The sequence below is a fragment of the Copadichromis virginalis genome, linkage group LG2, assembly GCF_057382275.1.
Source record: "Copadichromis virginalis isolate Kocher_CV1m ecotype Utaka linkage group LG2, C_Virginalis_male_GT1.1, whole genome shotgun sequence".
Classification (NCBI taxonomy): Eukaryota; Metazoa; Chordata; class Actinopteri; order Cichliformes; family Cichlidae; genus Copadichromis; species Copadichromis virginalis.
The window spans coordinates 4952619-5024707 of record NC_140619.1 but is presented as its reverse complement, the minus strand read 5'-3'; the positions used below and the strand labels follow the sequence as shown (position 1 = coordinate 5024707).

At 40.9% G+C, this 72089-nt stretch overlaps 3 protein-coding genes across 3 annotated transcripts; 2 read left to right on the top strand and 1 right to left on the bottom strand.

Moving 5' to 3' along the window:
• The first annotated feature begins 26536 nt into the window (after nucleotides 1-26536).
• Nucleotides 26537-28655, top strand: LOC146716846 (uncharacterized). Its single transcript, XM_085434881.1, has 2 exons — nucleotides 26537-27361; nucleotides 27881-28655. Exons 1-2 carry the CDS (start codon nucleotides 26616-26618, stop codon nucleotides 28653-28655), a joined length of 1521 nt encoding a protein of 506 aa, XP_085291007.1. The 5' UTR covers nucleotides 26537-26615.
• LOC146716845 (uncharacterized) lies at nucleotides 28608-36212 on the bottom strand. The gene is made up of 9 exons (XM_085468901.1): nucleotides 35793-36212; nucleotides 32433-32645; nucleotides 32054-32189; nucleotides 31361-31854; nucleotides 30869-31179; nucleotides 30582-30757; nucleotides 30049-30221; nucleotides 29653-29867; nucleotides 28608-29361 (listed from the first exon to the last, which is right to left on the bottom strand). Exons 1-9 carry the CDS (start codon nucleotides 36158-36160, stop codon nucleotides 29102-29104), a joined length of 2346 nt encoding a protein of 781 aa, XP_085325027.1. The 5' UTR covers nucleotides 36161-36212; the 3' UTR covers nucleotides 28608-29101.
• A 1939-nt stretch (nucleotides 36213-38151) lies between these two features.
• Nucleotides 38152-43559, top strand: LOC146716844 (uncharacterized). The gene is made up of 2 exons (XM_085434869.1): nucleotides 38152-38176; nucleotides 42976-43559. The coding sequence occupies exons 1-2, from the start codon at nucleotides 38152-38154 to the stop codon at nucleotides 43557-43559; spliced, it is 609 nt and encodes a 202-aa protein (XP_085290995.1).
• Nucleotides 43560-72089: the final 28530 nt, after the last annotated feature.

Below are 72089 nucleotides of genomic sequence, written 5' to 3'. Positions count from 1 at the left end.
AAGTCAGAGGCCATGCCTCTCGGTACTCTTTTCACAATGCCGGCTACTGTTCCTTCCTTTCCTTTTAAATGGTCTCCTAATGGATTTGTGTATTTGGGGATCTTTATTACCCCGTCTCTCGACCAATTGTACAAAGCCAACTTCACACCCTTATTTGGCAAACTCAAACAGGACCTAGAGCGGTGGGCGTCACTTCCTGTCTCCTGGCTAGGACGCATTGCCCTGATCAAAATGAATGTGCTGCCCAGGCTATTGTATCCTATCCAAATGATCCCCGTCTTGTTCTCTAAGAGAGTACTGAAGGACATAAATGGTTGGCTCACCTCTTTCATCTGGAACAAGCGCAGACCCAGACTCAAGATGGCAGTGTTGCATCTGCCAAGCTCCAGGGGCAGCTTGGATCTACCTAATATTAGATTGTATCAGCTTTCTGCCCATTTAAGATTTGTGAGCGACTGGGTTAGGGGTAAAACCTCAATCTGGTTGGATATTGAGACAGCTCTGTCACAATGCAAACTGAGCGATCTATTATTTTGTAATGATTTTAACGGAATTAAGGCCCTTTGTACAAATCCTGTAACAATCAACACCCTAAAAGCGTGGCGAATTGTCCGCCGTCTTGAGGGAAGATCGAGAATAACATCAACCTTTACCCCTATAATGAATAACCCTGCTTTCCCTCCGGGTTCTTTGGACCCCGGCTTTCAACGATGGTCTGATAAGAATATTAAGTCTCTTGGTGACCTTTTCTCGGGTGGTGAACTCATGTCGTTTGAACAGCTTACCAACAGTTACGGCTTGCCTAGACAGGATTTCTTTCGTTTTTTGCAAATACGACACTATATCACTCACAATACAACCCTTGCTGAGCACCCTGAAGTATCTGATGTTGAGAGGGTTTTGTTTGGGCAACAGCTGACGGTGTCTCTGAGTTCATTTTACCATGTGCTTAATGCTTTGACTACCACTGATGCGCAGGGGATTAGAGGTGTGTGGGAGAGGGAACTGTCGGTAACCATAGATGAAGATAAGTGGGATACCGTTTGGTCTCTCGCAAAAAGGATTTCAATTTGTACTCGGACAAGAGCAATCCAATTTAAGATTTTACACAGATTACACGTATCCCCTCACCGCAGACACCTCTTCAGCCGCTCTCTTTCCCCTGTGTGTCTTAAGTGCAAAACTGATGTAGGGACTTTAACTCACTGTTTTTGGTCCTGTTATAAGCTTCAAGAATACTGGGCTGACATTACAGGTGAACTGGGGAAAATCTTCCACGTTGATATAGAGATGGACCCTTTGTCCCTGATTCTAGGTCTTCCAAGTGACCGCCTAAAAGCGGCGGCCAACAAAAGATTGTATAACACTCTAACATTTGCAGCCAGGAAAAATATCCTCTTACAATGGATCAACGATAGGACTCCCACTGTCTGTGGCTGGCGCAAAATAGTTTTTGAACTGATTCCTCTGGAATACCTCACACACGTTATACACCACAGTGTGGGTCAGTTCTATGGGATGTGGCACCCCTTTTTGGACTATATTGGACCGGACCTTTCCGCTATCTTATTCAAAGGACTACTACACACGTGATCACCACCCGGGCGCTGTAAGACTGACTCACCACCTCTTGTATGTTATATTTTGTATTTTGTATCTTGTATTATGCCTTATTTAAGAGCTGTTGTGTACGTTTTGTGTTTGTACTGTTTTGTTGTTCTGTGTCTACTGTCGAGACACTGTCGTGTTAAAGGAAAATCTGCAATAAAAACAATGATGAAAAAAAAAATAATAAAGAAATTTGCAGACTTGCACAGAGATGGTAAAATTATGATGACTGATAACGGAGACGAAGACAACAGACGACGAGGACAGGGAGGAACAGGGGTTTAAATGCACCAAGGAAACAGTCATAGAGAACTTGGGATAACTGGAGACATTTAAGGATGCAGGGACTGACAGACACGGGGAAGACGTCTCATCGTGACGAGTAAAGTTTATCTTGCCTGGCTGGGCAGCTCTCTGGGTGCTCAGCACCCCCAAAGCTCTGATCCTAGAATCGCCCCTGGTTTAAAATATAATAGGATTGCTGCTGCTACTGTATTTTTAGTTACATCTGAATCTACAAAATGAAGAGCAAAATAAGATTGTATTTTCACTTTGCTATCTCAAAGTTCCATAATTTACAAGCGATAATCTACAGAAGATATTATCCCCCCTGGTCAACACATCCCTGCCTCTGTTAAATTTTATTTATTTTCTTTTTATTCCTGGAGGGGATAACAGTATACACATTTTTATCCCCACTGATAAAATATGTCTTACTTGAGGGATAAAAAGATACATATTTGTATCCTCCATTGATAAAAATATAGGCTACATTTTTATCCACCTGATTTTTAGGCTGAATCATGAAATAGACTAACAAACCACAAAAAAAAAAAAAAAAAAAAATCAGAAATTCACTTTCTGCACTTTCTTTTAGATCTCCCTGCTTTGATGATGAATGGATTCCATTTCATTCCAACTATTTATTAAACCATCTCTGCAAACTACTGCTAACTAAAATGAGAAATGAATCAGATTTAGATAGACTCACAAAAATCACACTAGAAGTGCTTCCACTGAGTGCCATAAACGTGGTGGTCATCTATAGCAGAATTCTTTTCAAAGGTGAGTTTTGCAGCTCATTTCAACTTGGTGAACTGCAGTCATGCACTAAGGCTGCTGTCTCCCACCAAACAGTTAGAGAGTCTAAGTTTGCTGTAAAGGGACTCTGAAGCTTGCTGATGGTGCAGGGTGTGATGGGCCAATTTATTGCCTCTATCACAAGTTAGGACCTACAGTTCACACTGTAGGCTCTCACTAGTTCTAACAAACTGCAGTCATTTTCACATATTTATTGACTCTCAAGCTCACAAAGTCTGGTGTTCATCTCAGTAAATGGAACAGGGTGCCAGAGAGTTGCAGATGTGGGTACAAGTGGGTGATGCACTGCAAATGACGCTCTGCAGGAAAGCAGAAATAGCCCATCATCAAAGCAGATTGCTTTCTTTGGAATCTATTGTAGTGGAGAATTAATTTATTATTATATTAAAAAAAAGTCATATTAAATATTGGAGTTAAATGGCACAGCTGGTCAAATAGCACCCAGTGGAAAGGGGTTTTAATTCTGGCATGTTAAACTGTTATTATGTTTGATTGGATCATCTGTGTCTGATGTGGAAAACAGGAAACATTAGAATATTGTGCATATTAATTCCAATTAAAAAAACAAATCTAAAACCAAACCAAAAAACAAACAAACAAGCAAACGTTTTGTTAAGTTCCTGTTTTCATGAAAAGAAAACATCTCTCCCCTTTATTTTTTTCCTACAAATTGCACCTGTATTGCACCCTGTGTGTGTGCGCGTGTGTGTGTGTGTGTGTGTGTGTGTGTGTGTGTGTGTGTGTGTGTGTGTGTGTGTGTGTGTGTGTCAAATTTTTTGCATTTTTACAAGATTAGTTTGGGTTTGGATAAATAATTTTGTCCTTGTAGTTATGTAGTTATTTCAGTGCAAAACTTTTATAGTGTTTTAAAGTTTGCATAGGTGTTCTCTACTGAGATGTATAAAGGATAGTAACTATATGCTTCCACTTTTACAGACAGCTTTAGGACTATGAAAATCTGATAGAAATGACTGTTAAACTTAGCGTCTACGTTTGTCCTTTATGCCCCCTTTAAGTATTTAGAACACAGAAGAAAGTAAAACTGATTGAAATATTGCAAAAAGGTGAAGAAAAGGAACAATCTTGTTTTCCCACAGAAAATCTTTCAAAGGGAGACATGCACAGCTATGTCTGTTTGTCCGCTGGGTGCTTCTTTCTGCAGTCACACATTTCTTTTTCAGCGATAAGACATTTCTCCTGCAACTTCCTAACAATGCTGAGTGACTTCATAAACTGAACACAGTGGGGGCTGAAAGTAAAAAAAAAAATATATATATATATAACACCCAAATTTAAGTAAAGGTGCCATGATTCAACTGGGTTTTCTGTGGTTGCATAGCAACAGTGGGGGCTGAAGTCTAGCACTTTCCCCTAAGCACTCCTATTTGGAAGAGAGGGTTTTGTAGCAGCACTGCGTAAACCCTTTACAATGCACTAAAAAGACAGACTTGCCTTTTTATGAAAGAAAGTAGTAAGAAAGACTCAGCATCGCACACAAAAAACTTCTGAAACAACTAAAAGCTTTATGAAAGATGGAGTTAGAATTGCTAGATTCAAATCTCAGTCACATCCTGATGAACTCTTTACACAACAGGGTTTTATAGCTGTCCACTGGTCCCCTGCTTATGAAGCCAACATTGTCTCCAACAGTGAAACTCAGTGTGACTGAACACTGTATGTATCAACAGAATAAAGCATCTGTGTTTGGATAATAAGCAGCTTACCCAGTGAGGCCGTCAGTTCAGTTTCCAAAAAATTTACATGGAAACTAAAATGTTTTTGTGTCTGTGACGTTTTAGCCACGTGAATGCTTTTGCCCTTTTTTTCCAGCTGTTTACACATACAAGGCCAACTGTGCTAAAGACATTTTGAAAGAATCCAAACCCAGGGCTAAAATGGTTTCAGACAATATTCTAATTGTTTCTAGCAGAGAGTTCTCAATATGAAACCAAACGCCTCTTCCAGATGGCTTCCCAGTCTCACCTGGCTCTTCTTATGCATCTCTCAGCACTTCTAAAAGCGTTGGGAAGGAGGCCAAAGCCCCACATCTTTCCAGGAAGAGAGAAAATAGTTAGCCTTGGAGTTCAAGTCCACAATCATCCAATCTGTGTACTACAAAGAAAACACTTAAGGTAAATGAAGCCATGCACAGACAGTGTGATGAATCGTTAAAACAACAACTAATAAAGAGTAAACTTAACAAGGTATTGCCCCCCTGTCTGTATATAAAAACCTTTGATCAATCACCCCTCTCCATTGCTTTCCAAGATGCGTATTCTTATTTTTCTTTTCAAATTTAAACCTTACCTCACAGAGAAGCTGACACACAACATCCTCTGACTACAAAGATGATATAAACCCAGTTTATTGGTATATCCACATTTCATTAGGCTTTAATTTTTGAGCCCTTAAAGGTGGTTCATTAGACTTTTTTTAGACGGCTAAATTTAATTAGATACTGCCAGCTTCTAATTCATTTAAGTAGCCTTAGGAGACTTTTACTTTTTCTTTACATGGTTTAGTTGTTTTCTGGTTATCAAATGACTTGAAATGAAATTTGTGTCCAAAATGCTAAATTACATATAGGAGTAGCTTTTTTTATATCTTGTTATAAATAAAGATTATTGACTATCTGTATAATTGACTGCTGAGTTTTATAGAACAATCAACCATATTTGTTGGTACATCAAATAATCAGTAGTCATTAGCAGTGTTGGTCAAGTTACTTGAAAAAAGTAATCAGTAACTAATTACTGATTACTCCCCCAAAAAAGTAATCCCGTTACTTTACTGATTACTTATTTTCAAAAGTAATTAATTACTTAGTTACTTAGTTACTTTTTAAAAACACGATTTACAACCTGAAGAGGTGATAAAGTGATAGATCTTTCAGCCCAATTCTACTTTTTCTGCATAATCCATCATACAAAATGTAATCAAATGGAAAAGTCTCTTTTTTTAACTTGTTTTATCAGTTTTAATCTTTTAACTTTATGCATCAAGCAAAACATTTAATTAAATGCAACATTCTCTGACTTGAATAAATTAGTTTAACATTTAAACCTATTTTCTACACATTCCAGCACATAAAATAAAATATTTTTTGTGTTTTCACTCACTCTTTCAAACAGATGCAAGTAAAACACAGCAGAAAATAAATAAAGTCAAAGACTCAGCGGTCCTTTTGCTCTATTTTCACCTGTAAAGCAGGAGCAGGGTAGGCGGAGGGTTACCCTGGTGCAGGTGTGCTGCGGTCAGTTGAAGAATCCGCGCGAGTGTCTCTGTGAGTTTCCCATCACGTCGTAGCTACTCGGTGCTTGCTCGGAAGTTTAGGGGTTTTTTTCGCTGTAAAAAGAAGTTTTCTTCCCACGCACGATGGACGCTAATGTTTTTGTCACTTTTTATGGAATCAAACTCAAAGTAAGGTCAGTACTTCCACACTTTAAACGCTGCACGCTCATGCTCTCTCCCACACTCGATATATTATCCATTGTTGATCTGCACACAGCTGCTGTCACCAACGTCGCACTTGCTTACGTCACTGTCATGAGACATTCTCGCAAAAAAAATCACGGTTTTAGTAACGCAGTAACGCAGCGTTCCTACGGGAAAGTAACGGTAATCTAATTACTGATTTTGCAATAGTAATCCCTTACTTTACTCGTTACTTGAAAAAAGCAATCAGATTACAGTAACGCGTTACAAGTAACGCGTTACTGCCCATCTCTGGTCATTAGTCATTAGTTATGTAAAAAACTTGTTTGTAAAATCTTCTTTGTAAGTTTAATCTGTCGGACAAAGAATGCATGTTGTATTTACTCTGGTTATCTTTCTCTAATATTAAAATTTGTTACTAATCTCCATGAGAAACATGCAAGAAATTAAGAAAGCAAGAAGGGGAAAAATATTTTTTCACAGCAATATATGTGTAAAAATAGTTTAATAATAATGGATTGGATTTATATAGCGCTTTTCAAGGCACCCAAAGCGCTTTACAATGCCACTATTCATTCACTCTCACATTCATACACTGGTGGAGGCAGCTACAGTTGTAGCCACAGCTGCCCTGGGGCAGACTGACAGAAGCGAGGCTGCCATATCGCGCCATCGGCCCCTCTGGCCAACACCAGTAGGCAAGTAGGGTAAAGTGTCTTGCCCAAGGACACAACGACCAGGACAGAGAGCCCAGGGATCGAACCGGCAACCTTCCGGTTACAGATGCGATTCCCAACCCCCTGAGCCACGGTCGCCCTAACATACGGATCAGTATCTAAGGTTTGACTCTCAACATCCACTGGAGTCATCATTTAACTCCTAAAAGTCTGCACTTCAGACACAATTATTGATTCTTTGATTTGAAATCCTCTGTGACCGTGTGCAGAGGCAAAATAGCACAAACTGTGTTTTTATCCATACCTCACTCCCAGGATGCCCTCACTAATTTCAAATATCCATCATTTCATGTGTATTTTATTCACTTATAATGCACACAGCATTTTCTATGAGCTGCTGCGTTGCTGAGAAAATGAGTCTCACTTATTTACTGTACTTGTTTGAGCTCATTATCAAAGCATGCTGGGTGAAAAGGTTATTCAGGTATCTGATCAAAATTGTCATGGAGCACACTGTGTTCACTGGTACAATATAATGCACACTGCACTGCACATGTTTTGTTTTTGAGCTGGAACTGGCCCTTGTGCCAGCTCTTAAGCCAAGCTGCTTAACCACACTCCCACACACTGTAAATTCTGTTAGGAACAACAATTATCATCTCTGCAATGAGCTGCTATATATTGTTTTTCTTCTTGGAGATTTTCATCAACAGAGAGCAAAAAAATCTTCTGTACTGGTTATAATCCTCACATTACAACAGTTGCCTCCATCTAAATTTTATGCAAATCAACATCGGTTCTCTGAGGGGGTTTATTTACCAAATATTGGGAACCGTCATCCAAAAGTACAGAGGTCTCTTCTCCTTAGAGTTGACAGTTCGAAGAGTTTACAAAATTGCATAATTTTGTGTCACCTTTATATATATATATATATATATATATATATATATATATATATACATACATATATATATGTATACATATATATAAAAACACCCAGCACGCCCCTGCGGGCGGTTTATCCTTCAAGCTCGGATCCTCTACCAGAGGCCTGGGAGCTTGAGGGTCCTGCGCAGTATCTTAGCTGTTCCCAGGACTGCGCTCTTCTGGACAGAGATCTCCGATGTTGTTCCCGGGATCTGCTGGAGCCACTCGCCTATCTTGGGAGTCACCGCACCTAGTGCTCCGATTACCACGGGGACCACCGTTACCTTCACCCTCCACATCCTCTCGAGCTCTTCTCTGAGCCCTTGGTATTTCTCCAGCTACTCGTGTTCCTTCTTCCTGATATTGCTGTCATTCGGAACCGCTACATCGATCACTACGGCCGTCTTCTTCTGTTTGTCTACCACCACTATGTCCGGTTGGTTAGCCACCACCATTTTGTCCGTCTGTATCTGGAAGTCCCACAGGATCTTAGCTCGGTCATTCTCCACCACCCTTGGGGGCATCTCCCATTTTGACCTCGGGACTTCCAGGTTATACTCCGCACAGATGTTCCTGTACACTATGCCGGCCACTTGGTTATGGCGTTCCATGTATGCCTTGCCTGCTAGCATCTTGCACCCTGCTGTTATGTGCTGGATTGTCTCTGGGGCATCTTTACACAGCCTGCACCTGGGGTCTTGCCTGGTGTGATAGACCCCAGCCTCTATGGATCTTGTGCTCAGAGCTTGTTCTTGTGCTGCCATGATTAGTGCCTCTGTGCTGTCTTTCAGTCCAGCTTTGTCCAGCCACTGGTAGGATTTCTGGATATCAGCCACCTCCTCTATCTGCCGGTGGTACATACCGTGCAGGGCTCTGTCCTTCCATGATGGTTCCTCGTCTCCCTCCTCTTTCTTGGGTTTCTGCTGCCTGAGGTATTCACTGAGCACTCGGTCAGTTGGGGCCATCTTCCCAATGTATTCTTGGATGTTCGTTGTCTCATCCTGGACTGTGGTGCTGACACTCACCAGTCCCCGGCCCCCTTCCTTCCGCTTAGCGTACAGCCTCAGGGTGCTGGACTTGGGGTGAAACCCTCCATGCATGGTAAGGAGCTTTCTTGTCTTTATGTCAGTGGCTTCTATCTCCTCCTTTGGCCAGCCTATTACCCCAGCAGGGTACCTGATCACGGGCAGGGCGTACGTGTTGATGGCCCGGATCTTGTTCTTACCATTCAGCTGACTCCTCAGGACTTGCCTGACCCTCTGCAGGTACTTGGTGGTTGCAGCTTTTCTAGCGGCCTCTTCATGGTTCCCATTCGCCTGCGGGATCCCCAAGTACTTGTAACTGTCCTCTATGTCTGCAATGTTGCCTTCTGGTAGTTCAATCCCCTCAGTTCTGACTACCTTCCCTCTCTTTGTTACCATCCGACTACACTTCTCCAGTCCGAACGACATTCCAATGTCATTGCTGTATAGCCTGGTAGTGTGGATCAGTGAATCGATGTCTCGTTCACTCTTGGCATACAGCTTGATGTCATCCATGTACAGGAGGTGGCTGACAACTGCTCCGTTCCGTAGTCGGTATCCGTAGCCAGTCTTGTTAATGATCTCACTGAGGGGGTTCAGGCCTATGCAGAACAGCAGTGGGGACAGAGCATCTCCTTGGTAGATCCCGCACTTGATGGTGACTTGTGCTATGGGCTTGGAGTTGGCCTCTAGTGTTGTACGCCACATCCCCATTGAGTTCCTGATGAAGGCTCTTAGGGTCCCATTGATCTTGTACAATTCTAGGCATTCCAGTATCCAGCTGTGGGGCATTGAGTCATAGGCCTTCTTGTAATCAATCCAGGCAGTGCACAGGTTGGTCAGTCTGGTCTTGCAGTCTCGGCTGATTGTTCTGTCTACCAGTAGCTGGTGTTTTGCGCCTCTGGTATTCTTGCCAATTCCTTTCTGTGTCCCGCTCATGTATTGACCCATGTGCCTGTTCATCTTAGCCGATATGATGCCTGACAGGAGCTTCCATGTAGTACTGAGGCAGGTTATTGGTCGGTAGTTGGAGGGGACCGGTCCCTTCTTGGGGTCCTTGGGGATCAGGACCGTCCGGCCTTCAGTTAGCCATTCCGGGTGTCTCTCGTTAACTAGCAGCTGGTTCATTTGTGCTGCCAGACGCTCGTGGAGTGCAGTTAGCTTCTTCAGCCAGTAGGCGTGAACCATGTCGGGCCCTGGTGCTGTCCAACTCTTCATACTGGAGACCCTTTCTTGGATATCTGCCACTGTGATGGTTACTGGACCCTGTTCAGGGAGGTCGCTGTGGTCTGCCCTCAGATCCTCTAGCCACTGAGCATTGCCGTTATGGGTTGCATCCTTCTCCCATATGCTCTTCCAGTATTGCTCCGTCTCCAGCCTTGGTGGTGCTGTTCTCTTATTGTTCCCTTGCCACTGAGAGTACACCTTTGCTGGTTCTGTGGAGAACAGCTGGTTTATTCTCCTGCCTTCTATCTCTCTGGTGTACCTCCTCAAGCGGCTGGCCAAGGCTGTGAGTCTTTGCTTGGCAGTTTCCAAGGCCTCAGGTATGGACAGCTTGCTGTATTTCTTAGGCACCTTATTCGTCGCACCTTTCTGCAACTCCGTTAGTTGGCTAACCTCTCTCCGTGCTACTTTGATCTTGCCCTCTAGCCTCCTTCTCCATGGAGGGTACTGCCCCTTGTGGCTGTTCAACTTGTAGCCAAGCATCTCACTGATCACTGCTGCCGTATTGTAGATCAGCTTGTTAGTGTCGGTAATCGTGGTTGTAGGTATTGCCCGTAGTGCTGCATTAACATCATCTAGCAGACCTTCTGAGGGTACTTCACGTAATCTTGGTAACCGGCTACGGGGGATCCAGGTTTCAAGCTTGGCCATGATCCTATTTTTCAGGTCAGTTCCTCTCGCACTCAACGATCCTTCTCCTATCACACTTGGGGCTATGTACCCAATCTCGGGTGGGGGTGATGATATCTCCCCCCTGACCTGGCGTCCTGACTCCTCCTTGCCGTAGCATTTGTGTTGTACCTCGTCAATCTCTAGCTGTGAGAGCAGTCCCTTCTTTCGAATGTTGGAACACTGAGCTACTAGTTGTTTCGCCGTCATTGTGGATGTTGGGTATCGAAGAATCCATAGGTCCCTCATCCTATTCATGTAGCCCCTTCCGCCGGGGTTACTTGCGTAGTAGCATTCCAACAACGCCCTGTTTTCGTCCCTTGCCCACCGATGCCTTCTTGTTCCAGTAGCCCACTTTTCGTCAGGGTGCCCTGGTTCCTCAACACCTGACGCGGACCTTGTTGATCCGGGCGACGTCCGAGCCGGCATGCCTTCATATTTATCTGTCTCGCTCATGTCTGCGGTAGGCTTGCTTAGCATAGGGGGTCTAGCCTTAGGACCCTTACTGGATACAGACGCCCCAGGCAGGAATCGAACTTGCGATCCTCTGTTCCAAAGGCGTGTAGTCTAACCACTACGCTATCCAGCTGCTTTACCCCTCTAACCAGCAATTCTCCAAATGTGACCTTAGCTAATTAGCTTGCAATTTTGATGTGCACAGTAATTGAAAAATAGCATTTGCCTTTCATGTAGTAGAGTTAAATACTTTATAACTAATTATCATTACACAGTTATTTAATGGGCTGGGCAATTTAAGGGAAATTTAGAAGCAGTGTTTAAACAGCACATTTATTTTGAAAAATAAAAGTGTCTCTGTCTCACAAAACGTAGCACCACATCTGCCTTTTTCTGATTCATAGAGCGTCTCTACAGCATGTACAGTACAAAATAAGATGTGAAACATGCAAATTCTCAGAAAGTGAGAATAAGATTTTAAATCACTACATACTGATGAGACTCATTATATTCATTTTCTTCAATAATATGACTAAATATTTCCATTCTGGGGATTTAATTGTATAATTGACACTGTCATTTACAGGAAGTTTTAAGAGTGCAGCATTGCAATAATTCGTCGTTGAAACAGGAGAGCATAATGATTTAATGTGTATATCTTTTTTCCCGTGTAAGTACACTATCCAGCCCTCCAAAAATGTAAGGTCAGACGTGTTTTTGAGCAACTATAATGTTTCTCTGGGAAACAGGTCAAAACAGGTCTTTAGTCAAAGAACAAAGGTTTTTGGGGGGTTTTTTGTTATCTGCCTCATACATTATGTTCTAACAACTTCAGGCTACTACCAAAGCTCTCCAAGTGGAGATAAAAACCTGACCTTATACCCCTATAAAAAAAGTAAAAGTAGAAAAAGATAGTAATTAGTGTTGTGCATTAAAACATAAACAAGACAACTGGACAACTGGATTATCAGTACTAGTTTCCTTGATAAATATTTACTAACATAGCAAAACTGAATGACCCTCCTGTTAAACAAATTTTACAGTAGAATAGCTTCGGTCAGCTGCTACTAATAAATGGGGAAAAAATTACATATGCTAACAGCAATTGTTAGCAAATATAAGCCATTTAGATTTAAACAAACATAATCTGGGCAGCATTGCCTCGCTCTCAAAACTACACTGTATGTTATGTGAACTCCGTTGGTGTACATGCATATTTATCTTAAAAGCCCCAGGGATAACTTCCTTTGCAACCATGAACAATGCATAAACACTGTTTGTGTTCTTTTCCCCCAACTACTCTTATCTAAATTCACAGATTTAGTTTGACTATGAATGAAAAAAACTATTTACAATAACACTTTAAATTAAACCCTTAAAAGGAACAGTGCATGAAAAGCATGCACCATAATAATTGTTCCCTTTTCCCTTCTTGATGTACTGTTCTTCTGCCTCCCTGGCCGCTGTGTCTGTGGGGATGGTGTTCGCTCTGTGTTGTAGCGTCCTGATGACACCCAGTTTGTGCTCCAGCGGATGATGAAAGTCAAACCTTAGATACTGATCCGTATGTGTAGGTTTACGGTACACGTCAGCCTTTAGATGTCCCCCATTACTGATGGAAATCTCACAGTCTAAGAAGGCTAACCTGCCACTTTTCATATCCTCTCTGGTGAATTTTATGTGTCGGTCCACCGAGTTAATGTGATCCGTGAAATGTGGTACGTCCTGAGATTTGATTTTCACCCAGGTGTCATCCACATATCTGAACCAATGGCTTGGTGGTGTTCCAGGGTAGGATAGCAAAGCCCTCTTTTTTCCACTTCTTCCATGTACAAATTGGCCACGATGGGTGAAACTGGGGAGCCCATGGCACACCCATGTTTCTGCCTGTAGAACTGACCCTTGTATGTGAAGTAGGTGGAATGAAGACACAGTTCCAAAAGCAAACACACTTGGTCGATGCTGAGAGTGGTCCTGTTGCTGAGGTTGGTGTCATCCTGTAACCTCTTACGGACTACCTCCAGCGCTTCCATGACTGGGATGCAAGTGAAGAGAGATGTAACATTGTACGAGACCATGGTTTCATCTGCCTCCATGATGACATCTCTCACCTTCTCAATAAAATCCAGGGTGTTCTGGATGTGGTGTTCAGAGCTGCCCACCAGCGGGTTGAGGATCAAAGCCAGAAACTTGGAGATGTTATAGGTGACCGAGTTGATCGTGCTGACAATCGGTCTTAAAGGTGCACCCTGTTTATGTATTTTTGGTAAACCATACAGGCTTGGTGTAGATTCCCCTGGGTATAGCCTGTGGTATGAGGTCCGGTCAATAGCCTTGTCTTGTTCTAACTGCTTCAGACAGTCTATCACCCTCTTCCTGTAGCCATTTCCTGGGTCTCATTTCAGGGGCTCAAAAATATTTTCATCACTGAGTAGTGACAAAATTTTCTCATGATAGTCTTTCTGGTTTAGCAATACTGTGCACCTACCCTTGTCTGCCAGAAGGATGATAATGTTGTTATGTTGTGATTGCAGCCATTCACCAACTCTCTGTGAATGGTACTCATGGCCATTGATCAGTGGTCTTTGATCAGTGGGTTTTGATCAGTGGGTTTTGATCAGTGGGTTTTGATCAATGATCATGAGAATTTGCATAATTATGATTAAGGAACTGACCTCCCAGCCCATCGTTCCTTCAGTGGGTTGGTTTCAGTCATTATGCAAATGCACTGTTTATACGATTTGGGGAAACCTGCAGTCAGCTGAGACTGAAGAAGTCACCTGGATGAGTGACGAAACGTTTCTCCCACAAAACGCTACGTCCAGATGAACAGAATCAACTATTGGAGATTTACTTTCCTGGATGATTGAGAATGCATCAAGACACCTGTAACTCTGTCATCGTTGTTTCATAAAAAATACATAAACATGGCACATAGAGTTACATTTTTAAGATTGTCTGAAACCTTCATTTTCCTTTATTTGATATACACTGGCAAATGAGGCTTCAATTCTAGCATTTGTCCAACAGTATAAATATTTTTATAGGATAAAACAGGATAAAATTTTTATTTTTATCTTTTTGTATTTTCATTTTAAGACGTCTGACCAAAAGCATGATATTTACATTATTTTTACTATCTGCACAATCTCATACACACGCACACCTTCATACATCAAGTTACTTTTTGCACAATGCTGTTTTTTTGCACAACCCACTGACATTGGTGCGCTTTTCTATTGCACTGTTGTATCTGCACTGCCTTGTGTCTGTATAGTTCTGTTCTGCCTGGTGTTGCACTGGGGTTTTTTGCAATTTTTGCACACTTGAACTTTATGTAGTCCCGTGTTGATTGCCTGTTATATGTAGCACCATGGTCTTGGAGGAACATTGTCTCGCTTTATTGTGTACTGTACCACTGCACATGGTTGAAATGACAATAAAGCCACCTGACTTGACTTGTCTAATTAGTTAAAATTTGACATGAACTGTATGCAAGGGTTTAAATAGACTGCTATAGTGTGGAAATAAATTCCAAGTTAATTTCCACAAAAAAAAAAAAAAAAAATACCCTAAGCCTGACTTTAAAGACAATGTGACAACAATGAAACTCTTTAAAAGGAGTCAAGTTTCTGGTTATCATTTTGGTTGGCGATAATTTTCTGAACATTTTATAAATAAATAAGGTACAATTGAGAGGAGGAGGAAAGACGATAAAAGATAAAGATAATAACCTACAGTTAATCGACACTTCTGATTTGTAGTCTATCAACATAGATTGTTACAAAGTCTTCCTTGCCTCAAACATTCAATCAGCAGTTGGTTTAACATAAATCTTGAGTGTCAGTCCAGGATATGCACAAGTTCAAAAGAAGAAGAGGAGTTTAATCTAAACAAACACCTTGTTCTGATGGGAGCCAGGGTCACACCAAGTTTTCAAAACCACAGGCCCTGTATAATTGCCTTCATGCTCAAGCCTCTGCCAATAAAAATACCCAGCAGTTACTTGGAGCAGCAGCAAATGTAGTTCATCTCAGTAGCTTTTGTTGCATTGCCACTGCAGATTCCCCCAGCATCCCCTTTTGATCCCAGTGCCAGAAAAAGACATAAACACTAATTCATATAAATGCCACTGTTATTCAGACCATCAAAGTTAGCATGGATTCTGTGTGACAGTTAAGCATGTAAAAGTGAGCTTAATCCTCAAGATATGAAAAGAAAATTATTCCTCTATAATGAATTGTTGTGTATCAACCTTTCTGTCTGGGGTTTGTTGCCTCTTTTACAACTATTTCAGATTCACAATTAGTTTATTTATTTGGTTCAACACATCTAGCCATAGTAGAGATGGTAGATATTTACACACACTTGCCCATAAAAATGTCCTGCATGCAGACCATCTCATGAAATAAGCAGCAACTCACTCACCAACTGTCTGATAATCTAGCAGCTGGTAAAGTGCGCATGTGACTCAGCGAAAAGGTTTCTATCATTTTAGATATAACACATTCCACCTACTTCTTCTCCTCTAGTGCCTTCTGACAAAACTACTACAACTATATTATACTGGCAAATGTACGAAATGTGCTCGGGAGATTGATACCAGCTGACAAACAAAATCTGTCATACAATTCATGAAATATTAAATAAATTATTCTTTTTACACATTTTACCTGCAGTGTTATGTATTACATGTTCAGCTGCTCAAACAAGATGCACGAAAATGAAAAGATCTTTCAAAATTTTAAACTATTCATTATTAAACATGTGAAAATTTAAAATATCGAATTTTTTTTCATAAATTAATGACAAAAGCAAATTAATGTTTAATTTTCATCATACTTTTGTTTGTTTGTTGTTGTTTTTTTTTTTTTACCATTGTGATGAATATTTTCTTCAGTGTGCTGCATAATAAAAATCTGTGAGGATCAGTACTATGGTGTTCAGTTCTCAGCTTGAAGGTCACGTCTGTCTTTCAAATAAGGGCCAGAGGGCACAGAGTCTTGGACAGCAAGACACATCCAAAGGGAGTTACCACACATAATGGGCTCTAACACCCGCTGCTGAGAGAACGGGAGTATTTGCTTTGTTGACTGACCTTGCACCCTCTTATTCCCTGCAGGACAGACATTGATTGTGTATGATCTGTTCTGGCACCCGAGCATCTTGTTGACTGACGCCAGGTTAAAGAAGCAATTAAAATGTATGTTATCTTAAGCTGATAATTATTAGTATATGCCATCCTTAACCCCAGAGCCACAAGGGGGTCATTTGACCCATTGGCGACTTAAAAATTGTGCAACTCTGTTGAATTAAAACCCCACGATCTCACTTTTAATGGTGTTTCCCAAAATGAGGTTATTGGTCAAATGCTGAAATTTGAGTTGTGCAAGATCAAAAGAAGAAAAAATGTGGCCACTACCTAGAACCTCCATGTACATCAGGTTGACCCCATAAAAACCCCATAATGTAAAACCGCTACCACTGTTGACTAGCAACATGATTATTTACACACATTTTGATGTGATTTATAAATAAATACATACAGTTAGGCTAAGGGTGGGATTTGAGCGAGAGTGGAGCGAGGTAGTGCGAAACGTGGAAATCTGCACAAGCTAGCTGTTTTGAGCAGCGGGGGAACTGGAGCTGATCTGCACAGTCTAGAGTGTCTTTAACTAATCAGAATAAATGAAAGGTGTGAATTCCAGAGCAGAACAACCAAATGGGTTGGACTGAGAAGAGTTGAAGAGGAGGTCAAGAATTGCAGACAGAGGTGTAGCCATGTGGACGCTGGATGAAAGACTGCAGGTTTAGTGATCAAAATTCTACTCACATAGTGCATTGTTGAATTCTTACACATATTGGCATATTGCTTGGCTTTGTGCTGCTACAGTGTCTTTGTGATGCCATAATAAAAAGAGCTGTTTCTTGAACCATCACATAGAGGAAAGAAATGAAATTATTCATCCAACACATATAACAGATGTTGGAATCCTTAAAATCACAGTAACTTAAAATAAAATAAAGGTGTGCCTATAAACTTGTGCATGTACATGCCTGCTTCTAAGTAAAATCACTGTGACTGACGGAAGATCAAACACTTGATTACTGACTTAATGTATTTGACCTATGTTCAGTTAATTATTTGTTTAGTTACAGTCTTACGCTCGTTCTTGTTGCTTTCCAGTTCCTATGTACATCTGCACCTCTGTAATGTTTCCTTTGTTGAAAGTAAGTTTCTTTGGATTAGTTTTTCTTTATCATCTTATGGCCTTTTGCTGTATTGCACCTTGGCTACTTCAGTTGCCGTTTGTTTGGTGTCTTTGTTTAATTTAGTTCCATTAAGGTTTATCATCTTCTTGCATCCTGTCCACATGTCTCTTTGTCCTTTTTGGGTTGAACTGAAATTCCCTTAAAGCCCTGTTTCTTTTGTAAGATCAATTCTTAGCAGCTTGGGCCATGTAGAAAAAGTTGATAAAGATAGTGTGTGTGCAGACATTGATTACAAAAAGCTGTACTGCTCTTGGATTCCTTGAAAATGACAGCAGTTGCTCTTGATTTATGGGGAATATTCAGATACTTGACAACATTTTCCGACAGCTTTCCAAACTAATGCAGCACCAGAAGTACTGACTGAATATCTGCATTAGCATGGAGAATAAAAAAAAATAGTCTTTGGATTTTGTAATATAAAAACACCTTCAACTACATCTGAGAAAGCTTTAAAAAGCAAACAGCAAGTTCAGCAGATTTGACAAAAAGGATAAGGAGCATGATAGATTACATTGAGAAAACAGCACTGCTCAGAAATCTATTGAAATGCATCAGCCACTGGATTTATAAATACGAATGTAAATTAATTTTATTCTTTTCATGGAAGCAGAAGTAACAATAATGTGTACGGTATGTATTTCACATGCTTCAGTTGTATTACATGCTGTTAAGGCTTTTTTCTTACTTTCTCACAGAAAACTAATTAATTCAAAGATTTCATTCAATTTCAGACCAATATTATTTTTATTCATTTGTTTTTTTTTCTGCCCTGCTGTGATTTGCTTTCCTGGGCTAGTTCCATAAAATAGATTAAGAAACTCTGTGTTGATTAACTGTGAGATGAGAAAATTATTTTTTTGTTTTAGAACAAATGATCACACTAAATTAAACAACCCCCTGTATGTTCAAAGTAAGTTAAGCACATGTGTGGGGAATTAAAAAAAAAAAAGCCATTGTCAGCGGTAGTTTGATCCTAGGATTCACCATGGTAACCTGTGAATAAAGATCAGTCTCCATCATTTTAATCCAGCAGAGTGAGAAATATGAATGTAGGTCAGTATGGATAATGATGTACATCTTGTAGACAATTTGCAGTTAAACTCAGTAATCCAGATTTTAGATACTTCTAGTGGAAAAGATGTCTAAATTCAAACTTGAAATTTTTGATATCTATGATATTTATCAAAATGTTACTTGACAATATTTAACACTTTACCCACCAGACAACTGTTCTGAACTTGTCACTCAGGTTTCATGAATCATTTAACTTCATTAGTTACACCGGTCCAGCTGATCTCTAATCAGCATGGTAGCAACTCAACCCAGTTAGGCATGCAGTCGTGGTCAAAATGATCTGTTCAGAATGGGGTGGAACGGTGATTAAAGTGTCTTTGAAAATGGCATGGTGGCTGGTGTCCAGTGAGGTTGTCTGAGTATTTCTATTTTAGAAAGTACTGATCTACTGGGATTTTCCCAAGCAAACAATCTCTAGGGTGTACAGAGAACGCTCTAAAAAGAGAAAACATACAGTGAGATGAGATTCTCTGGGGAAAATGCCTTGTTTGTGCCAGAAGCCAGAGGAGAATGGACATACTCCTTTGAGCTAAGAGGAAGGCAACAGTAACTTAAATAACCCCTTGTTGCAAAAATGGCCTCCAGAGGAGCATCTCTGAAGAGCCAACCTTGAAGCAGATAAGCTACAGTAACAGAAAACCACACCACATGACACTACTGCCAAGTAAGAACAGGAAAAGGAGGATTCGTTGGTCTGATGAATCTCAATTTCTCCTGCAACATTCAAATAGTAGGATCAAAATTTAGTGTAAACAACATGCTGTTGGTGTGAGGATTATTTCTTAGCAGACTTTGACCTCTTAAATCAATTAAGCATCGTTTAAACATTAGACCTTACCTTAGCACCATATTCATCACCTTCTAAGCACAGTGTAACCATCTTCTGATGGCTGCTTATGCCAAATAACACACCATGTCGCAAAGCTCAAACCATCTCAAACTGATTCCTTGAACATCAAAATGATTTCACTGCACTTAAATGGCCTCCACAGTCACCAGATCTCAATGCAAAAGAGTTCCTTTGGGATGTGGTAGAATGGAAGATTTCGATGGTTGATGTGCAGCTGGCAAATCTGCAGCAAGTGGCACGATACCACTTTTTTATGTCCGATACCGATGCCGATATCATAAATTTGGATATGGGTGTCGGGGGGTTCCCGGAGGCATCTTCCTTGGGGGGCTCAACCCGGGGTAGCGGTCATGTCCGGTTAGGGGCTCTGTTGGCTCTCAGGTGACTGTTTCCTCGTGGCTGCGTGCAGCGGGGCTAGGGGAGGGTCTGTGCTGACGGACGTGGGTTACTGAACTGGTAGCCTGGCTGCCCCTGGGTGGGTCCGGGATGGGCGTGAGGTTCTGGGGGAGCTCCGTCTGTGGGATGGGGTCCTGGCCGGGCCTCGGGGGCTTGGGTCCTGGTTGGTGTGTTGCCGGAGTTGTGGGCGGGTGGGTGCATGGGGGCCCAGCCCTGGCGCAGGGTGCCATGGTGCAGGGTGCAGGGTGCCGCCGGTGCGTTGAGCCACCTGAGGGGCTCTTCAACTGGTGGGGGAGATTGTCACATCTTGCAGGAGCTTTCCTCTCTTCAGGAACTCTCTCTGCAGGAAGGGGAGATACAGGAGAGGTGGAGGAAGATCTCAGCCTGGGCGTCTATTGTCTTATGTAGTCTGGAAGATGAGTGGATGGTGGGGTGGGTGCAGTTTTCTCTGTGGTGGGGTTGGGTGGACTGTCCCGGGCTCTGTGGGGCCGGGGGGCGCTGCTGCACTGGGCCCCGGTCTGGATGGGCCTGGGCCCCCTTCCCCTGGCGGGTCGCGGAGTATGGGGGTGCCTACTGGGGTCAGCGGGGGAGCTGGCCCCAGGGAGGGGTCACTTGCCCCTCCCTTCCTTCCCTCCCCATCTCCAGCTGCCTCCCTCTTCCCGCTCCACCACAACCACCCACACATGCAGGGCCTTGGAGTAGGGGTATGTTACCAGGGTGCAGAGGAGGCTACCCCCCCCCCCCCCCCCCCCTCTGTCCCCTTCTGGCTGCCTCTGCCTCAATTTTATCCCACAACTTAGACATTCACATTACTCACACTCTCATTACACATACATATAGGATCTTGGGGGTGGGCACGATACACGGAGTCCAAGTTACCATCAGGGTGTACACCCCACCCCTGGCGTCGTTGCCCACCACTTACCTGCTGCTCTCTGGCAGGTAGCTCCATGCCCTCCTGGGTTTTAAATGCACCTTAGAACACACATGCATCAACACTACAATGAGCGGGTGGAGGGAGGTTTGGAGTCTTCTCTCACCCCCGTTCTCTGCGGCCTGCTGGAGCGGGGGGGCTAGGAGGAGGAGTTGGCCGTCCGACTGCGGTCTGGAGTGTGGGGCCTCCCTGCTGCTGCGGAGTCGGTGCGGTCTGCCTCTCCCCACCGCAGGGAGAAGGGTAACACCACCTGGGTCTGGGTGCAGTTCCCCCCTCCAGGGGCAAGGGTACCTAGACCCGGTTTGTAGAGTACGCTTGGGGAGCGTGATCGTGTGTACAGCGTCTCTTTATGTCTGTCTCCACGTTGGTTGAGTGTGGAGTGAGTGCATATGAGAGCATGAGGGTGGGAATGGATGTTTGTATCTGTGTGTGCCTGTATGTCTGTGTCTATATGTCAGGTTGGGTATCAGACGCCACCTCTCTGGGGACATCTCAGGCCCTCCAAGGTTTGGAGGCCTATCTCCCCCCACCACCACTTCCCCTGCCAGTGGCGGACTCCCTCAGACATCAGTGCGTTGGTGGTTCTTTGTGTCTGGGGATGGGCGTCCAGGTACACACCGGCTCACTCCTTGGCGGCCGCTTATCGGGCCCTGGAGCCTGGGGCTCGCTCGGGCCACTTCGGAGGTGGGGTGCCCCCGGCCTCTCGGCCTGGGGCTCGGTCACTCAGGTACAGCTGGCTGCCGGCGGAGCTCACGGGCGCGTCACTGCAACTCCCCCTGGCTTCTGCTCCGCGGCTGCTGAGTGAACCCTCATCTGGGACTCTCCTCAGCTCTCTCTGGGATAGTGGCGCGGCTGCCCCTCTGTTGGTCTTCCTTGGTCTCTTGTGTTCTGGGGGCCTCTGGGTGTCTGGAGTTTTGATCTGGGGTATATTAGACTTAATAGACTTGGTCTAGAACGTAATATTAAATAAATTCTAACAACAGATTATCAAGCTTAAACGTGCTGCTGTTGTTCAGCCGCTGGTTTCCTCTTTCTGGTGCAAAGTGGGCCAAAAACAAAGAAGAGAGACGGACTCGCGGCAGAAAAGCCGATCAGCTCATCATTAATCAGTTTCATGACTGAAGTAGCAGCAGGAGAGGGAAGGAGAGAGAAGAGGCAGCTGCTCCATATATCGGTTGTTTAGCTTAACGTGGGAATGCTTTACAAACATTCAGAGATGAACTTACACACTTGCTTTACTTCTCTCTGGGATAACTTCCTCTGAGATGAAATGCCGGTTTGGTAGCGAGGCTACAAATACACACAGCTGCTCTATCATGTGAGCACACTGCTCCTACGTGCTACGTTTATGGGCCGAGTTACGCCGTGTCGCAAGTTTTGTGAGGTGCTTTTTTGATATTTAATGGATCGGATTACATTTTTTATTTCTCTCCGATATCCGATCCAGTAATTTACGTCAGTATCGGACCGATACCGATACGTAATATCGGATCGGTCCATCTCTAGTTACTATCGCACCAATATGGACCAGTATATCTCAGGAATATTTACAGCACCTTATTGAGTCTATGCCATAAAAGATTAAGGCTGTCCTGAGGGAAAGGACATTAACCTGCTACTAGAAAGGGGAACCTAAAAGTGACTGATAAGTGTATAGAAAAAGAAAGGGGAGAACATTTTGATTTCAATACTACAGCATAACATAAAAAAAATTGTTTGCTGGAGTTATCTGTCAATGGCAAGGATTGTGTTAATAATTGGATATCAATGTGTGAACTCAATGCAGCAAAAAATTCTGTTAGAAAACATTCAGAATATCTGAATATCTGAGTTTTCACTAAAGCTGCATTCTGGAAAAGACTTCCTAAATTGAGGCCTGCTGATTACTCTCCCAAAACAGTTGGATCAATAGTGGTTGCTTTAGAGAGGGACACGATTGTTTGAGGAATCGAACTCGAGAGGAGTGAACAGTGTTGCCAACCTAGCGACTTTGTCGCTATATTTAGCGAGTTTTCAGACCCCTTTTTTTCTAAAAAAAAAGTCGCTAAAAAAGACGTGAAAGCGCGTATCGCTTTTACTCTCAACAAGCAGCAGGTGCTGTAACGCAGTCAGTTCTTCTTTTACTCTTATGCTGTTTTGTGGATCACAAGGTTTAAAACTACTTATAAACACACACACAAAGTAACTCCACCAGAGTGCCTGTTTCGGGTCACTTTTGCCGGTCCAAGCCCGGGTAAAGGAACAGGGTTGGAATTGTGACATTAAAAAAAACAATAATTGCTAAAAGAAATTAATTTGTAGTTCTAAATAAACTCTAAATGCATTTAGGACGTTTTTTACTCACTTTATGTCTCTTCCACAATGTTATTTCTCTCTCCAACAACATAGGTTACAATTAGATTAGCATGACCAATTATGCAAATTAAGCAATGATGTCATTTAGCGACTTCCAGCGACTTTTAGGACAACCAATAGCGATTTTCCTTACTGAGGAGTTGGCAACACTGGCAGTGAAGTGTTAACTAGCTCCACACTTCTTTATGTTGGTACATAAAACCACATAAAAAGTTGTTAAATATATTTTTGGTCTTTCAGTACAAGTGTCAAGAGCAGAAACCTCTAGAATTGGGCCACACTAAATCAAACCAAATAAATCTCCCAACAATAAGCATAATGTATATATCTAAATATAGTATTGTGTTGAATTAACCCATTAACATTGGAGCAGATATTTGAGATCTTGGCAGGGGAAAAATATATATTGTCGTTATTTAGTAACATTAAAATACTTTAAAACATTTAATTTGCAGTTTCTTTTAAGTAAGATTTTACTGACATTCAATAATTCTTTATAAACACCACATCTAATATAAAGAAACGATAACATTTGGTAAGTGCAAGAATAGTATTTGCAAAAAAACAAATAGATAATAAATAAACTGGGCCAACATGACATACCAACAGGATACTGTAAGTTTCCTTGGGCCATTTTTAAGTAGAGATCTGTAGTCCAAATTGTTCCCGATTCACCCAAAAAAAGGAACTGCATCTGCTGAACACCTGCATGAACTGACATTTTTAATTCTTTATAACAGGAAAAGCACAGGAGTACCTAACATTAATAATGGCCCTGTGCCATGTGTGTGTCCCACCAAGCCTGCTGAATAACCAAGGCCTTTCAACCAGCATAGCTGAATGGATTGCAGACATTTTAATGTTAATATCTACACCTGTATTTTTCCAGCTATAACATGTCAAAATATCTACTGTGAAAATGGCCTATTGTGTAAAGACTGCAATTACTTCACTGCACTGTTCCAGTCATCTCAGTAGAGCTTCATACCCTGTGAGAGTCGGTCCAAGAGCAGCAGCATCTAACATTAGACTTTGTATTTCTATTTGCAATATACTATGCACATGCATTTTTTTCTCATTTGAGAAAAAAAAAACAAACGTCTATTAGGACTTCAGCTGACAATATAATGGCTCATAGCACATCAGTAAATACACTATTCTGAACATTCTTCTTTCTTTCTTCGCTCTCTCTCATTCTTCTATCTATACTGCATTTCACTTTTTTATTCTAATAAGCTTATTAACATATAGTATTGTTATTTTTAAAGCCGAGAAAAACTCACACTTTCAAATCTGCTATAAACAGGTGTTTTTCTACACTTTCAATTCCAGGTGCAACTGCACACAAAATCTCATGATGGCATGTTATCAGCCAAGGGCAAAATACCAACCTTCTCACACTCTGCCTGTCTCAGAGACAAGCTGTGGAATTGTTGAGGTGCACCAGAGTGGAGGCCAATATCACACAGCCACGACGAGAGAGAAGATGCCTCCTGACATACCTGGCTATTCAAGTATTTCCTGTCCCATATCCTAAACATCTGAAATCTAAAAACACACTTTCCAGCTGAATGAATGAAGCTTGCAGAGGGGATACTGATCACAGCAGGGAAAAAAAAGTGAAAAGACAATGAAGCTTTGTGTTAAAAATTGTGTTAGTTAATCACTGAAGTGTGTTTTCCCATGTACTTTCATAATGTTTGTGTGTCATACTTTCATTTCAGTTGCTAGATTGGGAACCTGAGCATTTTACAAAGTTTGAAAAACAGATGTCTCATTAGTAAAATCTTGCACGATTCAAGATTCATTCAAGATTGCTAGACTCATTCCACATCTCATGAGAAGCAATTTTATGAACAACTACCCAGCCAAAATTTAATAGCCTACATTATCTGACAAATGATGCAGTAGTAAATGTGCGTGTATGTGTCTCTACATTTCTGGAGATTTATCTTGATTACTATAATAACTACATCCATTACGTTCATTGCTAAGTATTCAGTAATAAACAACATTTTATTTTTATTGACCTGAGCTTCTATTTTATTCTATTGACCTGATTCTGTAAGGGAAAAATATCTGTAATTATTAGATATTATCTTTCAAGAATATGTATGTCTTGGAAAATGTCTTTGTTTACATCAAAGTGATGTAATGACAGACTCTCTTCATCACTAGCAATTAAAAGGATTTGATTTCATACAATAACAGTGCACAATTATTTCTGGTGAATAATGACTGTAAATCATTTAAAAATATAAAAACAATGTTTCCCAGAATTTTCACAAATTTCAAACATACTTTTCTATTTTGGTTTTACGGAAAAATCAGGTGAAAAATCTATTTAATGAATTTTTGAATAAGACTGTAACATCACAGGACAATTGAAGCCCTGTGAATACTTTCTGGATGCACTGAATATATAGTAAGAATCACCAGAATTGTAGCCAGATTATTGGAATCAGCAGAATGAGAGATCCATAGAGATCTATAGAAATGACTCCTATGCAAAGATATCATCTTGCTCATCGTTTTCATCTGCTCTCATCATGACAAACCTGGCTGGTGTTGAGTGGCTGAGCACGTTCCAGTAAGTAAGGGCAATCTAAGACACTGGGGCCAGGACTGATTTTAGCTGACACTTGTAGTCCAGTAATTCTGCATCATCTTTCCTGTAGCTAATCTCTTTGTCACCTTTAATGCTGAAGCGGCCAGGTTTTTCCATATTCTGCATGGCTGGTAACTCAATTATATGAGGTGCCGTAAGGGACATTATTACTGAAACGCTCTCACACACACTACTGAAATGCTCTCACACACACTACTGAAACGCTCTCACACACACTACTGAAATGCTCTCACACACACTACTGAAACGCTCTCACACACACTACTGAAACGCTCTCACACACACTACTGAAAAGCTCTCACACACACTACTGAAACGCTCTCACACACACTACTGAAATGCTCTCACACACACTACTGAAACGCTCTCACACACACTACTGAAATTTTACCTCTCACACACACTACTGAAACGCTCTCACACACACTACTGAAACGCTCTCACACACACTACTGAAATGCTCTCACACACACTACTGAAATGCTCTCACACACACTACTGAAATTTTACCTCTCACACACACTACTGAAACGCTCTCACACACACTACTGAAACGCTCTCACACACACTACTGAAACGCTCTCACACACACTACTGAAATTTTACCTCTTACACACACTACTGAAACGCTCTCACACACACTACTGAAACACTCTCACACACACTACTGAATCGCTCTCACACACACTACTGAAACGCTCTCACACACACTAATGAAAACCAAGAGGATTTCAATTGAACAGGAAGGCATTTTAGCTGCACAGGAAGGTGAGGAAAAACAAATAACACATTAATGCACAGCTAACACCGCGGTGACGTCTACAACAGTCTGTTAGAGGTATAATTGAAAAATATTTTGCCTTCATCAGTGACTATCCAAACATTGTTGTAGGGTAGCAGCCTATTGCAACAAGTCGGGGCATCCTGGCTATGCTAGCTGCCCGTATAATCTGGAAAGACTGTGTCTGACAGTACCTCATCTACAATGAAATTACATCAGATCCTTGTCATTTTTTACATACTTTCTTTGTTTTTTGAGGTGAGAACCAATGAAGAAGATGTTGAAAGATTTTTTACTTGTGCTCTGCAATGTATTGGGGCGCTCCAAAATGAAAATTCGGACAATATCAGACAAGAGCGGCTTTATAGAGAGCTAGATGATCATACACGAACTCTATCAGAATTTCTTGCTGCTGTATCTCGATATGATCCCAATAATAGGGTTGCCACCAACCTACTACAATCCTTGTATAGATGCTTTTGCAGCTTGCTACATGAATATGATGCTAGACAGAGATCTGCTTATGTGACCCACAGATTGTTACCCCCAACCACCTTGAGTGGTCATCCAGGTCGGCCACGATACACTATATCTGCTGAACAGATTTCTCACTTTGTTTCCATTGGTATGACATGGCAGAGAATTGCATCATGCTTTGGAATAAGTCGAAGAACCCTGTACAGACACAGACAAACTTTGGGAGTTGAGCCATTAAGCTATGTGGATATTTCAAATCAAGAACTGAATGGCCTTGTGACGGATATCCTACAGAACACTCCAAATGCAGGGGAAGTATACATTCTTGGAAGTCTGAGATCTCGTGGCTTAAGAGTTCAACGTTGGAGGGTCAGACAAAGTCTACAGGAAGTGGATCCTATTGGACGTGCATTTAGACGTCATCATGCGATAAGGCGAAGGATCTATAGTGTTCAGGCCCCCAACCACTTATGGTAAGTTCACTGGTTTGAAACAAATGATCAGGCCTTGTGTTTAAAAGTATTAACACAATACATCAAAATTAATGGTCCTTCATTCAAAACATTACTGAAGTTAATCTATATGATCAGCATAAGATAATAATAATAAAAAAATAACAATAACCAAAAAAACTGAAATTGATATAAGTATGTTAAATATTTGGGGGATTCATAGTACATCAATTTAGATGTTGTCTAATGTATATACTGTTGAGTTGTTTAATCCTTTATTTTACATCACAATTTTAATCTCTAACATCAATTGTGCCAGGTAAACGTAGTGTGGAAAAACACATTTTATGCCACTGTGTGTATGTGTGTGCACGTGTGTGTGTGTGTGTGTGTGTGTGTGAGACAGAGGTGTGCTGTTGTTGAAGTAAATGTACAAAATGAAACCTCTAGTTTTTGTTTAAGTACAGGGTCAGGAATTCACTACTAAATAATATGAACAAACATGTGGAACTGTAGTAATGCTTTCTGATCTCTCAACAGGCATTTTGACGGCAACCACAAATTGATTAGATGGCGCTTGGTCCTGCATGGCTATGTTGATGGCTTCAGCCGAACTATCATATACTTACGTTGCTTATCCAATAACAGAGCCTCAAGTGTCTTGTCATTATTTTTGGAAGGAATACAAAACTTTGGTTTGCCCTTAAGGGTCAGGTGTGATCATGGTATGGAAAATATACAGGTTGCTCGTTTTATGTTACAGAGAAGAGGAGTAGGCAGTGTTATTACAGGTGTTTCAGTACATAACCAAAGAACTGAAAGACTGTGGGCAGAACTCAACAGAGTTGTATCAAGACACTTTATAAATATCTTTAACTTTATGGAAGAACAGGGTATGTTGGATTCACTGAATGAGCTACATCTTTTTTGTCTGCATTATGTTTATTTGCCAAGGATTGAAAGAGCATTAACAGAATTTGTCAATCAGTGGAACAACCATGGTCTCTCTACACAAGGAGGACAGACCCCTCTTCAGCTGTGGCATACAGGTGTCACAAACAATGTGGGAATCCTGTCGTTTATAAATGACATTTTTCATGTTGATAACTATTATGGCGTTGATGAAGAAGGGCCATTACCAGAACTTCAAACAAACAATAATGTCAATATTCCAGCTATTGACATCAACATAAATGAGACTGCAATGAACATAATTCAACAAGTGAATCCATTAGAAAATGATGGAAATCATGGAATAGATGTTTTCTTCACTTTTACACCTTCTACATTAAATAAAATATTTTGCAAAAAATAAAAAAAAGATATATAAAAAAAACATTTCAGAAAACATATGTGATCGAAACTAACATATTGAAACCATTTTCTTTAAAATGATAAAATGACAGCTCTGTTGTCAAACAGAAACTGACACAGGCAGAAGAATAAACAGACACAAAGACAACCAAATCAAAAACCGATGGACATACACATGAAATGAGTAAAGTGACACAAATTTTGTATATTCAAACTCAACAATCTAAATTAACTTCTGACGTGCTGTTAAACAATTGGTATCTACCTGTATGAATCCTGAAGAACAATCACTTCTTGTCAAATTGATGTCTTAAAACATCAATTTGACTGAAGCAGGTAAATTTGGAAATATTAAAACCTTAACAAGTTAATACTCAATACTCACTTTGAATCAAAAGAGAGACCAATACAAAAGAGAAACACGCAAACTCCTCCAGCATAATGTGTTCATACCCTGCCAAAGCCGTAAGTGTTACCTAATGCAAAATCAAACTTCTCCTTGAACAGCTGGTATGAAACATGCAGTGGCAGCCTAATGCAGTTAACACACGTGTTGGCAAGAGGGAAAATTGGTGTAGAAGAGAAGTCATCGTCTCCTCTATGAATGAACTCAATCGAGGGTGCTGGGGAAAAGCCAATAGGTGGCACCGCAGTTGCTCCAGTTGCAAAGGCCAATATCTTCTGTAATTTGGAAGGTCCTTCTTCTTCTGCATAAAACAGAGAAGGAAAAAAGTGTTAAAAGGTTATTTCATTTGGCCAACATAAATTGTCAGTGAGTACAAATCTAAAGCAAGAATCTTAATGACTGTTATTGCAATGACTATAGAGCATGCTTTTCATCTTTCAATAGTCTCAAAGAACTATGTAAAAATGTTACTACAACCAAGAGGGTAATGTGGTGTTATTGTTATATGAGTATGTTATTTAAAATAAAGATTTCAGAAATGCTAACCTATAAATCGTTACATCTATTTATTGTGCACTAAAGTGACAATTACCTTCTGCATCTTGGAGATAGTCTCTCCAGAAGGTAACAACTGTCTCCTCAGCAGCTCTTCTGTTGCTTCCTTCTGGAGATAGATGAATGTTGAAAAGATCATCCACCTGGTCAGCAGTCAGCATATGTGGCTCATAGCAGAACAGAGGGCGAAAACTGTCTGGATGCCTCCTCATTTTCTCGAGAACCCCAAGAGTTTTCAGACCTTCACAAAATCTGGATAAACAGCACAAAGAAATTTTATTCAATAATTCTGCAATTTCATGCTTCTAAGTTAATTGTATATTATCAATTTGGCACAATCAGTTATACTAGGTTATTAACTGGCCATTTTGATTAATAGGTAAGATTTTTATCACATTTTAATTAATCTGAAAAACACAGAATACCAAAATACCTTTGAAATGGACCTTGAACCCTGTGGATGACCTGAAACATGACAATATCATGTACCAGCAGATCCCTGTCTCTTAGTGAACGCATAGGCCTCAGGCATCCTGCATTGGCCAAGTAATCAAGCAGAGGTTCTTTTGACTTTTCAAGGTCCTCAAGGGTTGTACTTTGAGATATCTAGCATCACAAAGAGCAGAGGAAGGGCTTGTTATGGAAGTTACTCAGTAGTCTTATAACCTATTAGAAGGAACCCAGCCACCAGTGGTCTACACAATCACAATATGCCCGCGCGTACATTGGAAGTCAAATGACTACACATATTTTTTTAATATGTTTACAATGTGCTTAAAAATGATAAAATATACTCTTTCGTCTACCCTTATCTACTGAATCTTAGTTTAATATAGCAGCAAAATATAAAAACTTGGCATTCAGCAATGGCCAGACTGATCCGGATAAACATTCCCTACAAAAGAAAACTGGAACACAAACTATTTTCAATTCACTATAAGATTTATAAAATAAACATATAGAGACCTTTCGGACTTTTTCAAAGAGTTCCAGGTCAGCTATGTCTTCCAGGGCTGGATTTGCTGAATTTCCAACCAGAAGGGAAAATACTGTTGGTGACAGAAAGTTAGGTGGTGGACCACCATGTACCAAGCTCACTGCAATGGCTCTCCCAGAGATGTAGTACCAGTCCCCTCTGAGAGCTGCAAAGCAACAGAATAAAAGGAAAAGCAAAATTGTCAGTAATGTTGCCTGTAAAAATAAATATCAGTTAAACAGTTCCCACTATTAATCTTAGAAAAATAGGTAATTACCAGTACTGTCAAGAGCCAAGTTCTTGCAGTTTTCTTTCCCCTCAAACATGGCTGACCTGGCAATGGTGTCCATCAATAGTCTCAAGAATTCCCTCCTTGGCCCACCTAAATCAACCCCTTCCTCATTTTTCCCCATATCATCTGAGAATTTCACACAGATCATCAAGTTGGGATCATAAGATAGCCTTTGAAAACCACGCAAGGCTCCCTCCCACACAGCAGAGCGATTTATATTAAATTTGCACTGCTGTTTTGTGCTAATTTTGCTTGATAGTTCCAGCAGTATCTCTTGAACAGGGACTTTTTCTGCACTAAAAAAAGAAAATAAAACAGAAAATAAAATATATCAGCCATGTAGTCATGTTACAGAATTTGAGAATATGTGTCACACTGATCATAGAGAGTTAAAGCTTTAAAGGTTTATATTGATTTGACAATTCTGGAAAGCCCAAATTATGTCTCAAACTCAAATTCTGTATGTTTGTTACTCACATCTGATTCTCCAAGCTCGCAATTATAGCTTGATTTAAATCCTCATCATCTGAAGAATCGCCAGAAAGCGATGCCACGAGAGTTAAATATGAAGAATAATCTTCATCATTAACGCTCATGGCAGGGATGTCTTCACTTCTTGCATTGAAATCTCTGCTGTGACTGCTTGTGCTAGGTTTGTCATCACTTCTTGCCATGTAGCCTTCATCACAAATGCTGTTCCCATCACTTCCTTGCTTTGCTTGTTGCCTTTTACCAACACTCCTTCGAATACAGTTGGTCCCAGTATCATCTTCTTCATCACTGCTAGTGCCAGGGTCATCACCTTTAACATGACTTCTTAACCTTGTAGTGACTTGGCTGCTCATGTCTTGTTGGATTTTTGAACTATCAACTTCAAAACAATCATTGTCACTGTCCTTATCAGTTGCACAACTGCTTAATGCTGATTTGGAGCTGATGTGGGAAGGATCTTTGTCTTCATCTGATTCACTCTTCAACAGAAAAAGACCAAAAACATATATCAAAAGCAAGTAATTATAGCTTATCTTAAAAAGATTAAAATAAGAAATATCCATATTGATTGCTCCCAAACACTTGTTTTAAATAAATATATTCTATTTTGTTAGAAGCCCAATTGTTGACATGTTTTTTCCCAAATCATGATTACTTTTCATTCTTTTAGTAACTTACTAAAAGTGTCCTTGATGGCCTTACATAGAGGGCTTTGGTTTTAAAAACCTTTAGGATCAGCATCCCATTCAGCTCCTGACCAACTTGGAGCTTTGGAGACACCAGCTTATTGCCACAAGCCATTAGAAACTCGAGGCTACAAAAAATAAATAGGGACAACAGCAATTGCTAATTAGTTAAATATTTTAAGTATTAGTTAAATATTTTATTATATATTGTTCTGTTTGTGTGTATGCTTTTATGACTTAAATTCTACTGGTATAGTCATATGTTTTTATAATGATGAATGATATTTTAAACTTCTTTACTTTGGTATATTATCTTTAAGTACAAGTCATTACATGAATACACACAGTAACAATAAACAATAGTATTTTACCTGACATCCTCTGGAAGGCGTTCACCAAAGCTTTCCTTGAGGTGTTTCACGACAGTTTGGTTGTCCCAGGTCTTCTGGAATTCAAAAGCACTGAGGATGTGCCCATGTTTGTGTAACCATAATTTCGAACCTTGTTTGCACACTACTCCCCATGATGGAGTTGGAAGTAGTATAACATCTTTGTTGAAATGGTCATGCTGCTGGGCCATAGCTCTGAAATATAAATATTAGATACCATAAACAACAGCAAGTGATAACTAATAATACTGAGATGCAGACAGCAGAACACTATCCAAACCCCTACACAGAATGCTTTCATAGACAAAATTGTTGTAGTTAGGCAAACATAAGGGTTAATTTTATATACTTTTTTTTATACTTTTCCGAGAATACGTGCTTCTTTTGTGGTTCGGACTCCTTCTGACATTTCTTTGGAGGTGGAGGAAAACCAAAGTAATTGCTTAAAGGAGCTTCTTCGACATCTTTAAGAGTTCTAAACAAATGTCTGTCCTCCTCCAGAAAATCCTATGTACGCAAACACGCGTTGCAACTTCTTATCTTGTGCGTGTCTTTTGTTTTGACAGCGAATGCGCACCTGCGGACCACTTATGTGCAGCCCTGGTTATTTAGCTCGTCATTGCAGCCCAGGGGCGGAGCGTGGGGGTGGCTTACGGGGCTTAAGCCCGGGTTGTTTTGTCAGAAGCCCGGGGTATTTTGGAGTGTAATTTTTTCATAGTTAGATGCCTGGCTGACAACTGTATAAAACAAAAAGTACACACAATATTCGAAGCACATAGTGCACACTGTGGGAATTTACGACTGTGCGTGAATCCCCCCCTGATATTGGTATGATCCAAGCTCAGGCACTAAGCGACTGAGCGAGGGGGCGGGGCAGCTGCTGCCCATGAGTGCGCTGTTGGAGAGACGGAGCCAGCCATACTAAGGAGAGCTTAAGTTTGACCAGGTACCAAAGCAAATCATTCATACTGTACAAATAATGTAAATATGACGGTGCATCACGAAAGATTGATATCAAACTGATCACTTGACCAATATTACGTTACTTGCTCTTCAAGTGAATCAACAAATGGCAAAATGAAAAGCCGAACAAATGCTATTTTTTAGAGAGTCTTAGCTTACGTGTGTTTATTTCATATTTTCAGTTCTTACCCTCCCCGACTAAATCGGTTTCAGTTATGTACTGAAACATAAGAATGGACATTAGAGGCTTCTTTCAAAGAAAAAACTCAGGTAAATGTTATTTTATATATTATGCTTTGTATGTTGTTCAGTATATTTCTATGCAAAACAAGAGGGATTTCAGTACACAGCAGGATATTCACATTTGTAACCAGATATTTACATACACTTTAGGGAGAAAACATAAAACATTTTTACTGTACAACATCAATTTAGAGTAAATTTTTGTTTTAGATAAATATTGAAATATATTTTGAATTAGTTAAATTTCAGAATAAAGAGAGACAGAGCTATTTTTATCACTTTCATCAAATTTAGGAGTACATGTACACTAAATTTATTGTTAATTAATAAGAAAACTCCAGACGATTCCATTCTGAGCTGAAGAAGCTTCTGATAGGTTCGTAGAGTCCATGTGAGTAAATTGGTGGCACAGCTGTGGATGCATATAAGGCAAAACACAGAGCCTGTTTCTTTGACATGGGAAAATCAAGAGATATCAACCAAAACACCAGGAAAAGAACTGTGGAGCTCCATAAATGTGGCTCAAGTTTGAATACAATTTGGTGCCATTTGCAATTAAGAAATACAGATAGTTTCTCTCTTTACTCTTAAAGTTAACAAATATGTTTTTATATTTATCAATCTAAAAAAATAAACATTTAGTCTGATTTGATGTTACAATTTAAAAAGTGTTTTTATCTGAAGAGTAAATATCTGGTTTCAACTGTATATTTGATGATTGTCAGCACAAAGAGGGAGAGAGAGGAGAACGAGGACAGAACAGATGAACAAGAGCAGGTGAGACACACATGTTAGTCAAATGGTTGTTTACCAAAAGTATCACCGTATCATAGGTCCTCATGTATCTCGTACCTAGTGTTTCTTTTTAGGTTTGTTATTTTTCAAATTCTGTATTTATTAAGTTCTGCAGGCTTGTTTGCACAACAAGGCTAAATAATTATATAAACTTTTCTCAATCTAAATAGTGGACTTTGGTAGAATTAAAAAATAAGTGTAATGCAGGTCTATGATGATTTTTAGTGCTATCATCTAGTTCTGATTCTGGTTCTGTCTTGGTTAAGTCCTCAGTAGTCCTGATTTTGAACTGTTGTAGTCCTGTTTTAATTCTGGATCAGTTCTGGGTCTGGTTGAATTGGGGTTTAGTCCTCGTGTCTTGATACAGCCCTGACCTTGTTCTGCCTTGCTGCTTAATTAAAAAACTAGTTTAAGGTGTCCTGCACATGTGATATATATTTTTCCCTATATGAAGTCATTCTTTTTTGAACAGAGCCTATTAATCTTTTAGTCATTTCTACACCCCCCCCCCCCCCCCCCCAAAAAAAAAAAAAAAAATCCCACATGCATACTACTCTTTGGGCTAAGCCCCGGGTGTTTCAAATGTCTGGCTCCGCCTCTGTAATGCAGCCACAGAAATTATTTTGTCCATGAAACCATAAAGCTGCACTTTCTTTTTGCCTTATAGTCTGATTTGTCATAACTTTTCCGTTTTGTGGTAAGCTTTTCTTTGGCTGTCACTTCTTCACCCTGACCTGTCTTATTTGGCTCAGCAGAACTAAAATATAAATCCTGCTGCTTTTACACACACACACACACACACACACACACACACACACACACACACACACACACATAACGCTCAGCGATTCTCTGCGCAATCAACCTCTCACATGTTTAAGCTGCGGGAGATTTCACTTGTCATGTTTGCATAGTAAGCTAACGATTGATAAGACGATGTCAGAGGAATTGGTGCACAAATTATCATCACTCACCAGTCAGTACTGTCGCTCTCTATACACAGTTGCATAACACATAATTGCAAAGTGAAAGCAAAAAACAAGCGCAAATTCAAACGCGATTTCAATATGTCACATATTGACAGTGGCTCACTGATGCCAATGACATAATTACCCAGCTACATTTCCGAAAGAATGCAAAAGCATAGACATATATTTTTCCTTCCTACGATAGCCCGACGGGCAGGGCAGAGATAGATTTTGGTAGCCTGGAAAAATCGCTAGCCCCAGGACGTCGGGCTAGCGATTTTGCGAGCCCTGCAGTATATTATTAAATATCAGACTATTACATATGGCCCCATTTCAGGCAAGTGAATACAAACTCATTAAACTTTGTAACTACCTTTTTCTTCTGGTGCCTGATGTCCAGCTGCCGAAGCATTGCCGAGTTTGATAACGTGGTGCAGGTGCACATTCTCTCCTGACTGTAGATGTCGCTGGCATGGGCAAGCTGCTACGTTGACGTGAGGGAAAGAGGGATGTTAAGTGACTATCCAGTCCGTCCACACTGGTACTTGCAACAGGTTGCTGCCCCACGACTGTGGCATTTGACAAAGTTCTGATGGTCTCTGCTGAGGATAATATACTGTTGAGTAATGCGGCTGCTTCACTTAGGCTACTAGCAGGTTGCTGAGTAGACATCTGTGTAGTGGTTTGAAGTGTACCACTTTTTCCTTCACTTTCCTGGTCTGGACACAACTTCCTGTTCATCTAAAACTCCTTCCTGTTCAACTGAAATGCCTTCCTGTTTAACTGAAACGCCTTCCTGTTTAACTGAAACGCCTTCCTGTTTAACTGAAATGCCTTCCTGTTCAACTGAAACGCCTTCCTGTTTAACTGAAATGCCTTCCTGTTCAACTGAAACGCCTTCCTGTTTAACTGAAATGCCTTCCTGTTCAACTGAAATGCCTTGGATTTTCAGTAGTGTGTGTGAGAGCGTTTCAGTAGTGTGTGTGAGAGCGTTTCAGTAGTGTGTGTGAGAGGTAAAATTTCAGTAGTGTGTGTGAGAGCGTTTCAGTAGTGTGTGTGAGAGCGTTTCAGTAGTGTGTGTGAGAGCGTTTCAGTAGTGTGTGAGAGAGCATTTCAGTAGTGTGTGTGAGAGCGTTTCAGTAGTGTGTGTGAGAGCGTTTCAGTAGTGTGTGAGAGAGCATTTCAGTAGTGTGTGTGAGAGCGTTTCAGTAGTGTGTGTGAGAGCGTTTCAGTAGTGTGTGTGAGAGCGTTTCAGTAGTGTGTGTGAGAGCGTTTCAGTAGTGTGTGAGAGAGCATTTCAGTAGTGTGTGTGAGAGCGTTTCAGTAGTGTGTGTGAGAGGTAAAATTTCACTAGTGTGTGTGAGAGCGTTTCAGTAGTGTGTGTGAGAGGTAAAATTTCAGTAGTGTGTGTGAGAGCGTTTTAGTAGTGTGTGTGAGAGCGTTTCAGTAGTGTGTGTGAGAGCGTTTCAGTAGTGTGTGTGAGAGCGTTTCAGTAGTGTGTGTGAGAGCGTTTCAGTAGTGTGTGTGAGAGGTAAAATTTCACTAGTGTGTGTGAGAGCGTTTTAGTAGTGTGTGTGAGAGCGTTTCAGTAGTGTGTGTGAGAGCATTTCAGTAGTGTGTGTGAGAGCGTTTCAGTAGTGTGTGTGAGAGCGTTTCAGTAGTGTGTGTGAGAGGTAAAATTTCACTAGTGTGTGTGAGAGCATTTCAGTTGTGTGTGTGAGAGCGTTTTAGTAGTGTGCGTGAGAGGTAAAATTTCAGTAGTGTGTGTGAGAGCGTTTCAGTAGTGTGTGTGAGAGCTAAAATTTCACTAGTGTGTGTGAGAGCTAAAATTTCACTAGTGTGTGTGAGAGCGTTTCAGTAGTGTGTGTGAGAGCATTTCAGTAGTGTGTGTGAGAGCGTTTCAGTAGTGTGTGTGAGAGCGTTTCAGTAGTGTGTGTGAGAGCGTTTCAGTAGTGTGTGTGAGAGCTAAAATTTCACTAGTGTGTGTGAGAGCGTTTTAGTAATAATGTCCCTTACGGCACCTCATACAATTAACTTGCTCCTTATCAATCCACGAACTCCTTCTAAATGCATTTTATCATTTAGATGAGCAAAGCACATCACAATTTGATCATTTTAATTCAATAGTTTACATGTATCAGAATGAAAAATCCCTGTGCTGTGGTTCATTCAGCTACTGTGAAGGTGCTGTTATATTACAGCTGAATTAATTCATACATATAACTACATCATCAGAAACATGCTCTTAGATATTTTGGAAGACTATCACTCCAAGCAGCATTTTTCATGCCATGTAGGAAACATCAAGTCAACATTCAAGCAAATCCTCCTTTTCTCAAGCTGGAATTTCAATGCGTCTGAATACTTTGCTACACCACAGTGAGGTATTATTGAGTCTACCTGTCAGTTCTGATGCCAGTGCATGACTATCATACAGAACCAGAATCAGAAACCATGCTGCAGTTTTCAGTTTGAGACAGGAATGTTTAAAATCACAACATGGCATCTCAACCATGAGGAGATTTACACAAAGCACCAACATGTGACTTGAGCATTGTGTTCACTCTTGAATCACAATTTCTCTATTTCTTTGGCTCTCGGAGGAGGCGGACGACTTTTTCTCCTCTCCCTTATCTTCTCTGCTTATGTCCTTGTCTAGTCTCGTGGTTTTTTTTGTATTACTTTCCCTGGAACACACTCTCATAGTCTGTTTCTAAAACCTAAAGAGAATTATGGATTTGACCAATTGGTCTCTGAATCAAATCAAATCAAATCAAATCACTTTTTATTGTCACATCACATGTGCAGGCACACTGGCACAGCACATGCGAGTGAAATTCTTGTGTGCGAGCCCCACAAGCAACAGAGATGTGCAAACACAACAACACAAACGAGCAAAATACAAGAATGGCCAACCTGAAACTAATAAATATATGTACAATATATAATAGAGTATGCATTTCTGGATGTGTATACTAAATATTTTCCTACGTGTGTGTGTGTGTGTGTGTGTGTGTGTATACACATTTTTACAAATTAAATAGTAAAAAAATAAAATAATAATAATAATAATAATAAAATATATAAAATATACAGAGTTGAATATGTGCAAAACAAGTGGCATTTATATACAGTGTGGAGTGCATAATGTTGAAGTTCCAGTAGTGAAGCTGAGGTGTCTATGACGTGTTCAGCAGTCTGATGGCCTGATGGAAAAAGCTGTCTCTCAGTCTGCTGGTACGGGACCGGATGCTGCAGAACCTCCTTCCTGATGGAAGCAGTCTGAACAGTTTATGGCTGGGGTGACTGGAGTCCTTGATGATCCTCCCCGCTTTCCTCAGGCACCGCTTCCTGTAGATGTCTTGGAGGGAGGGAAGCTCACCTCCAATTATCCGTTCAGAGCACCGCACTACTCGCTGGAGAGCTTTGCAGTTGTAGGCGGTGCTGTTGCCATACCAGGTGGTGATGCATCCAGTGAGGATGCTCTCAATGGCACAGCGATAGAAGGTCCTGAGGATGCGGGGGCTCATGCCGAATCAGCAGCCAAACGTGAGTACAGGGACAGGGTGGAGCAACAGTTTGACAACCCTCGGAGTATGTGGCAGGGACTAAACACGATCACAGACTTTAGAGGGAAAACCAGCACACCGCAGACCACGGCCTCTCTGTGTGAGGATCTAAACGTATTCTACGCTAGATTCGACGCAGCGAACACCATGAGACCGGACAGTGTGCGCACCGCGGATGACGTCAGTGCGCACACTGTGTCTGAGGAGGATGTGCGGAAGTGCTTCAGGAAGGTGAACGCGCGCAAAGCTACTGGTCCGGACGGGATTCCCGGCCGCGTCCTCAAGTCATGCGCGGCTCAGCTGGCTGGAGTGTTCACGCACATCTTCAACCTTTCCCTCTCTCTGTCTGTAGTCCCAGCCTGCTTCAAAATGGCCACCATCGTCCCTGTACCCAAATCCTCCACCATCTCCTCATTGAACGACTGGCGACCTGTAGCCCTGACCCCCATCGTAAGCAAATGCTTCGAGAAGCTGGTCAGGGACTTCATCTGCTCTGCACTACCCGACTCACTGGACCCTCTACAGTTTGCATACCGCCACAACAGGTCCACTGATGATGCCATAGCCCTGACACTACACACTGCCCTGTCACACCTGGAGAAGAGAGACACGTATGTGAGAATGCTGTTTGTAGATTACAGCTCAGCATTCAACACCATCGTTCCCTCGAAGCTGGACAGGAAACTGCAGGATCTAGGACTGAGCAGCTCCCTCTGCAGCTGGATCCTTAGCTTCCTGTCTGACAGACGCCAGGTGGTCAGACTGGGCAGCATCACCTCATCCCCCATCACACTGAACACTGGTGCTCCACAGGGGTGTGTACTGAGCCCTCTCCTGTACTCACTCTACACCTACGACTGCACAGCCACTAACAGCTCCAACATCATTGTGAAGTTTGCGGACGACACTACAGTGGTTGGTGGGTCTTATCACCAACGGTGATGATACGGCTTACAGGGAGGAGGTCAGCGCCCTGACCCACTGGTGTCAAGACAACCATCTCACCCTCAACGTCGCAAAGACAAAGGAGTTGATAGTGGACTTCCGGAGGTGCAGAGAAGTACACACCCCCATCACCATCAACGGCGCTGCTGTGGAGAGAGTGAGCAGCTTCCGGTTCCTTGGTGTACATCTGGCTGAGGATCTTACGTGGTCAGTACACACAAACAAAACAGTGAAGAAGGCGCAGCAGCGCCTCTTCTTTCTCAGGAGACTGAAAAGATTCGGCATGAGCCCCCGCATCCTCAGGACCTTCTATCACTGTACCATTGAGAGCATCCTCACTGGATGCATCACCACCTGGTATGGCAACAGCACCGCCTACAACTGCAAAGCTCTCCAGCGAGTAGTGCGGTGCTCTGAACGGATAATTGGAGGTGAGCTTCCCTCCCTCCAAGACATCTACAGGAAGCGGTGCCTGAGGAAAGCGGGGAGGATCATCAAGGACTCCAGTCACCCCAGCCATAAACTGTTCAGACTGCTTCCATCAGGAAGGAGGTTCTGCAGCATCCGGTCCCGTACCAGCAGACTGAGAGACAGCTTTTTCCATCAGGCCATCAGACTGCTGAACACGTCATAGACACCTCAGCTTCACTACTGGAACTTCAACATTATGCACTCCACACTGTATATAAATGCCACTTGTTTTGCACATTTTCAACTCTGTATATTTTATATATTTTATTATTATTATTATTATTATTGTTATTGTTATTATTATTATTATTATTATTATTATTATTATTATTATTACTATTTAATTTGTAAAAATGTGTATACACACACACACACACACACACACACACACACGTAGGAAAATATTTAGTATACACATCCAGAAATGCATATACTATTATATATTGTACATATATTTATTAGTTTCAGGTTGGCCATTCTTGTATTTTGCTCGTTTGTGTTGTTGTGTTTGCACATCTCTGTTGCTTGTGGGGCTCGCACACAAGAATTTCACTCGCATGTGCTGTGCCAGTGTGCCTGCACATGTGATGTGACAATAAAAGTGATTTGATTTGATTTGATTTGATTTGATCTTTTCAGTCTCCTGAGAAAGAAGAGGCGCTGCTGCGCCTTCTTCACTGTTTTGTTTGTGTGTACTGACCACGTAAGATCCTCAGCCAGGTGTACGCCAAGGAACCGGAAGCTGCTCACTCTCTCCACAGCAGCGCCGTTGATGGTGATGGGGGTGTGTACTTCTCTGCACCTCCGGAAGTCCACTATCAACTCCTTTGTCTTTGCGACGTTGAGGGTGAGATGGTTGTCTTGACACCAGTGGGTCAGGGCGCTGACCTCCTCCCTGTAAGCCGTATCATCACCGTTGGTGATAAGACCCACCACTGTAGTGTCGTCCGCAAACTTCACAATGATGTTGGAGCTGTTAGTGGCTGTGCAGTCGTAGGTGTAGAGTGAGTACAGGAGAGGGCTCAGTACACACCCCTGTGGAGCACCAGTGTTCAGTGTGATGGGGGATGAGGTGATGCTGCCCAGTCTGACCACCTGGCGTCTGTCAGACAGGAAGCTAAGGATCCAGCTGCAGAGGGAGCTGCTCAGTCCTAGATCCTGCAGTTTCCTGTCCAGCTTCGAGGGAACGATGGTATTGAATGCTGAGCTGTAATCTACAAACAGCATCCTCACATACGTGTCTCTCTTCTCCAGGTGTGACAGGGCAGTGTGTAGTGTCAGGGCTATGGCATCATCAGTGGACCTGTTGTGGCGGTATGCAAACTGTAGAGGGTCCAGTGAGTCGGGTAGTGCAGAGCAGATGAAGTCCCTGACCAGCTTCTCGAAGCATTTGCTTACGATGGGGGTCAGGGCTACAGGTCGCCAGTCGTTCAATGAGGAGATGGTGGAGGATTTGGGTACAGGGACGATGGTGGCCATTTTGAAGCAGGCTGGGACTACAGACAGAGAGAGGGAAAGGTTGAAGATGTGCGTGAACACTCCAGCCAGCTGAGCCGCGCATGACCTGAGGACGCGGCCGGGAATCCCGTCCGGACCAGTAGCTTTGCGTGCGTTCACCTTCCTGAAGCACTTCCGCACGTCCTCCTCAGACACAGTGTGCGCACTGACGTCATCCGCGGTGCGCACACTGTCCGGTCTCATGGTGTTCGCTGTGTCGAATCTAGCGTAGAATACGTTTAGATCCTCACACAGAGAGGCCGTGGTCTGCGGTGTGCTGGTTTTCCCTCTAAAGTCTGTGATCGTGTTTAGTCCCTGCCACATACTCCGAGGGTTGTCAAACTGTTGTTCCACCCTGTCCCTGTACTCACGTTTGGCTGCTTTGATCGTCTTCCGGAGTTGGTAATGTGCGTGTTTGTAGTCCGATGTGTTCGCGGAGGCAAAGGCGGTGTTCCGTGCCGCCAGTGCCGCGCGAACATCTCCGTTAATCCAGGGTTTTTGATTTGGGAAGGATTTGACTGTTCTGGATGGGACGACATCTTCCACGCATTTCCTGATAAATCCACAGACTGAGTCTGTGTATTCATCAATGTCTCTGGCGGCCACGTGAAACATTTCCCAGTCCGCGTGATCAAAACAGTCCCGCAGCGCAGACTCCGATTGGTCCGTCCAACAGTGCACCGCCCTCCGGGTTGGAGCTTCCTGTTTCAGCTTCTGCCTGTAGGCGGGCAGGAGCAGGATGGAGCAGTGATCTGATTGGCCGAATGGGGCGCGGGGGAGGGCTTTGTACGCATCCCGGAAAGAGGTGTAACAGTGGTCGAGTTGCCGGTTTCCACGTGTGTTGAAAAGGATGTGTTGATGGAGTTTTGGTGAGACTTTCTTCAGGTTTCCCTTATTAAAGTCTCCGGCTGTGATAAACGCTGCCTCTGGGTGTGCGGTTTCCTCGCTGCTGATCGCGCTGTACAGTTCCCTGAGTGCACGGTCAGTGTCGGCTTGTGGGGGAATGTAAACAGCCGTAATAATCACTGCTGTAAATTCCCTCGGTAGCCAGAATGGCCGGTGCTATTGCTATTGATGCTATTGACACCCTTTTCTCAACGAGAAGTCTGGGCTCGGGAGAGCCCGAGTGCCCTGGAGGGACTTTCCCTGCTGGATGCACAATGGATGGGTGGCAGACATGGAGGATCGTGTGCCTGGCGGGACTGTCGATCGAAGATGCTGAAGATATCTACCTATTCGGAACCATGATAACAGGGTTCTTACTGATCGGAGCTGGCTTGGCCCTGGCTTATCAGAGAATTAAGAAAGCGGAACCGGCTGTTCAAACACCCCCAAGGCTGCCCGCTGGGATTGAAACGATGGGACGAGGTGCAACTTCTCAGAATGGGCTCATTGAATGCAGCATGGTTAAGAGCTTGGAGGCGCTAACGGCTGCAGTGAAGGCTCAGAATAACACCTCTGAGCGTATATTGAATTACATCAGGGAAGAATCCACTTGGAACAACACCTCTGGGCGGAAGCTGGATTGCATCGCGGATCAGTTGGCTGCAGTCGTGAGGTCTCAGAATCTGCTCTGTGAGCAAAAGAGTGAAAAGACCACGGAATTGAAGGTAAATAACATCATGGAGAAAATCGCAGCTATCCAACGGGAGATTTAGAGACCAGTGTCAGTGTCGGAGTGTTAAAAACAGCATGAAATTCTCATGAGTTGTTTGTAAAAGAAAAATCACCATTATAATGCGGCTACCCCTTCGGCGGCAGCTGTGGGCTCAAGGCCGGAGCTGAACAAAAACTCCCTGATAACGACTGTGTTGAGTTTGTTCCTTCCCATTCCATGCAAGGCCACCTGGGTTGGCTGGTAGTCTGTTTACTTAGCCTGGCAGGGCGAAGGACACTGTCTCAGCTGAACTCTGGACACGCACACACATACATATACTGATACTGATAAGCACTCACTGACGCATCACCCTCCCTACCCCGGATCCAACGCCACCTCCAACGCTTACCTCCCCTCTGATGTGGACATCGGGTCAGTTGGAGGCGCAGTCGAAAGATTGCAGCGGTCCCAGATCAAATGTACACACTGGAACTCTTTCCCATGTTGCTGTCTGTGTTTATTGTGCTATGGTGTTTTGATATCTGTGCATTCCTGTATTATCCTTCTGTGTTACATATTTCGATGTTTTTTTTCCTCGCTACCTAGCCTGACCTGTCTCCCCAATGTGATAATTGTGTATTGTATGTACGGTCGGCAAGGTCTGTCATCTCGGTTGTGGGCAAAAGACCTGCAACTGACAAATAAAGGCTATCTCATCTCATCTCATCTCAATGAAAATATAACGATTCTATCACGTAGACATTTTGAAAGGAAAATAACCAATACTATGCTTAGTCATCTAAATATAAGTACTGGGTCACCTACACATTTCACCTACAGGAACCACTCGGCCATGGAAACCCATGCCATGAAGCTTTTGTGCTGATGTTAATATCAGAGGAGATTTAGAATAGTGCTGTTCTTGAGTCAGAAGTGTTGTCAACATTTACACAATAAATGTTTTGCACCGCAGAGCTTGGCATTCAGTCTGTAACCTTACATGGTCTGCAACTTTGTGACTGAGCTGTTGTGGATCATTTAATTTCAGCAACTGACTTGCTGCGTTGGTGGTAGTGGTGGGCGGATCGATCCAAATATCAATGGTATCGATACCAAGTCGGCATTGGTATCGGGTCAATACTAGCCTGGCGAGATCAATTCTTTACTTTAAGTTCCACCCTTGTTTGCAATGCTGCGGTTTCGGCACAGACGAAACAGTCAGGCCGCTCCTGTGTCAGCGCAGAGCAGGCACACTTTGCTCCCCCTCCCCCTTCTTATATTTAGATGTTGCGCCGTCATGTGACATGATTTAGATGCTTTGGGGGTCGTTAAGTTGTTTACATATTATTTATATTTTCACCAGTTGTTGTTTTTGTTGTTGAATTTTAATTGTAATTTTTGTATTATAGTTTCCAAACAGTACTTGTTTGTTTTAATTTGTTTACTGGTTTGAGTGGACTTTTTATTTAAGATTTAAAAAAAAAAAACCACAATTTGATAATATTAATTTTCTATAAGCATTTTCTATTTAATTATAAATTCTGTATAATTATGTCCTGGGTTTTAACTATTTAATAATAAAAAAGGAAATGACACAACAAACACCTAAGGTCATGAAAATTAATTGAGATTTAGCAATTCAATGACGCATCCAACTTATTTATCGAAAAGTATCGGTATCAGTATCGGCGATACTGGCCCATATTTACTTGGTATCAGATCGATACTAAAATATGCTGTATCACGCACCACTAGTTGGTTGTATCCAACCAAAGTACCACATTTGAATTCAGTGAACTCTTACAATAATCCATTCTTTCACAAATGTGAAGACAGGCTGCATGGTGGCTGAATTTATACACCTCATGGAATGTGACTGAAAACACCTGAATTCAAGATTAAGAGGTTTGGCCCAATATTTGTCCATTTATTGTGTATGGAGGTTACAGTTGTATCGTTGCAAAGCTGTGTAATAGTGAGTCAGTAATGAGAGAACGATATTCACTAATAACTTTGTTTTATTTTTATAGAATCTCTGAATGCTCTGATATATTTTATAAAAACCTTACAGGTATATTGTTTTTCATTGTTGCGCATCAAAGCACAAATTTGCGCGTGTTCATTTGCTCTGCAGTAAAACATCACATTTGTGTCATCTAACATGACACTTAACAGGGAGTGGTCAGCTTTGGGCCTCCAGCCATGTGTTACTGTGGTTGCATATTTTATCCTCACTCACCTTTAGTCATTATGGAGACTCAAAATGTCACAGATTTATATCGCGCAACCCTCAAAAGCCATAGTATGGACATTATTGAAGAAAAAAAAGCATCTTACACCTTAACAGAAACACACCCATGGGTTTACTGCACACCCTTGTGATCTCTATCACAATTAGAAATCAAAGGTCTCCCTCTGAAAAATGTCAGTTGGGTTTGGAAAAGTTCTAGGCTTTTTTTTCCCTCTTTGGTTTGGAAAAGATAGAAAAAGGGTAAATGGAAATTATTCTTTCAAAAGGTTCTTGAGCTCTTTCTTGATCTCTGGAATGTTAATCTTGGGGTACAGTGGCACATAGTTTTCTTGTGGTTTAATTACTCGCACAGTTGCAGAGACTTAGAAACAAATATGGTGGTGAAATAAGGTTAGAGAGAGTTCCTTGAGGGGATTAACTAACTGTCCAGTTTATTTGCTTGTTGTTCAGCTTACTGTTCATTTCATCCTACATGGCTGATCTAAAATTCAAAATTCTCCCAAAATTCTGTCGTTATGGTGTGTACATACAACAGAATAGTAAAAACCATGCCTGTGAAAGCTAAACATGTCTTTGATTGTCAGTCAGTCAGTTTGCTTCCACTGACTGATGCTATGTGTAACATGAACATAAAGACTTAAGATAAACCAAAATAAATTAACATATTACATTCATAATAGTATGATATAATCATATAATCAGTGATAATAACAATCATTGTATGTTATGATGATATGACAATGACAACCTGGCCTATCAGAACAGTGATGAAGTTGAGTATAAAAAGCTATATAATCATAAAGATTAAAAAAAGGTAAAATAAAATAAAATCTTGTTTAATGTTTAAACATTGTTATCACATATTTCATTATAGGCCAGTGTGTCCTAAAAATATGATGTACATTATGTGGAGTATTTTTTTTTATTCTTATGGTATTATAGGCAGACCTTAAGTGACTAGTTAACAAGATGTGGCTCCATGAAAAAGCAGTGTATCAGGGAGGGAAAAAAGAACAGAACTGTGTCTTGACAGGTGATTTGAAAGAGAGCACTGTTTGACTGGGTGTAACAAAGCCAGCATCGATAGAGCCTGGAGCTCTACGGCTGAACAATGGCTCATAGATGGTTAAAAGGTCCAAAACATAGCTGGGAGCAAGGCCTTGACAAGCACTAAAAGTTATCAATCAAATTTTTAAATCAATCAAAATGACAAGCAACCAATGCAGGAATGCCACAGAAAGAGTTATGTGGCCTTATGTTATGTAGTCTCTGGCTCTCAGATTATTCAAGTCTTGCAGCACCACTGATTTTGATGCTAGAAAATTCTAAATGTATGAGCCAGCTAGGTTATGGAAATACGCGATTAATGTAATATTAACAACGTCTATAATTCGAGATAGAATAGCAGAATCACTCAAGCAGCAAAATTTGAATGGAGTTATAGAGGTGCACCTTTTAGGACTCGTCTAAAGATGAAGAAATGGTTACATTTGTCAGGTTATCCTATTTTTACTCACGCCAGCCTTTAATGCCTGTCTTGATATTTTTGAGTTTTAGACAGGCTTCTGTGCCACCAGTGTACTCTATGAGATCACTGCTTTGCTCAAGAATGTAACAGGGTTCGTTATCTTGTCACTGGCACTAGGTACCTTGGAATAAATTGCAAAACGACCCTTTGTTTTTTTTTATAAAGCAAACCTTGCATGGGCTATTGTATTCATCTTTGAATAACATCCTTTCAGTGACCTTTTGTGTGCAGCAGTTTCTCTTGTACCATTTATTTTTTTCTTATATACTCAGTGTTCCAAGGTTCTCCCTGAATCAGCATCCATACTTACAATGAAGCTTTATGAAACTGACCAACCTGATAGCCTCTTACATAATGACTAAATAAGCTTAAGTATATCAGCATTAGTCATATCATCATTTGTCTTTTTTAATCATCAGGTCTGCCTTGCACCGATTGAACACGCTTTAATTTCAAAGTTAATTGAACAGTAAACCACTACAACATTCAAGAATTATATTTTAATCATGGGATGGATTCAGTGAACTCTTAATTATTTTAAAAGAAAATACAAATTAATTTTCGGTCTAGTAAGCCATATGATAAAATGATTCTTATTATTATGGAGTCCCTATTTATTTTGCGTTTCTTCTAGGTAAGCTTCTTTATTATGAATTATCTAACTACCCATGTAATTGAAAAAGCAATGCTTCATCATGTAGAAGTGACTTTTAGAGCTTGACAGATATTTTATAAATTGAATTTGAAGAGAAAATTAGGTGAATACCCCCCCCCCCCCCCCCCATAAAATTCATTAAGTATGTTAATAATAGTAATATTACAAGGACAAGGTAAAAATACTTGAGAAAGTATTGATTGAAGAAGTACTTATTTCTTCATTATGCAATCTTTATCTTTTAAGTATCAGTTGTTGGGAACTCACAGTTCATTTTTTAGTGTGTGTGTGTGTGTGTGTGTGTGTGTGTGTGTGTGTGTGTGTGTGTGTGTGTGTGTGAGAGAGAGAGAGAGAGAGAGGCAGAGGTTAAGGTTCGTTCAGATTATGTGTCACTTTTATGTCTATATCTGATTCTCTTATTGCTTTCACCTGTTTTTTCCCCCCATCAGTAATCAGTCTGTAATCAGGCACTTATTATTCTTTATTCCACTGCAATTTTATTGCTAAACAGAGTAGCATCACTTTATAGTTTTGGTATTAGTAAGATTTGATTTTCTGAAAGACCACTACTTTCTATTACAACAATAAAACTGAGTAGAGCCTAACTTCATGAAATATGCTGGAGTGGACTGAGATAACCTCTCTGCTCATGCTCACAGTAAACTGTAAGTTTAATGACTGAATGGCCCATAACACCTCAGGCTACAAAAATCCCCCACCCCACCCCCCACCTCTCAGTACCTATTTGTTCATTTTAGAGGCACGTGCTGTAGAAAATGTGGGAACTAAGAGGACACTAAATGTGCACTTGCTAAGTAAATGCCCTATCTTAAAAATCTAGGTAAAAAATTCAGACTTTGAGAATGGAAGCGGTTATGGTTCAGTAAATTACGGTTGGAAATACCACTCTAAAAACTGCCTGCACACTTAGTATATCGAGAAGACTCTCAAAGGAATTGTTCCCCAAGTTTAAAAGTAGTACTTAAAAGTGTTCTTTGAGTTAAAAAAGAAGCCTAAGGATTTGGTGCACTCGCTAGAGAGCCATCAAGATAGAGCCTTGGTCTTCTCCTTTCCGAAAGTGTTGTATCTGTTTCACAAGGTAACAATTAAATTGCAGCTGTCAGCAGAGGAGATATTAAACTCGTTCCCTGTTCTGTCTCCGTTTCTGCTGACGGTGACCTTGGTGGGGAGACGGAGGCTGGCCGCTGAAGCCTCATGCTGGTTGAGAGGGTTCGCGTGCTCTGTCTCGTGAAGAGCCAGCCATCTGGGATAGGGATATTCATCACACTGCAACAGTACACACATAGCCACTGGCACAGACGCCATCATCATCCTCACCATCATCATCATCAACACTTGCCGGCATGGTCACATGTTCTCAGGCTCTGTGAAAATCCCGGACCGCAAGCCTTACTGTCTCACAAGCTGATGTCACACAATATCATCACATCACCCAAGGTGATTTTAGGGTGAGTGCAAGGATTATCTCTATCATTCTGCTTTCAAATTAATGTGACTACTCAACATCGGGATACATAGTGATAAAAGATTGCTGAAATTTTTATGTCAAACTATAGATGACCATTTTTCAGAATCACAGTTTACAAGTTCATCATACCTATACAGGTAAATCTGTACTGCATTACTAGTGAATTACTAAGTTGTGTTATGTTTTAGTACCTACCAACAGATGACAGTCAAATGAAAACAGGAATTAAATTGATATTTTCATATGAGTTCTAATAAGGGGCTACTGCCCGTATGCTATACTCTAGCAGTAAGTATAGTATGTTGCTGTTAATATTTATGTCAGTGGTTTTCTTTTACATATCACTTAACGATTGTTTCAGCAGAGTAGTTTGTGTGTTGTTACATCAGATTTTTCAGCGTGTTAGTGAAACGAATGATTAGTGATTCATACTTTTAGACTGAATGGGGTAACAGCAGGCTATTGGGCCTTTAGCTGGAGGCATGGGAATTTGATTGGTTGCACAGACAGCATCAGACTATATACAGAGTCTGACTTATGAGCTTGTTCCTGCTTGCCTATGATCTGGCTACACTGACCCTCTTCTTTAGCCGTATGGGGATTGTTAAAACTTGTACATCTCTTTTGGACTTCTTCACTGGGGGACTGTATGTGTAAGCTGCCTGTAGCATTATTGTTGCATTCTCCAGTGATGTTAGTTTTGTGAGTAAGGAAGTGCATTTGGATTTTTAGTCTCTTGCTCAACATGTTGGTATTTCGGAGGATGATCTCATGCCCTCACTATTATATTAGTAGCTATTATATTTTACAGAAATAAAATGTACAAAAGTGTAGTTTTAAATGAAAACTACCCCACAAACTAACAGAAACTCATATATTAATCCTCTGAGGTCTAACTCATCACATGGTTAAGGTTAGGTTTAACCCTTTATACAGGGGTTAACATGGGGGTAAAATTAGTAGGTAGGGTAACTCTAAGCTCTTGTGTAGAAGTGCAGGGTAGGGAAAAGAATCACTTAGAAATATTTATTGTTAGCTCCAGCAGATTTTTCTTTGTGTACATGCTATTTACAATATATATACTATCCAGGATGAAAGGACTATGAGCCATGAGTGCATCAGGAAGATGGCCACAACTGATCACGTGGTTAGTGATCAGGCAGTAGAAACACGAGAAAGGAAAAGAGCAAGAAGATGAACCATCAAAGGAGGACAGCCCCCTGCACAGCATGTACAACTAAGAGATAGAAAGAGTGGCTGATATCGAGAAATCTGACCGGTGGCTGGCGAAAGCTGGACTGAAAGACAATACAGAAGTACTAATCATGGTAGCACAGGAACAAGCTCTAAGCACAAAATCGACCAAGGTTGTCTCTACCACACCAGGGAAGACCCCATGTGCAGGCTGTACGGAGACAATCCAGCACAAAACAGGATGGTGCAAGTTGCCAGCAGGCAGGAAATACATGGAGCGCCATAACCAAGTGGCCGGCATAGTATCCAGGAACATCTGTGCCAAGTGTGGCCTTCAGATTGGGGTAAAACCCAGTATACACCATGGAATAAACTGTAAATGTTCATGAAAATAATGTGATGTATAATAACTATTATGTCATATATTATTATTTTCATATTCATATTTCCACTCGTGTTTACCAGCAGAATATTAATAAAAACCAGGCTTAAAAAGCTAAACAAAACAAAAAGAAAAACACAAGAGATATATGTATTAACCAATGTATAAATTAATAAAAATCCAATTATACGTTAAAAATATGGACAAAAAAACCCACATTTATGTCGTGTCCTTATGTGCAAATAAAATGTGCATGTATGATGAGATGGAAGCAAAAAAAATCAGGTGATTTAATGGGAAATAGAAACTGCCCATACATATTCCAATGACCCACCTTCCCTAGTGAGCCTATTCTGTCTGCTTGAATGGTTGGCTATGAAGGGTGTTTACTGGTGAATGACAATGGCTCTAACAGAATGGCACCCTGAATCACATGCATTATTAAAAAATGTCAGTCCTGCCTGTTTGCTTTCATCTAAAATTGTGTGAGAGGCTGAGTGCCAAGATACACTTGTCATGCATGATCATGAACTTGTTATGAAATGACCAGAGATTTGAAGAAAGCTGGAAAAGAATATTCTCTGAATGAAACATCCAGAGAATGGACATGTGTTTTTTTTTTGTTTTGTCATCAGCCTTCACCGCAAGTCTGCTTACTATGTCAGCCTGGGTGGATGTGATGTAAATTTGGCAGAATAATTGCCATTTAATTTTGTTTTATTAAATACATTCATAAGCTATCCCAGCTGACATTAGCTAAGAGATGTGATACATCCTGGGCAACCAAAGCCATCCCACGGTTAATAAAAAAAGACAGAGCACGCATGCTTAAACTCAAAGCCAGTTTTCAATCACGACTAACCTATGCATGTTATCTTGTACAGGTTATCTGGAGAAAGTTACACAGGAAGAGGGAGTGCATGTTTTCCATTGAGCATTTTTTGTTTTGCTAAACAGCATGTTCTCTGAATGCTAACAACATTGTTACCTTCTACTACATTTAAATACCATATCCATTAATTATTGGATGTATTATGGGTATTATATGGAGCAGTCATAAATGGCCTGTATTTATATAGCGCCTTACTAGTCCCTACGGACCCCAAAGCGCTTTACATATCCAGTCATCCACCCATTCACACACACATTCACACACTCACACACTGCTTTGCTTGACCATCATCCAACACCTGCACTATAAATTTCTTTCAGTTGAAAAAGAGGTTTTAAGAGGAAGATATTTAGAGAGAGAGCATTATTTAAATTAACATTTAATTATGAATCAGTGAATAAATAAATAAATAAATAAATAAATAAATAGTGATCACATAGAGTTCTGAGATTAATGTTAAAATTCTGACATTTTTCTCAGAGTTTTTTGGGGGAAAAATCCAAAATATGCCCTCTTTTTTTTCAGTGGCCCTACTCGTCACTCGTAAACAAGTCACTGCAATTGGAAAGTACTTAAAAGTAGTGTGTAGTAAATTGCAACACCATTAATGACATTGAAAATTTCCCCTAACTGTCCACTAATGTACTGTCCACTTTCACCTAAGTAGGTCTATGTTGTTTGGCTAGTTGCACTCGAATGCGAAAATCCACCTTCTAGCTGTAATGTTCGGGTTTGTAAAGCACTTTAGAAATGAGGACTTGTGTCATACTAACATGATATGATTGGTTAAAAAGTTGGAGGAACCACAGTTTAAACTTAGGTCTACTGGCACTGGGTCTGGTTCATGGCTCATCTTACATCTTCACTCCAGTTGGGCTTCTTTTCCCTGAGAAGAGAAAACAATGGCCTACTTACACACACCCGAATCTATGCTCTATGCATTTGTCCAGTAATTTTCAAGTACAGGCTTGTGTTGTATGGGTGTGGCATTTACTTTAAACACTCTACATTATCCTACAAAACAAAAATGTGTAATAAAAATAAAACATAAATGAGGTAAATTCCTAACAGTAGAGCCTGTTTGAGTCAGGTGACAGGTGGTACTGTAACCCCACAAGCGGAAGTCCGAAACTCTTAATTTTTCCTGCAATCAGCTGATGCAATCAATGCTATTTAATGCAATAAAATAATCTTTCGTTGCCCAAGAATATTCAAATAATTTACTGTAGCACAACTGTGATTCCCATCAGCAGCAGGAAAAATAGGTCTACGTGTGAGATGGACAAAAAAAAGTGTCTGAAGAAGATATGCCACACGATATGGAGACCTTTTTTTTTTTCCTCACATCATCTCACTGACTGGATTATTTCATATTAGAAGTGAGGAAAAGCAAAGCCTAAATGTAAGTGAAGGAGAATGTAATGCACGGATTTTTTCCCCTGAGGACATGCTGATGGATGTTAGGATTTTTAATCATCTTTGATATGAAATAGTTATGTGATGCACATGTAGTAGCCTGTTATGTAGTAACTGTTTGGTGGTGACTCAAACAGGCTCTCTTTCACACAGTCCTTATTCATAAAGTGCTTTACAAACCCAAACATTGCCGATTAACATTAACAAGTGGATGTTTGAGTGCAGCTAGCCAAAATACATAGAACCACTTACTGCTACAGAGACAGACAGTGAAAGTGGACGGTATGTCCCTGATTTCTTAACATAAAATTTATTGTTGAGCCAGGGGCGGCCCAAAAGTGATCCGCTTAAAATTATTTTTAGCATTAGTGTCTTATTTTTGTCTGAGTTATCAATTCTGCCATTAGTTGGCTAACATAAACGGATGTAAGTCTATTAGCCACAACCGACCAACCACACGACATAGCTAGGTACTGAAAGAAGATGACACTACACATGTTCTCAAAACTTAAACTCTAAGCACTCCAGCTTCGCAGACAGTGTTATGTTATTATCTATATCAGTTTTTGAGAGCAGGGCTCCATTTTGTAAATTAGCCTTTATGTTTAGTGTTTCATGTACTCTTTAAAGGCTGCTCTGTAATGATGGATTCTGTTTGCTGTTCCACCAAGACACTACCACACTGCCCAGATTCAGATGTTTCTGATGCCAAACAGTTACCCGATGCCAGTGAGCATCAAACCAAAACTCAGACATCATAGGATTCCTTCCTAAACCTCAGGGCCACATCGCAGGCAGTCACTTTATCTCTAACGTCCGGTTTCTCTTTATATTTTCCATTTCCACAGCAGCACTATGAACAGATCATGCAGTCTACCATATTGCTCATCAGTAACAAATGTATCTCACCGTTTAGCTGTATGGTTCGATCAGTCAGTATAATTATCTGAATACTGCTGAACAGTTTATATGATTTCAATAAATTTTGTCTACACCACACAGTGAATATGTTTTAGCTCCTGTTTTAAACTTGTTGAAATTCATATAGGTTAGTTCTTTGTTGCGAGACTCTGGGTGAGAGGTAATTTCCGAGATGCATGACTTTATATGTACATGCAGACGTGTAGTGTGTGTGCTTCATTAATATAGGTGTCACACCTTAGGTGTAGCAATGTCAGATGTTAACATTTATACTAAATGACTTTATTTATAATAGAATATTTTGCCACAGCTGTACCTGGCTTGCAGCCTGCAGGCTCTATAGACTACACTGACATTTTTCGAGATATGAAATCAGTCAGAGTGTGATTCATGGAGATGATTGCAGTTGGGTTCTTTTTAATTAGACTCTCTTGCAAGTTTATTGCATCAGTATGACCAATGTGGATTGTTGAGAAATTCTGTAATTAGTGAAAATGTTTAGTATAACTTATGCAGAGGGTCGTGTCCCAGTGTCCCAGAAGCTTTGTAGAGCTTTGATACAAACAACCAACCTAAGACTGTTACTTTTTTTTTTTAACAAATCAGTGTAGTCACACTTGTGAATATTTTACATTGCATTAAATGTTAATTCTGTTATCTTCTTATTGCTCCATCTTGCAGACATATTTGCTTTGTTGCCTTGGCTGACCTAAAAGTTTTATAACCACTTATGCTGAGATAGTTCCATAAACTTTTGATACTTATAGAGTGTTTAATTAAAGGCATACATGAATGACGACCTTTGCCCAGCAGTACTTGCATTTTTCTGTCTTCTGTTTATATTTTTCCATGCCTATTGCAAGTCATTTATCATTATCAGTCTTCTCTGGTTTGGGGTGTGATCAAAGAATCAATAGTGTATTGTTCTCCATAACAAGCTCTGTTGAATGGCTAAATATTAAGACATACTGTACTGTATCAGTCAGAAGCTTCAACTGCATGCTTAAATGAATTCTGAGATGTTATGGATGAAAGAAGCTACTAAACAAAAAAGAATTTAAGTCATTATTATTTGTCCTTTTAGTTATATATATAAATCTGAACCTCATTAGTGAAACAGCCAATAGACAGCTGTCTGTAGAAGCATACTGCAAATATAACTAAAATCAAAACGACTAGCCATGACTGTACTGGGTAACACATTTCTTCATTGTTGCATGTTTCATTGCAATCTTGTTTATCTAAGTCATATGGGAATGGGAATCGAAAACCGGTTCTTGTAGAGAACCAGTTCCCAATATTTCAATTCCTTTGAAATCTTAATCTGCCTTCCTGTTGATCCCCCTTACTGGTACTATTTGCGCTTTCACTACAATCACCTTATTTCAGTTCGAGGAGGAAAATAGAGGAGCCATCTGCAGGGTGGATATGGTCAGTACTTTTACTTTTATTGCACAAAAGGATTTGAGCGTGATGATAAAGTAGAAACAGCATCCGGGACAGAAACAACTGCATATGCTGCTAACACAACTTTGACTCTTTGCAAGCTCAGATAGCACGCTAACGCTAAGCTAGCCAAGAACAAAGAGTGATGTTAAAGCTAAGGGAAAGCTAAACCCAGCCCAGCAGCCACAGCCTGAACTGCAGCAGGCAAACAGATGAGCAGGCAGGCTACCTGTTCATGTTTCTGCAAGTAGCCTGTGGTGATTACTTTGTGCTGGTTTTCATCTTTGCTCTGTGCTATCAGCTAAATACTAAGACGTGTGTGTTTCACATTAGGATAGGGATTTGTGTTGGTGTGTGGGACTGTAACCTTAGGTTTATATTGTTAAATAGTAATTATGAGATAGTGTGTTTCATGTCATTTTACAGAGTGAAATGAAATTTAATGAATAGTATAATGAGTTACTTTCTCCTAGGAGCAATTAAGTAACATACATCATTACTTTTAAGAAATGTGCCCTTGTAATATGTGTAATAATTGCTTTTTTTGACCCCAACACTGATCACAGCAGAGGGGAAACACCTCCAAAGTGCACAAACATTTGGTCATACAGCATGCAATGCGGTCGTTAAGTCTGACGTCACTAGCCGTGTCTGGGCCTAAACTCCGCTGCAGGTCCATATATCAAATGATCACTATGGCATTACTGAGAGTTGAAAAACTGTCTTTCATCTTTAATAAAATGATCAGCGTTCTGCTCTACCAGGTGTAACAATTGAGTTAAATAGAAGAAAATACAAAACATTAAACATGTTAACAACACAAAAGCCATATTAAACGCAAACTACTTTAGGACCGGAAGTAGGATTCGTCACGTCATCACTTAACGCCCGGATTAATTTGCATGAATAGGAGGAGTTCAATAGAATACAAATACTTGCCCAAATGTATAGCCTTGAAAGGATTGTCAAAGTATAAATTTAAATATCATCTGAAATGCATTTTTATGCTTTTAAGTTTATATTCACCTCCATCAATGGATTTATGGCATAATTAGAATTTTTCTGAGGCAAATTGTTTGCAATTCAGATTCGTGCCAAAGAGCAACATACTCTATTCTCATGGGTAAGGAGGTATTTGCTCTGAATACTGTAAATATTAAAATTAATCCTTTGTATGATAAAAGCAAGATGATTCCTTTGTATTGTCATTTGGTATTGGTTGAGTGGTGGCAGAATAAAAAAATTAAATGTGGTTTTTTTTTTAACGTCTCACGTGCTAATCAGAAAACATTTCCGCAAAAAAAAAATCAAACCTAGAATCATGCGATCATTAAAATGTTTTTGTTTCCTTTTTCTTTTTGGAAAACAATAGTACAGTACCATAAGCCACTTGTTTCCTTTAGAAAAGAGAAGGCTCAGCAACACAAACATGGCTAATAACAGGGGCACTCAGAGGCTCTCTTGCCATGATGTTGGAAAAATATTCTACTTGAGTGCCCACGCTGCTGTTGCTCTCAAAGCCAGCTGAGCAGTTCCAACCCCCCCCCCCCCCCAATCTGTATCCCCACTTCTATCCATAGCACTTTCTCTGCCCCATTCTATTTCCTGTGTCATTGCTTCACCATCTTCTCTTTCTTTCTCTCCTTTCTGACACCTCATCTTCTCTCTTTCGGATATCTACTCTGTCCCTCTCTCTGTCTGTGCCTAGACTTCTGCCTTGCTCTCTCCAGTAAGGATGCTTTGAATCGGCATTATGTGTGGGTGAGCAACCCCTAAAAGCAAAGGGCTCCTCTTGCCACAGGTGAATCACTTTGCTTTGCTTTTATCTGGCAGCCACTAAGTCCCACAAAACCAGACTTTTGTGCATGAACAGGAGCATAAGGTTTCAGATGTCCACATGTTAAAGTGAAACAGCTATGAATAATGAAACAGAGGTAAGATTTATATTTAACCTGTGACACAGTTTCCATAATTTTTCGCTCTGCACAATATATTTGAAATGAAACGACTGAGCTAAAATTTAAGTACTGATTTTTCAAGCCGTAATTAAAGTCGTCAAACAAAAATATGTAAACGGTTTCGACCTTGAAACCATTATATTTGCCTTTTTCCCAGAACTTGAGTGTTGAAAATTTTAATATTATGTAAAAATAATATGTCCATTTTAAACACAAATGCTCAAAATTGGTCTTTGCAGGCAATTATATTTAGAATTATCAAACTTATAGGCAGTGTTGGGAAGGTTACTTTTAAAATGTATTCAACTACAGATTACAAATGTATTTTGTTACGTATTCCATTATGTTATTCACTGAGAGTAACGTATTCTGAATACTTTGGATTACTTAATATATTGTCATGCATACTACATGAATGTACTATTGTTGTGTGATTTGTTACTATTACTGAAGGCTACTCACCATATCAATACCAACTAGATTTTTTAAATCTTAATATAAAATGAGTAACAGTAGGGTAGACATTAGGTAAGGCTGCCGAAAACTAGCTTTACTTTGTTGTCTGGGTCAATTTTGCTAGCGAGAGACAGAGAGAGGTGCTCCAACGGAACTTATTGTTATTGAGGAAAACACGTACACAGTGTACAGTTGAGCATTAAAAGCTTACTTACAACTGGGCTCGTCAGGCACTCCTTTTGGCTGCTGCGGTTATTATTATATTTACACGCTTCCATCTCCCGTTTCTGGTCGTTGACAACTCGTACTTTTCGATTCTCCTTTTTCTACCTCCCTTGCACTCACAGACACATAACGGGTATGGCAGGCCATTCTCCCTACAGCACAGACTACACTGCCCATGAGACTACATTATTTAGGGCTATGCCTGTAAAACTCTGCCTATTGCCTTCATATTAAATAATTTCCATCCATCCATCTTCTTCCGCTTTATCTGGGGCCGGGTCGCAGGGGCAGCAGCCTAAGCAGAGAAGCCCAGACCTCCCTCTCCCCAGCCACCTCCTCCAGCTTATCCGAGGGAACACCAAGGCGTTGCTAGGCCAGCCAAGAGATATAATCTCTCCAGCGTGTCCTGGGTCTGCTCCGGGGCCTCCTCCCGGTGGAACATGCCCGGAACACCTCACCCAGGAGGCATCCTTGTCAGATGCCTGAACCACCTCAGCTGGCTACTTTCGATGTGGAGGAGGAGCGGCTCTACTCTGAGCTCCTCCTGGATGTCTGAACCTCTCACCCTATCTCTAAGGGAGAGGCCAGCCACCCTTCGGAGGAAGCTCATTTCCACCACTTGTATCCGCAATCTCGTTCTCTCGGTCACTACCCACAGCTCGTGGCCATAGGTGAGGGTAGGGACGTAGATTGACCGGTAAATTGAGAGCTTTGCTTTTACACTCAGCTCTCTCTTCACCACGACGGGCCGGTGCAGCGTCCGCATCACTGCGGCCGCAGCACCAATCCGTCTGTCAATCTCCGGCTCCCTTCTCCCATCACTCGCGAACAAGACCCCGAGATACTCCTCCACTTGGGGCAGGAACTCATCCCCGACCCGGAATGGGTACTCCACCCTTTTCCGGCTGAGAACCATGGCCTCAGATTTGGAGGTGCTGATCCTCATTCCCGCTGCTTCACACTCGGCTGCAAACCGTTCCAGTGCGAGCTGGAGGCCATCACCCAATGAAGCCAACAGAACCACATCATCCGCGAAAAGCAGAGACGAGACTCTGAGGCCACCGAAGTGAAAGCCCTTGGCTGCGCCTAGAAAAATCCTGTCCATAAAAATTATGAACAGAATTGGTGACAAAGGGCAGCCCTGGTGGAGCCCATCACCCACCACACCCCATACTGCCGCAGCACCTCCCACAGGACACCCCGAGGGACACGGTCGAATGCCTTCTCCAAGTCCACAAAACACATGTAGGCTGGTTGGGCAAACTCCCATGCGCCCTCAAGTACCCTTGAGAAGATAAAGAGCTGGTCCAGTTTTCCGCGACCAGGACGAAAACCGCATTGTTCTTGCTGTATCTGAGATTCGACTAGCGGACAAACTCTCCTTTCCAGCACCCTGGCATAGACTTTGCCAGGAAGGCTGAGGAGTGTGATCCCCCTGTAGTTGGAACACACCCTCCGGTCCCCCTTCTTAAAGATGGGGACCACCACCCCGGTCTGCCAGTCCAGGGGTACTGCCCCTGATCTCCACGCAACATTGTAGAGGCGTGTCAACCAGGACAGCCCTACAATGTCCAGAGCCTTCAGGAACTCTGAACTGCCACCTAAGTGCAGATGACAGTCAGGACCTGTTCTCCAACCCTAAGACGCAGGGAACAAACCCTCTCATCCACCGGGAAGAACCCCAACGTACCAGCAGCAAGCCGAGGGGATATTAGAATACCCACCCCAGCCCGCCAACTCAGGCTCCTTCCCCACTAACTCAGGCTCCTTCCCCACCAGAGAGGTGACATTCCATGTCCCAATTGCCAGTCTTGGTAGCCGCCCAGCACACAATGCACCTGACCCCTACGGCACCTCCTGCAGATGGTTGGCCTGCGGGAGGATGGGCCCATGTCCCCTTTTCGGGCTGTGCCCGGATGGGCCCCATGGACTAAGGCCCGGCCACCAGACAATCACCCTTGGGCACCCTCCCCGGGCCTGACTCCAGGGCGGGGCCCCGGTAACCCTATCCCGGGCAGGGTAAACTGTTTCCTCGATGTTTTCCTCATAAGGGTCTTCTGAATCACTCTTTGTCTGGTCCCTCACCCAGGACCAATTTGCCATGGGAGACCCTACCAGGGGCCAAAAGCCCCCAGAGAGCATAGCCCCTGGGATCCCTGGGACACACAAACCCCTCCGCCACGATAAGGTAGTGGTTCACGGAGAGATTAAATAATTTTCTGAATAATAATTTTTAAAGATATTTCTTCATGTCATTATGCGGGACGCAAGTAGAGGTGACATGGGCCACGAGATTGAGACACAGGCATTTGAGCCTCTTAATGTGTGTTTTGTTTGGGTTTCCACCGGCGTGGAATTACCAAAAATAGAGAGGGCATAGCCTGACATATGAAACAGGAAAAGACCGCCGTGTAATCCCTTTATTTCAGCAAAGTAACTGTATTCTGAATACCACCTTTTTAAACGGTAACTGTAACGGAATACAGTTAATCATATTTTGTATTAAATACGTAACGCCGGTACATGTATTCCGTTACTCCCCAACACTGCTTATAGGCATTACTATAGAATGGGTTTCCTCCTTTTGGTCCATTTCCAGTTCAGCCTTCAGTTTAAGGGGTTGTTGTTCTCTGTGTTTGTCTTTTTAAATTATTCTCTCTTTCTGCCTTCAGTTTATCTTCGTATGCTTCTGATAGGCATAAACCAGACCTTTTTTTGTAAAATCTAAACTGGTATGTTGTTACATCGAGGTTTCCTTGTTTGCACTTGTGGCAACACTTCTGTGTTTTCTGTGAAGTCAACTTTTTATGTAGTGATACTTTTTCTTTGGTTGGCTGAATCTTGTGAAAGATTTTTTTACTAACCATGGAAAGGATCCATTGTTATTTGCCATTGTCCAGGCCTTTTGTGATTAATTTATCAATTTATTTATTTATCTCTGGTGGATTTATTTTATTATGTCTGACTTGCATTGAGAACTTCTTCAACTCAGGCTCCAAAGCCTCCAAATGCAAGTACCAGACCACTTCAAGCTCTTTTTTCCTGCTTAGATGATTATGATGAAATAACACAAGAATAGTCTATATCGTTCCATGATGATTTTTTAATTACCACTGGACCCTTGAAAAAGTGTGGTTTATATATTAAAGAGTTATAATTCCTAACAAGTTTCAATTTGCTGCAAATTGAAAACTTAGTCTCTTGTTTAAGCCCATATTAATTATCTGACTGTAACTAGCTGAAATAGCAAACATTATACCATTAACCACATATAATATAATTCCAAGAAGAGACATTCAACAGATTTTCAGTTAGATTTTTTTTTCTTTAGACAGTTTGAGGAAAATGTTTGAAATGAACTTGAACACAGTTTTACTAATACTATAGGGAGTACATGTATATTACTTTAAATGCAAGATTAAATCTTACTTTGAGCTCCAGAGTGCATTTTTTTCTTTCTTTTGGTGAAGTGAAGCCTCTGAGGTGGCCTATTTAAGAAACCTATCCAAAATTTATTCACTCCACAAAATTCTGATTCATCCTGTCAACTTAGTCTGACATTTCTCTGAGCAGGAAAAAAAAAGTCCTGAGTCCCAGCTAGCTTCCACAGTAATACTTGCCTTCGATATTATGGTAGACATCTCAAGGTCTACCAGAGCAGCTCTCTAGGGTTGCCTAGCTACCAGGCAATTGCGTGTCTCACAGCTCCCACTCTTTTCTTGTGTCTTGTTCAACATGAACTGGATGTTTGCATCTCTACAGAGAGAGAGGCCAGCTGCCAAACACTACAAAGGATGGCACATCAACACATGTTAATCATGCTCAATAAAAAACCCTATTTCTTGTCATACAAAAGGGGTCTTTCACTACATAATTAAAGGCTGACTGGGATTGATGAAGTCAGTATAATGTCAATGCAGCCCTTAATAAACACTCTTTTTCATATTTTGTAACTGAGTGCCCCAGCAACACATGTCAGGAAGTCATGATTGATATTGGATAGGCACACTGATTTTTAATATCCAGCTATCATTGTGAGTGTCATTTATTAGCTATTTGTGTACAATGTCTATCTATCCAATTGCAAGTACAAACTAATGATTAAATAATAAATCATACTGAGTAAGGATTACTTACTGCGTTGGCCACTATGTTGTCATTTCAGGTAAGAGAGCACTATGTGTAGTGTAGAGCAGCAGTCCCCAACCCCCGGGCCTCGGACCGGTACCGGTCCGTGAGTCCTTTGGTACCGGGCAGCGAGAGTTGAGGCTCAGGTGTGAAATGTATGGTTTTCAGGGTTTTTAATGGTTTTTATCGGTTTTCAGCGTTATTTTGTTATCGCTTTTATCATTAACTCAGTTTTCCTGGGTCTTTTCAGGTGTGTTATGAATAAATCTTCTTTTTTCGGTACCAGGGGCCTGTTCTTCGTACCGCGCTAAGTGAGTTAGCTGGATGAGATTGTTGACGATTTCGCGTGATCCTGGATCGTTCGGTTCCCCGAAGCCCATCCGGGACTTGCTGTCATAGCAACAGAGCCGTAAGCGTAAACCTGCTGGGGAGCAGGTTTACTTTATGTAAACAGGATTAGATCGCGGCCACGCAGGTATGCCCGCGTCATTCATACGAAAGCAACAGCGATATTCCACCACTGTTTCACCATAAATAAATAACATCAATGTAACTAAAGACAATGCAGCACCTGATCCATTTATTGATTTCACACAGGTCATTTCCTAAAAAAGGGAAATGTACTATTAACATTCTATTACATGTATGTGATTATTACAGATTTAATTCATATTTCAGAGTAGCAATTGTAAATTACTTTGTGTAATCAAGATGAGAGACCACGGCTATAAAAGCAAAGGTGGATTTGGGAAGTCTGTCGCAGCCATGTCCTGTCCGTATACGCGAGCCACCCATTGCGGAAGGTGCAAGATTGATAAGGAGAGTCCTCAGAATTCAGCGTATATTGCGGGACAGACAGGATCCTTTAGCTCAGCGCGACAGTGTGCTCATAGAGAGATATCGATTTTCCCGTGAGGGTATTATTCACTTAACCAACTTGTTGACGAGGGGGTGCAGGACCACCACCTGTCTTTTTTTCCTCTGCCCTTTTCTTGGTTGCTGTTATAAACAAACAGATTATTCCAGGGTCTCTTTCCAAGAGACTAAAAGCAATATAAGTGATAAATATTACCATTCTGTAGGATATTCTTATATTTCACTTTTACCTGTTCCCATGTTCTAGTGGGTCCTGTCGTGGCTCTAATGTGAAAGAGGATAAAATATAACATATTATAATATAATGTAATATAATATTGGATAATATAGTGTAATATAATAAATCTACCCTACCGCCTACTGGTGTTGGCCAGAGGGGCCGATGGCGCGATATGGCAGCCTGGCTTCTGTCAGTCTGCCCCAGGGCAGCTGTGGCTACAACTGTAGCTTCCTCCACCAGTGTGTGAATGTGAGAGTGACTGAATAGTGGCATTGTAAAGCGCTTTGGGTGCCTTGAAAAGCGCTATATCAATCCACTCCATTATTATTGTTATTATTAAATTACTTACGAGTTTAATTTGTCAGCAACTTCCTGCCAGCCCTCGCTCCTTGCTTTTGCAGCCTTTGCAGTGTTCCCTTGCGTTCTGATTAAACTCTGAAACTCCTGAAATCCCTCACTCAAGAGTTCTTGCTCTGCTGCCGAAAAATACCGAGCCGAGCGCGCTCCGTCGACATTTTCGCCGACCAATCAGAGGGTTGCCGATCAATGTTTCTACTATCGATGCGTAGCCCCTTTTACGACACCCAGTGATGTCACATTACTGCGTCCAGCTGTACTAATCGTCAACAGCAGGTGTGTTCGGGGAACCGGATTAGCGCGCTCACGGTTAGCGCGATGGTTTGGTCTTGGATGTTTCATTTGATCTTGGATGTAGTAAGCGACGTACGAAGCACAGGGCCCAGTACTAGTTTTATTTTGTTGTTTTTATCCGCGACACCTTAAAGGCCGGTCCGTGAAAATATTGTCGGGCATAAACTGGTCCGCGGCGCAAAAAAGGGTTGGGGACTGCTGGTGTAGAGTAAAATGAGGTGTTTGTAGTGAGACAGTATCATAATAAATCTACAGTAAATGACACATTTCTGAGAGGTTTGTATGTTGCACACACTTACCTAGCAGGTTTCTGTTATTCCCCACACACACCACACTCGTTTTCATATCTTAGTGGGGACATCTGATTGACATCCTAGCTGCTTACGCTAACCCTAAACATCAAGAATGAATGCATAAACCTAACTATAGCCTGACACTAAAAGCACATTTTGAGCCGACATTTTGTCCCCATAAGTGACTGTTGATCCCCACAAATGTAGTATCATTCTAGTTTTTGGTCCTCACAAAGATGTCTAAACATGTACACACAAACACACACACTAATACACACACCTTCCACATAGAATCTATGTTGAAAATTCACAGTGAGTGATGTATAGTGTAGGGAGCGACACGTGTCTCACTATTGATGTAACCCATTACCACCACAGACAGGAGAGGATGTGACGTGTGTACATTTTTAGGTGTCAGTGGCTTTGAAAAAATGGCAGCATGTTATGGGAATGAGAGTGTGTTAGACTCTAAAGCTATACAGTGAAACCCTCTAATGGGCTTGAAAAACTACAATTCACACAGATTCCAGCCTCCTTTAACCCTCAAGAACAGTTTTGCAGATCTCTGCGTTCTGCACTTCAGTGTTTACTTTTTTTTTTCTAGGTGCCTCTGAATTCACCCTTTAATCACAGGATTAAGCTGCACACTAGTAAAATAGATTGATACCGCTCTGTATTGCGGCATGCTAACTTAAGCAAGCATAATTTGAATCTATGCAATGTCTCTCCCTTTTTCACCTATGCCAGCAATGGTCTTGATTTTTGAGTACTCTTCTGTGAGGCCATTATCTGTTACATCGTGTGATGTAATAGTTTGTGGCATCAGTGACGTGTCTGGTCGCATAGGGAGTGCAGTGGTTAGCAGTGTTGTATCTTAGGTAAAGTTCTTAAGGTGCATAGAATAATGTACTGCATCAGTGTGGCTTGCAGTATAGAACACTTTGGGTAGTAAGTAAGTCTAGAAAAGCACTAAATTGTAGGTGCAACTAATTAATGAAGAAAATGTTGCCTGGTTAGTCTGAACATATACTTGATAAACTGATGTCACTCACTGTAATATTTACCTTTGCTGATGTTAGCATGATTTTAGCATCTAGTTTGCACTAGATGTGGCTGATGAGCATTTATTGATATCATCTCATCATCATGTTCTTATTTAAGCCTTATTTGATATTTCAGATTAATAAAATTGAAATGCCTGCTTTAAATGTTATCACATGTGCTCATTCCCATAATTCAAATAGTTGTCAAAAACAGGGAGTGCACTACTAGCAGGACATATGGTGTAATCAGCCATATCTGATCACTGAACAAAACCAGATTGCACAGACTATCTCTTGTGGTAACTGAATAAGTACACATTTCCACTGCTGTCAGTATCATGCAAAAACATGTATTAGTCCCATACTCAACATCAGCACAGTGTACCATATCCGAGTTCTGACTAAAGTAAATTTTTGTCCTAAACCCAAATCATTATCTTTCTAAACCTAAGATTCTACAGTGTTAATCGTGTCTTATGTCAACATTATTTTCACCATTGAAAATGTGTTTTCTTATTATTTAAAAGATTGATACGATTTTTCAAGGGAATTAAGAAACTGCTCCTTTGAACAGATCAGTGTTCTTTTCCTGCTGCTTCAAAAGGTCTTTAGTTGATATTGCTAAATATGTGTGTATATGTATTGCACATATACAATTGTGTATCTATGTTGGCAGCAATAAGACATTAAATGACTAGGAGAACTTTGGGCAAAACCACTGCAGACTGCAGTATTCTATTTGTAGATCTGCATAACCATTTATAGTCATGTGGAAAAAATAGCAGAGTATCACCATCCATATGATGGACAGTCTCAAATTGCATGCTGGCAGTCACTCCTCACTTTTATTCTGTGGCACTCTAAGTGGCTCTTTCAGTTTGAGTAAACATTTTCAAAGGGACATCCAATTATCTGAATGAATAGCCCTGGGCAGCAAAGGCCAATCAAGGGCCCTGGATACCCTCCTTTGATAACATAGTTTTTAGCAGAGTTTGACTTCTTCTGTAATCCAACCAACAAAAAACCAAAGCATAAATGAGAGGTTCATCAGAATAAAGTGTAAGTGCTAAAAGCTAAAAAGCAAGGCAAGTCAGTTTGCTTATGTAGTGTATTTATAGGAACTGCAGGGCTTTCTTTGACTATCTCTAATGTTTTTGGAATAAAAGCTAACAACCTGGAAATTTCCAATAATCATGCCAATAGGGCCCATTTACAATTTTTGACTCAGGGACTCATCATGGCTTGGAGGAAGATCATTTATAATATATAGATAAGAAAAAAATGAAGAATATCTTATAGATTTCTGTTGGGCTGATTTGTGTTAAGCCCCAATTTGCTTATGTCAAATTTCAGTGGTTTGTTGTTCAAAAAGTTTCAGTCAAGGTATTAAAAAATAATAAAACGTGTATTTAGGCCAGTTACTTGCTTGACTTGCTGACAAAAAACGAATAGTGAATAAACCTAGATAATATTATATCCTGTACCATTTTCTGTCTTCTCCTATTGTTATGCTCCCTTTATAATTAGATGAGACCCTGATCTAGTTTGTGTCTTGTGCTTTATGTCACTGCATGTCTCTCTCTGCATGCAAGTCTTTCCTTGGAAGTGTAAAGTACCTAGACATGAGTTGTGTTGTGAATTCGCACTAATACTTTGAAATGAATCTTTAGCCAACTTTACCAAGTGCTGCTTGTGACTGTAACTGCCAAAAGTACTCTACTCTGTGGTTGCCAAACACTGTACTGAGCAGAGCATATATTGCTGGAAAATGTGTGACATAGCTTCTGAATGGAAAATTGGTATGTAAACTTAATCTCTCACACAGAGGGATGGCTACTTACTGAAACTTGATGTAAATCCAAAGATATGAAAACTGTGCAAGATGTTTCCAAAATCAAATGTCATGAAAGCTAGGTGGCTGCTGCAATTAGCTGCCACTCTTGATAACTAGTATTCAGAAATGTAGAAAGATTTATAACAGATTTTTATAAAAACAATAAATTGTAATATGGTGCAATTTTTGTGACATTAGATTGTTTTGCTTTGTTGTCAATGTTCACTCCAATAATACATTTTGGCATAAAAACAGTATATATATATGTATATATGTATGTACTTTTTTTATGTATGTATGTAGTCATTTAATGTCTTATTGCTGCCAACATAGATACACAATTTTATATGTGCAATACATATACACACATATGTATGTATGTATGTTGGATGTACCACGCAATGCTCCATTGGTGGGAACTAGTGTGTTAGCGCAGTTAGCTCGTTGACGTGTTGGCCGTCCAGCCCCACGCACGGGGCGATCCACGGTAACTCGTTAACGGAGATTTGCCGTGTTGTGGCGTTAACGTCACTTCAGATTAACGCTGACAGCACTAGTGGGAACACAACGAATATGACTGCACATTTACTCCGACATCATCCTAGTGCAAAGACAAGTGGAAGCAGACAAAAACAACAAGCACGCATGCTACAAACTTTACCCGAGTCATTTAGACAGCCGTTAGCACATGATTCTCCTTATGGAGACCTGATATGTTTAATATGCTGCTGAGAATATAGCCCAGAAGAAGCGTATAGTATAGCTTTTATTTTGGAAAGAGCCATTTCTCTGTAATAAACTCTCTTTTCCAAAGATGAGTGATTTCTCGATCAGATAGATTTATTTATTTTTTATTATTTTGTTGTTTCAGCAACATTACATTTAAAAACTGTACTTTTGAGTTAAAATATATATTTATAATTTTAATAAATGACAAATTAAAAAGCATGAACATTTTTTTGTATCGAAAAAATATCGAACCGTGACACCAGAGTATCGAATCGAACCGAACCGTGAATTTTGTGTATCGTTGCACCCCTAATATATATATATATATATATATATATACTATATTTGTGGTGTTATGTAAATATACTTTCAACTTAAACACTCATTACATGCACAATTCAAATATGATCATTCAGATTAGACCCATCAGCAACCCAATGCCCACTATTTTTAAGAACACTGAAATGAATCTGGGTTTCTGTCTGCTGTGAAACACTGATTTACTGGGACAGACTGTTTGCTCTGACTTGTGCATTAAATTAGATCTATTTTCCACCTTTTGTAAGCCCTTGGAGAACACAAGCAGATGACAGACAATATGCTTGTGAGTGGCTTTGAAAGGTACATCAAAAGAGTGTATCCAAATTCCTAAAACATAACAATGAGGTGCCTGATTTTCAGCCAGCTTTGATGTGAAATTTCTTGATGTGTCCTCATATTTTCTTATATAATACAAAATGTCTGCAAATAGTGGTAGACTTGAAAATTATATGATGGGTTGTGAGTTTTCTAAACCTGCAACTCTCTTAAACCTTTGTTTGCAGGTCATTTGTGAAAACATGGCACCTGCACATAGGGATGTACATAATCAGTAGCACAAAAATATCAACAGTATCAAGACAAAGAATTATGATTTTAAAAACTTTAACTAAATACAAAGTGGGGTTTTTTTTTATCTTAAATTTGCTCTGTGTACTTTCCTGTTAGCTCTTTAGTGGAATTTGATATTTTAAAATTAAGATACATTAAAATGTTTAATTGGGCACTTGATACAAAATCATGAAATAAGGGTATAAATATTTATCAAATCCTCATCACAGAAGTATAAATGTACACAATGGAAATGAAATCTGAATGATTAATTAATCAAACAGATCTTGGTGGGATAGAAAATGGTTTGGTATTGAAGATAATATCATTCAGTCATTATCAGCTCATGAAATGGTAATGGAGCAGCCAGTTTTCAGCAGACGATTCTCTCACTTGCAATAAACCAGTGGAATGACCTTGGTCTCATACTCAAGATAATTATCTCCCAAAATCAATGGTGGAGCCTTTGACAAATGTGATCATCAAGACCACGCAGCATGCATGAGTACCACTTCCGATTTCAATCAGATCTTTTCTCACCAGTTTGGGATCCTGGTGCTGGAACTGCAACTATCTGTTCTTGGTTATATTAGCCAAGACGATGCTAATTTGCTTACTTCTTCTCTTTCTAAGTTGAAAACTAATGTGACTGATGGCAATCCCGTCTGTGAGCAATGATGATTCTTCACCAGAGCTTGTTCAGCAGGCAGAATGGCCGACCAGATCCCCTTTGGTAGGATTTTCTTATCAAGAGTTCAAACACTTACACACTGAAGGCCCTACTAATATCTGGGCTGCTACTGGACCATAATTAGTTCATAGTGGTTTTAAATAAAAAGTCCTCCTCTATCGATGCACCCAAATCTCCTCCACAGACTTTGTGGCTCGATTAAAAAGCATTCACCTGATTTGTGTCTCACACAACTGCAAAGATTGCTGAAATCAAATGTGTGGACTATAATCAGCTGTTTGTAGAAATAACCAAAGGGTAAATGCTTTATGGAAGGTTTTATATATAAAATCTAAACCAAATAACAACAAGATAACACTAATGAGCCAGCTGCCACACACAGCATGAGCTACGTGTGGCTCATGCTGTGAATATCAAAGCTCTTGTACCTTTTAGGTGATTTTTTCCCCCCGCACACCTACTTGTACTTCTGTGCACCTGTACCCTTTACATAGCCACTTCAGCATTGTAGCGATAATAACTGGTAAGACTTCCTTCAAAGGTGTGGTAGTGTTGCTGTAATCTGTGTTTGATTAGCATGGCTCACTCCACTGTAATTTTCAGTTTGTAACATTAAGTAAACAATAATTATGTTGATTTTGGGTTTAAAGGGGAAAAAAGTGTTTTGTTAACAAAAATAAAAAATAAAAATGAAGTGTAGCTTGTCCGTGTGCTTCCCCTGAACCACTGAACTAAAAGACTGACTTTTATAGCTCACTTTTATTGGCAGCACTTTTATTTTTATTGTTTTGTTACTGAAGTATTTTTACAGCTGGAGAAAATGCAATCAACCGTCTAATCCAATTACTGTCATCATTATGATATATTAAAGGCAATTTTGTATCGCTTGGCTTATTACAGTAGATTCTAGGGGTCATTTGCTGCTTAATTGACTTGCCAGTGAACAGGAAACCACATAGCCAAAGGGTTTTCTTGCTGTTTACATTTCCCTTGTGGCACTCTCGCTGTTGATCGTGCCAGTAGGTGAATACCGCAGGATGACTTTCAGGTGATATGGATAGCCTTGGGAAAGTGAGCAAGAAATGGGCTTTGAAAGAACAAGAAGTAACTGTGCAGTTTAGTCAACATAAAAGTGAGAGAGGGCACCGAGGAGTGGTGTGCTTTGCTTAGCAGGGGCAACTAGAAAATGCTGAAATAGCTCAGTGACAGTCGGAAATAATTTACTGCGCGCCACAAAGTTGTTGTGGTACGTGATAGGATTTTCAGAGAATGCAATTGGTCTGTAGGAAATTACAAAGATTGGTATAGCCAGTCTTGCAAGTTTTAAGGACAATTTAAATTAACCATGATCCAACCTTAGGGTAATGAATTCAGTCTAGTAATAGTGTTTGCACCAATAAAGAGATTTTAAAGCTGGAAGAAAAAAAATGGAATAATGAATAGTAACTTTAAAATAACTTAAAAGCTGACAATAAAGCAACAATTTAAATGCATAAAAAGTACCCAAATTACCTCGAGAAGTTGTTGTGTAAATAGAAGGAATGAGTCTATTTTGCCAAGTCTGAAAATATTGACTATTTACCATTTTAATAATTCATCCACACAAAGTGTAAATCTCAGTGTAATTATTGCATAATGCGTCTTAGAATGCCTGAACAGTATTGGATGCTGTGTGTCACGGGAGAGAAATTAATTATAAAGAGGATGAGATATCAACCAGTGGGATGCTTCACAGAAACTCTGGGGTCCTCCAGAAGCCTAATCACATCACTTAAAACGTCTTCAGATAAGATTTTTAATGAACTTCTGAGAATCACTTCAGAAAGCCCTTTTGGCATTATGTTAGATGTTCAGTCTGGTATCGCTGATGGCTCCATGTGAGTAGGAAGAGAATGCTGTCAAGGGCATGAGTGTGGATGTGTTGTCTCGACCTAATAATCAGACAATGAAGCAAGACTGTGCAATATAAACAGTGTACTGCCTTTTCTTCCCCATTTATCATCTATTTTGCCTTCTTAGCCTTGTACTTTGACAGTGTGAAGTGTTTTTCCTTATTTACTGAGCTGTTTGAAAACACACCATCTGTGGTGGCTATAGCTTGAAGAATAGAATTGCTCGTCAAGTCAAAGCATCTAGGAGCAAGATACTGACCCCCAAATTGCTCTGTGACTGATAAAAAGCATCTTAAACATGGAAGAAAGCATCTACGAGTCTATGTGTGAATGGGTGAATGCAGCAAGTGGTGTAAAAGTACTTGGATGTAGGTCAATACAATGACCCTGAATTGTGGAGCACAACAGTGCATCATAGTCCAATTAAAACGACTCCTTGTTTTCAGGGCCTCACGTTTGGTAGGACAATTCATTCCAAAGCTATTCCACGGGTAGACATGAGCCACTTCTAGGAAGGTGATTTTCCATGAGATTAACAAGTAAGCCTACAT

What these genes read in the sequence shown, in the direction of transcription:
- LOC146716846 (XM_085434881.1), top strand. Translation starts at nt 26,616, where the DNA reads ATGAAATTACATCAGATCCTTGTCATTTTTTACATACTTTCTTTGTTT. An exon ending in CAGGCCCCCAACCACTTATG is followed by an intron (nt 27,362 to 27,880) that starts GTAAGTTCACTG and finishes ATCTCTCAACAG; the next exon opens with GCATTTTGACGGCAACCACA.
- LOC146716845 (XM_085468901.1), bottom strand. Translation starts at nt 36,160, where the DNA reads ATGAACAGGAAGTTGTGTCCAGACCAGGAAAGTGAAGGAAAAAGTGGT. An exon ending in TCAGGCACCAGAAGAAAAAG is followed by an intron (nt 32,646 to 35,792) that starts GTAGTTACAAAG and finishes TTTATATTTCAG; the next exon opens with AGCTATGGCCCAGCAGCATG. An exon ending in GCGAGCTTGGAGAATCAGAT is followed by an intron (nt 31,180 to 31,360) that starts GTGAGTAACAAA and finishes TTCTTTTTTTAG; the next exon opens with TGCAGAAAAAGTCCCTGTTC.
- LOC146716844 (XM_085434869.1), top strand. Translation starts at nt 38,152, where the DNA reads ATGGATTTGACCAATTGGTCTCTGA. An exon ending in TTTGACCAATTGGTCTCTGA is followed by an intron (nt 38,177 to 42,975) that starts ATCAAATCAAAT and finishes CTATTGCTATTG; the next exon opens with ATGCTATTGACACCCTTTTC.